Source organism: Papaver somniferum, chromosome 6 (assembly GCF_003573695.1).
Source record: "Papaver somniferum cultivar HN1 chromosome 6, ASM357369v1, whole genome shotgun sequence".
Taxonomy (NCBI): Eukaryota; Viridiplantae; Streptophyta; class Magnoliopsida; order Ranunculales; family Papaveraceae; genus Papaver; species Papaver somniferum.
Window position 1 is genome coordinate 5,174,729 of NC_039363.1, and position 72,089 is coordinate 5,246,817.

Sequence of the window (72,089 nt, forward strand, 5' to 3'; positions counted from 1 at the left end):
ACATACATGCGCAAAATGATCTTTAAGTAACTTATCCAGTTAGTCTTTCCCTTGAATCCACAAACTACAATCCTCTCTCAAAGTGACAATATGATTACGTCTCTTCCTATTAGAAGCAAGCATATGAAAATATTTGGTACACCTATCTTTCTCATGCAAAAATTTATCTCTACTATGCTCCTTCCAGTAGATGGTCTCAATTGTAGTCCAAGTTTGAAGTTGATTTTTTAAGTTCTGTTAACACCTTCTTAGAAACTAAATAGCATGGTTTTCTGTTTTCCCGTTCAATTTTTTTTTTTGAGTCATTTCTTTATTTTCAAAAATATTTTTAAAGATATGGTTGTTCCAATATGTGAAATCTTTAGAAATGGATTCCAGAATTTTAACAACATCACTGACATTTTCTAAACTATTTAAAGTCCAAAATTTTTCCATAAATGCCTTATAATCCTTACGTTCCAACCAATCCATAAAGTGTTTATAAGGTTTGGCTAACTTAATTGTAACAGGATTGATGTCAACAAGTATTGGACTATGATCAGAAGTCATTCTTGTATGGTGGTACACAACAACATCATTAAAGTATTCAAACCACGTAAGGTTTACAAAAGCCCTATCGATTCTTTCTCTTATATTATCATCACTTCCCTTCTATTTGTCCATGTTGATGGATCTCCTATAAAACTCATATCTATCATACCAAGTTTTTGAATCATCCCCTTAATAAGAGAAGCATCACTAGACAAAGCATCATTTCCACCTTCCTTGCCACTAGAATTAGTAATGAAATTCATGTCTCCCACAACTAACTAAGGGCCCTTAAATTGATTATTTAGAGACTGAAAATACTCCCATTGACTATGCTTTCTAGAAGTGATTTTGTTTTTAGCCATCAGGAACACGTACATTTTTTTAAATTAGGATTCATATTTATCCTAGCAAAAAAGGAGGATTACAAATCCTCATATAGATTACAAGGACAGAAGGAAATGATTCTGTTTTTTCCTAGCCTCCTTAGTTATTTTATCTACTACAAACAAGAACTTCATACATAGATATTTAACCACACTATTGTTCACGAACTCAAACACACTATTGCAATATATAATCTTCCTAATGGATCCTCAAATTAGGATATAAATATTGTCTAATATAAGTAATCAGAATATGACAGTATGATCATAGACTAAGTTCCTTAATCCCAAATACATCCAATTGTGAGATTCAGAACACGTTTTTTCTTCAGCATCTAGGGGGCTCTGCACTGATGTATCTCCTACGACGTGTGATATCCATAATATAAACCGTAAATACCATGGTATAGTTAGCTTCACGAAAATATGTATCAAAATGGATAATCCCGTCCGGATTCTGAGTATTTCCATTGGCACAGTCTTTCTGAATTGTGATGTGCTTAGTAGGTCTATCCCTATAATGGTAAAGATGATCCAAGTTTTTAGGATTAATGATATCCCTAGGATTTGGACTGACATTTTCAAAAACATCTTTATTTATGTATTTTCATATGTGCCAGATAATGCAAGTTATTTTAGGCCAAAATTCCTTAGGTCTATTATCGTTCATCCAAAAAATTAAACCACTTTTGAATATTATTATTATGATTATAATCATAAATAAAAAAACTAAAAGACATAACAAACCAAATTGATTTAGCAAAATCATATACAAACAAGTTACTTTCAACCTCAAAGATACCTTAGTTACATAGTCTTCACTAGGGATCGGCATCCTTTTCATACAGACTCATTCATTTTCCAAGAGGAAGAACTTTGGAAAACACTTTCCTTTCAAACATATGATCTTAGGTATAGGACTGAGATTCCAAATATTTTCCATAAACTAGAAACATTTTGATTATAAGTATATCCAAATATGTATTCACAAATAGAGTGAGTAGTAACTTCTCCCGTAGGATTGGACCCTACATCTAACTTCATCTTTCTTTGTAATATCTGGAGTTATCGAATGAAGTTTGTAAATTGCTGTTCGATGAATGTATTTGTTTATAATATCTAAGTTCCAATTGCCAAAATTGTCAATCAGTTAACAAACTAACTTGGGTGTCTTGTTATCAATAATTTTTTGGATTAGAAGAGAATCTTGCTTGGGTAACCAGAAGTTAGACCAAATCCCGATATTTTCACCACTGTTAACTTTCCAAATTTGGTTTTTACAGATAATCTGAAACCTTTCTTGATACTTCTCCATATCCAAGACAGTTCACTTTATTTACTTTTTATAAGGGGATTAATGTTACGATAATATTTAGGTTTTATAATTATAACCTATAATAGATCCTCATTATTAATCATTCTCCACAAAGGGTAGAGAAGAAAGGCTCTGCAAATCGGGTGAAAATGATTTGAAGAAAATCCCTACGATTCACAAATTTTTTCGCGATAAATCCTTCGAAATCCATGATAAAATATTCAGTTCTTATAATATTATTATTCTGATTATTAATCTGTCTTTTATTTTCCTTTTTTTATGAATTAAGAAAGAAAATTGGAGAACTGGAGCCAGAGGATCTAACGTTCTCAAACAAAAGAAAAATTAAAATTTTGGTGAAAATTCTTAGAATATGGAATATTCATGATTTTGGAAACATCTTTACTAAAATAAAAAAACGTGGATAGTAAAGTGGAATACCTTCGTATAATCTCTCCCTTACCTGTTGTAAATAAAAGATACTCAGCAACATCTTAATATTTGGCATAATAAAGACTTAGTAATGGAATCATCTCTCAAAAGATAAGTACTTTAGAGACTATAAAAATACTGCCTCTCTTCATCAACAGGATGCTAGCAGAAGAAAAGTATACATATACTCTAAAAGACAATTTTAGTTTATGGACCGAAGATAATAACTTTATTCAAAAGTTGTTAATTCGACATTTTAAAAATATAAGAGTTATTATTAACACAAGTAACATTAGTTTGATAAAAGATCGTGTTAACCCAGTTATATATTCTAATGAAAGAACTATCTTTATTATGAACCAGTGAGGGCCTTTGGGTCCAGATGATTATCCACATGGATTTTCAAGAACCACTGGGAGATTGTTAAAAAAGACATCATTAATCTTGTTCAAGATTTTTTCAAAAACATATACATCCTGGAAGCTATAAACCAAACTTATATCTCTTTAATTCCAAAAGTTCAAAACCCAACAACTCCTAATGGTTTTAGACCATTAGTATAACTAATACGAAATAATTTCAGAAAAAATCTCGATAACAGATTAAAACTATTATTGGATAAAATTATAACCCTAACCAATCTTCCTTCATATCAGGTAGACAGATAATTGATAATATCATCGTAGCTCATGAAATTTTTCACACAATGAAAACAACAAAAAATAAAAAAGTATTATATGGGTACTAAGATTGATCTCTCAAAATCCTTTGATAGAGTTGAATGGGATTTCATTCAAAATATCCTTTCGACTCTTGGATTTTGTGAAGACTGGTGACGTTTAGTAATGCAATGCATCACCACCACTTCTTTTTCCATCTTACTTAATGGATCTCCAAGTGAACTATTCACTGTTGAGAGGGGAATTCACCAAGGTGACCCCTCTCTCGTTATATTTTCATTTTACCAATGAAATTTTTTATAGATTACTCGCCAAAGATGAAACTAAAAAAGATATAGCTGGAACCAAAATATCTAAGAATGTTCCAATTGTACCTCATCTTCTCTTTATTGATGGATACTTTCTTTTCTCAAAGGCAAGTATGCTAGATGCTAAAAACTTAATGGATATCATTAAGAAATTTAGAGACAGGTCTTGCGATGTGGTTAATTTTGAGAAATCAAGGGTTTGTTTTTACCCTAAATTACCTAATAAATATATTAATTTTTTTAAAAGATTAAGAATATATAAATTTTAAAGATCAAGAAAATACCAGAAAATGGTAAGCTTAGGTACTCCTCTATTTTTTGATGGAAACAAAACCAATAATTTTGAACCTCTTCTGGGGAAATACTATAAATCAGTCCCCTGTTGGAAATCTAATATGCTTAACCAAACATGCAGAACTGTTCTCATCAAGAATGCTATGTCTTTTATCCTACTTATCAGATGCATTTGTTTATCCTAATAAAAAACATAAAACTCAAAAAAAAAATTGGTGGAAAAAAAAACCTAAAAAAAGAATCTACACTAAGGCTTGGGACAATGTATGTATTGAAAAAATCGTTGGGGACAGGGAATCTGTATCGTCATAATCAGATTTGTGCCATTCTTAGCAAATTGAAATGGAGGAGCTTGCATGGTTCGAACATCTTAGTCTTCCAAAAAGCTCCGAAAGCCACTTCCCAAGCAAAAAAATCGACTTTGTGCGAGTGTTCCGCACAAACTTAACTAGAAGCGGTGCCACCTCTGGTTAACTGAAATTTAACAATTCAAGCATTTTTCATGAAAGGAAAAATCTGTGAGTTTTGAACGGGGGATCAAAATTTATAACTGTATCTTTCTCGAATAATGGAATTGCACTTTGTACTTCCTCATTACTCAGAACGAAGAAAATGAGCCTCCAATTTAGATTTCTTAATTTTCTCATTTGACTGTAAATGATAAACATGATCTTTAATGAACCATTTTTGATCTACAAGACCACAACCCGATAACAAATAAAAAAAATAAGCCAAGATACTAAAAGTTATATCATCTCATTCATCGCTTGAAGGAAGACCCAAGCATTGAACAATGTAAACTAACTTGGTGCTATTTGAGTAGCTAATATTGCAAACAAAACTATCTTCTTCGATAATCAAGTTCGGAAAAAAAAAAAAAAGGAAAACTTAAGATGAGGTTAAAGAGGAACTGTATGGTTCACTTGAAAAGACTGTCCATCTGAATTTGAAATTCTTGAATTGATTTCAAATCGATGATGTATAGATCCTCAACGGTGTATCCGGACTTTAGAAAATATCGGTAACTTTTAGCAATCACTACCCCCTATTTTTGTTTTATTAGCTTATTTGTATGATGAAAATCTTATATTTATATTCTTAGTTGATTTCTAAACATCTAATATGTTTTTGCAGCGACCTGAAAATACTAAGACTCCAGAGGCTTTAGCACGAGAAGCAAAGACATAGATGAAAAATGGATATCTCAAGGATGATGATTCGGATAAAAAGAAGAAAATAGATTGTCATATCCTTTTCGCATCTTTTTAAGACAATCCATCCATCTGGTTTGCATCTTAGAAAGAGTACAGAGAAATACTACGAGGGGAATGTATTGGAGGTGGAAATAAATATGTTTGTGGCTACTTACAAAAATTTGATCTTACGAATTTGTCATCTAGAGATCTCGTCGGTAAATTGCATTTAGCAATGAAAAAACTTTTATCAAACATACATATACCGAGGAGCAAATCCAAGGTTTGTCATACTTCATATATCTTTGTGTATAGATTTAGGTTTACATTATAAGTCATATCTTTTTAAATGTTTGTAGTATAACTCATGTCTTTTTAAATGATTTTGTAGTTGATCATATGCCACGCCGACGTTAGAAGTACCGACTTCGTGATGTGCACTATGCATGCATGATGCCATCTAGTTTATGACTTTTATCGAAAGACAACATGTGTGTTAATTATATTATTTTTGCTTAGAATCCTTATCGATTATTGTGTTATATTGTTAGTTATTAAATTACAAAACATAACTTGGATCAATTATTGTAAGATCCCAACAATTTAGTTACTTCATGCTTACCTTTTTCACATGCACAAAAAAATAATCATCTTATTAATGTTTTGTAAATCGCTCAATTAGCAATTTAGTATGGATGATTCTGATCAACCAAGCCTTTAATAAATTGAAAGAATTGTTGTAACAAATTACTTTGGTAGATAAAGTTTGAAAGGACATCGGTTACAATATTTTTCGGACTTGTAAATATTATATTTCGTGTTCTAGAAACAAAACTGATAAAATATCATTGTATAGGGCTGCACAAGACCCGCCCGCCAAACCCAAACCCGCCCGTACCCGCTAAACCCGTGGGTTTTTAGTCCATACCCGCCCGTTGTGGGTACGGGGTTGGTTATGAAAAAAAAAATCGATGTATGTGGGTGCGAGGTTGGTTTAAGCTACTACCCGCCCATACCCGCCCAAAAAACCCGCAGATTATATACCATTAGATAAAACTAATCCTATCCGTCCATTATGAAATCCTAATACTAGTAGATAGGATAACTGATAACCCTCATTCCTTTTCTACACTCTTGTCTTTGTTCGGACTCTCCTCTTCTTCCTTCTCAGTTCTTCTTTTTCACCTACGAACGACAATTACCAGAAATCGACAACAACAACTTCGAATCTTCACCAAAAATCGACAACAATCGAAAAATAAACAGATTCAGCACTTAATCTTCATCTGTGAACTTAAGTAAAACATGTGTGTGTGTGTGTGTGAATGAGTATTGAATTATAAAGCGGGTTTAAACCCATACTCGCCCAACCCGCCCGCTGTTTGTGGGTGCGGGGTTGGTTTTGAAAAAAAAAAACCGCAGTCTGTGGGTGCGAGGTTGGTTTCATCTTATACCCGCCCATGTGCAGCCCTATCATTGTATAATCTGATATATAAGTCCATGGATGTTATTCCTGAAAGGATATTATATATAACAGTGTTGCTTCTTTGAAGATGAAAAAATAGTTGAAAAATAAATGACTAATATGTAAGATGAGAGGTTGACTAAACACTTTAGTATGATACCATGGATATTATTTTCAAGAACATAAAATCAGATATTTTTTATACTTGAGAAGTATGAAAAAATTTTAAAAAATAATTATGAGGCTAAGTGTGAAAAAGAGAAGATTTTTGATGTAATTAAGAAAATGCAGGTGTTTCTAAAAAAATAGGATAATGGATATCTTTTATATAATTTTGGTGTTATAATTTATTAACCATGCATAACAGATGCACCTTAACATCACAACAATTAACTTTTATATGTAGTAACTTGATAATTCGTTTACCTTAATCTTGTAGAAGATCAAACGTAACCCAACAAAATCCTCATGTTTATTATTGCGTTATCTATATATTTATTTTATCCAAAATTGAAGAAGAATTTTGGGAATCAAAGTTAAAAAATTATTTAAAATTAGTTATATTTTTCATTTTATTCTTTTATTGTATATATAAGAAAATGGTTTCTCATTGGTTGAAAACAACAATCATTTCCCAACGTAATAAAGCACGAAAAACTTGTTCATATTATTGCTTTAGTGAACCTTAACATTTTATAGGTATACAAATTATACAAATTTGCAAAATTAAATGATCGGTTTACTTGGTTATTGAAATGTGCATGTTTAAGAAAGCATTTTTCCTTCAATAACCGGGAAAAAAAAAGGCGTATTGTTCTATCTGGAAATCACTTGCTATAATTAGTGATATTATTGTTTGAGTAAGTTCTTCATCAGTTAATGTTTCTACTGATGAAACTGGCCGAAAGATTTAAGCAACGTCCTGAATCCTTACGGAAGCATGTTTTTCTTGTAAATTGAGGTGAATATATAGAGCAAAAAGAAAAAAAAAGAGAAACAGAAAAAAATCTAGTGATAATAATAGAACGATTCTATATAAGGTAAAACTTTAAACCTGCGAGAATAAAGAAACGTTGTTGCAAAAATGTAAGTCCTGATCTAGATGAGAAGAACATTATTTAAATCAGAAGGTAAACAGCATGATAAGCCGATTTTCACTAAGCAAGGGACTAGACTTCCCAATATCGGTTGAACAAAATTAAAGAAATATACTACCAATTTAAAAAGAAATAGAAAACACCAGAGTTTAGGACCCTTTTTCTTTCCCACAATTGGGATTCAAGACCACTACTAGACTACCAACCACTACGTACTAAGCGCATGGTAGTTTTCCTTTTAACCTCACATTCATGTTCATCATAAATACTCTACAAGTTAGTTTCAAAAAGAATATAAACATCTATGAAATCAAAACATTGATCACAACTTAGAATTGAAAAAAGCGAAAAAATTATTTGCGGGAGATGGAGGAATATGGTCGACTTTGCCGTAGATAGATTATAATTTTCATCCTTTCTCCGGTCATGGCACATCTATATTACACACGTAGAATTAAAAAAAGCTTAAGTTTTGATGGGACTAACATAGGTTCAACTTTGTTCCATTGTTTTTTGTTTCTTTTTCTTCATCAAACGTTTAGTATTACTAGATATTCACCAAGAAAATCATCGTCGTACTACATGGAAATTCGTTCTGTCCATTAAGAGACATCTAGCTAGCTTATTGCAGGTTGTCCCGCTAGCCGACTTTAATTGATCGGGAGATAGATTTATTGTAACATGTGTATCATTTTTGGACCAACTTGTTAGCAGACAGGTTCCGTGTTGCGCGCTTTAAAGTTAGAGAAAAGAGATTTACGAATTAACTATAAAAAATCCCCGGAAATTTTTAGTAAAATATTCGGGCTTGATTAAATTATACCCAGATTAATTAATCTGGGTATATTTATTTTGTTCCCAACCATAATAGAGTGTTAAGGGGTGTTTAATATGTGTAAAGTTACCTAATTACTCTTCTCCTAATAATAACCAAAATCACCCCTTTTGGATTTTAGATCAAAACCTTATTAATTTCTTTCCTTCTCCTTTATCATCAATCTAATGATCAATTCCTTTCTCCTACTCTATATTTCATCATTTTCAAATGAAAAAATATCGTCGATTATAATTTTTTTTATTGTCGATTAATTCTTTCAAATTCATTCTAGACTTTGTTTTGTTATTTGAATGACAAATTAGATCAGAAAATTTGAAATTGTTGAATTCTAATTACACAGTCGGCATGGTATTTGTTTATCGAGCACGCCAACTTTTCATATTTATTTTTAGTCGGCAAGCTTATAGGATGAACAACATGCCGACTTTTCATATATTATTTTTAGTCGGCAAGGTTATAAGATGAATAGCATGCCGACTTTTCAAAGAGATTTTTTTTCTGAAAGTAATGTTTGCAGGGTCGGCACGGTATTCATCCTTATACCTTGCCGACTATAGTTTAGTCGGCAAGGTTATGAAATTAAAACCTTGTCGACTAATTATGCATTTGTAACACCTTTCTCTGAATGTCAAACAATCCTATAGTCGGCATGGTATTTTTTATCGACCTTGCCGACTATAAGGTAGCCGGCAAGGTAAAGAATCAATAAAATGTCGATTAGTGAAGCATTTACAACAGTCTCATGTGTGTCAAAAATAATAAAGTCGGCATCTTCTTCATTCACCGACCTTGCCGGCTGGATAAAGTCGGCATGTTATTCATCCGTAAACCTTGCCGACCAGATATAGTCGGGATGTTCTTCATTCGTCGACCCTGCCGACTTTTCATAGTTTCAGAAATGAAAGTGTTGATTTCTTTTTTAATTTTGAGTATGATTTCATACATCAGCTTTGCAATCCCCTTTTTAGAAATGTTTGGTTAGTATGTTTTCATTTTCGTTGCAAAAAAAATTCTCAAAGCAAATTTTTTTCATCAAAAATCTTCCCACATGAGTTCAATCAAAAACAAAATTTGATAACTTAAATTCATAAGTTTTAATCTACTTAATTAATTCATCTAAATTCAATTATTAACCTAATCATAATTTTTAGTGTTAATTAAACAATGGTACATTAATCATTTAAAAAATACAAGGTTAAGGGGTAGCCTGTTTTACTTCAAAATGACATGGTTTTGTCTTATTAGGTATACCTCAATTAATTTGGGTATACCCCAATCAAACCAGGTGAAATATATCAAGTTGTTGGTGCTTGTATTTATTTTATTTTTTATAAATACACACATTTATTAATGATTAAAGGTTGTTACATAAGGTAAAAATTGTTCCTGCTTCATATTTATCCTAGCAAAAAAATAGGATTGTGAATCCTCGGACAAATTATCAGTAGAGAAGGAAACGATTCTGTTTTCCTAGCCTCCTTAGCTATTTTTTCTACTAAAAACATGAACTTCTTACTTAGATGTTTAAACACACTATTATTCACGAACTCAACATATTATTCCCAAGGGATCTTCAAATTAGGATGTAAGTCTTTGCTAAGATAAGTAACCGGATTCTGACAGTATAATCCAGTTGAGAGCTTTAGAACACTTTTTTTCTTCAGAATCTAGGAGGCTTGCTGCTCAGATTGAGCCTGCCTTGATGCATCTCCTACGACCTGTAATATCCATAATATAAACCGTAAATGCCGTGGTATAGTTAGCTTCAAGAAAAGATGCATCAAAATGAATAATCCTTTCTGGATTTTGATTATTTTCATTATCACAGTCTTTCTGAATTGTGATGTGCCTAAGTAGATTTACCCCTATAATGGTAAAGACGATCCAAGTTTATGATATTAATGAGATCCATAGGATTAGGACTAACATTTTCAAAAACAGTTTTATTTCTGTATTTTCATATATTTTTTTTTGGATGATGCAAGCTATTTTAGGCCAAAACTCGTGAGGTCTATTATCGTTCATCCACAAACTAAACCACATTTGAATATTGTTGTTATGAATATAACTAGATGACCGCGCGGTGGTTGGCGGCTGACCAAAAATTCTTCCATTTATATCTGATTGAATTTTAACCAAAATCCTTTTTACCTCGTGGCATTAATCATTTATATACCATGTACTTTATTTTATTACCACTGGGCACGCTGTCAAAAATCCTAAATATTGAGTGGATATTGAAAATCAACAACAACATATCTTGACATTGCAACAATGATGACATCTTGCACAGTCATCTACCGTCTATACTTATACAAAGGTGGCACACTAGGCTCTATAATGCAACAATATAAATTTGGCATTATCGAGTGACAGTATTGCCTTATTCGCGAAACACATTTTTGGAAATGAAAAATATAATGCATTGCTTGGGCCCTTACAGCATCCCATTACCCTCTTGATCATTATGCATATCTGTAGGGAAAACGAGTTTGTGCATTAGGACCTTTTACCGGACCGAGAAAAAACAAGAAAACCCACGGTATAACATTGCAAAAGATGCAAAATCTCATCCATGAGAACCATTCCGAAGCATCATATTTTCTTCATGTTCCACGTGGGTCAATAGTTGAACGAATATCAACCAAGTGTACGACTGCAAACTCTTTTTCGAGGAAGGGATTTTCAGTAGACCATCTTCAATAACTACCTCTTTTCCTTTCCCACGAGTTCTCATTCTATTTGAATCCTATTATTGGGGCTTGAAACCCAAAGGATTTTCGGGGTTTTACTGGGTCATGAAATAACAAATCCAATAACCCCCTATTCTATTATTTTATTAATGTCTAATATATCCTCAATTGAATTAGTGTTAATTAAAAAAATTAATTAAATTAGTTATGATAAGTATATGAATTAGGATTAATCATTTTACTAATTTTATGAAAATCAAAAAAACTTTTTTCATCAATTTTTTTTCCTTTTCTTTTTTGTTTGATTAAGTAGAGGATTCTGAGGATTTTCTTTTAACTTTGTTGAAAATCAACCACCTAATATGGTGAAACATATCCTTAAATTACTCAGGATAACTCTATATATGGAAGATTTTGTTGATTTAAATCGGAAAGCATCCATTAAAAATATGGATATTTTGCAGTTTCGGCTGGGAAAACATCAAATCCCAGCCGCAACCGACACTTATTCGGCTGAGAAATGATGAACTTCCAGCCAAAAATACTGTATACGGCTGGCATAACATTACATCCCAGCCGCAACTCAACAATTTACGGTTGGGAAAACCCATCCGTAAGCAATCTCGGCTAGGAAAACTTTGTCGACCTATACGTTATATATTTTAATTATCAGAATCATTTACGGCCGGAAAAATCCAGCCGCAAGTCTTTGATACGGCTGGGACGTACGAGTCGTAAGTTCAATTGCGGCTGTTAAAACCAAGTCGTTTTTCATCCTCTGTTTTTTTTTATGATTATCAGAATAGCTTACGGCTGGGAAATCCCAGCCGTGGGTGTAGTAACGTCTGGGAAATACTAGCCGTAATTGTTTTCGGCTGGGAAAACCAATCCGTAATCTAAATTAATCGCTGGGAATTTTGAGAACTCCCGACCATATACACTTTCAAAAAAAAAAGAATTTGCTCGAAATTAATCGAATTGGATTTTTTAACCATCCAAAATCAAAAATAAATGATGGGTTTTCTTAGTTTTTTTCTTTTTATGATAAGTGTTTTCATCATGATGAAATTATGATCATTATCTTTATCATGATCAAAGGAAAATGAGAAGATAATAGTTTTTGGTTTTCTTTATGATCATCATCCTCTTCATGATGAAATTATGATCATCATCTTCATCATGATTTATGAATGAGAAGAGAAGGATGAAGAGAAGATAATATAATTAGTTGTCTTCATCATGATGAACTCGTGATCATCTTCATCATGATTTGTCAATGAAAAGAAAAGGAGAAGAGAAGATTATAGATTTCGGATTTTTTTTTGATGAATAGTGAAATTTGAATAAGGGTATTTTTTACTTTTTCATATTCCTAGAGTTCCTCTATCCACCTTTTGACTACACCTAGCATTTTAAGCCCCCGAATCCATTTGAGTTCAAGCCCCAATAATAGGATTCTTCTATTTCCCCAACAAAAGTTTTAAATCAAGTAAATAATTACGGTTGTTGATAGTGAGGTTGACTGAAGTTCGTCACCCATGAGTTATGCTAGAATTGGGACTTATCATGGAAAAGAAGAAAAAGAAATACTACAAGGATAACAACTTTGAGTTCAGGAAGATAATTTGCAAAGTACTTCACCTACATAATTCTATGAGCTTCCAACTTGGGTTCACATAGACAACTCAATTTATTGATACATACATTGTAGCAATCTCCTCAAATGGGTTTGATTCAGAGTAATGAAAAAAGTTGTTTGAGAAGTCGGGGAGCAATAATTTTCGTCTCGTATATCAGATTTCAGAAATTGCTTTAAATCAATTTTTGGTGTTGGTGGTGGTTTCTACCCGACTCGAGACGTCGTCTTCTTCATCCGACAGACAACAAAAATTGCTTGTCGTCCGAATCATCTGATCAATATAATAATTTTTTCTAAGAATTTTGAACTTAAAATATATTCCTTTGATTCTATTAGAAGGATGTTTGTTATCAATTTAACCGATGGATTCACAAAAATTCTCAAATTCATGAAATTATTATTTTTTTTTGGACAAAAAATGTGACGGACAAACTAACATTAACACTAAGGGACTCCTCCCTTCGGTCCTCGTCCGATTATAAATAAAAGAAATCAAAACACACCAACTTTGAGATGTCAGAGTTGCATAGTTTGCACTAGGGATCATTTTAAGTATCAGAGTTACATAGTCTGCAGTTGCACTAGGGATAGCGTAAAATCTATTGTACTTTAAAAAAAATTAATTACGCAAGTAAGACAAGGGACCCTATTATTTTATTGTTTCAACAATTGGTCCTTGGAGGTGGTACCGGACAAGACTGTATATGCCATGAAGGAATGCAGTGAACGGCTTGGAACCCGTAGACACGCAGTGTCTTGCAATGTTTCTGGGCCATCCCCGAATACTGGAGTTGTTGCTTGCTGCCTGACGATAATAAATATGAATATTATCCTTAACTTTATGAAAAATTGGGGATATGACCTGATTTAGGCACATGAATATTATATCTCTAAATTAAAGATCTTCGGGAAGACTGCTCTTATTAAGGATCTGTTTAGATCAGATCATGAAATTGAAAGGTTCAAAGATGCAAAATTGTTCACTTTTGGATCCTCAGGCAGGCAGCAGAGCAGAATTCAAGGAAACCCTCGTCTAGTGATGACAGTAATTTCTGCATAAAATGTTTAATATATCTCTTGATGAGTACCCCACGTACATGCATAAATGCTGGGTTTGATATTTCAAAAAAATTTGCCCATGAGTTCTAGTGCCTGTATTGTACAGTATGTTCTTGCTCAACAGAAGCTAAATTTTATTACTAACAATTACCTTCTACAAATACGTCAGTTGTAGTATAATATAGCGGTATGTATTACCACCTAGTAAGTCCATCTTGAATATATAGTTCTGAGATAACGATGCAATCATTTGAACTTAGGAAGCACTATGACGACCATGTTTTCTCTACAATCTAGTCGCTTAGTATCTAGCTTTCCACAGTTTCATCTTTTAATTTTTAAAAGTGACTAAATACAACCATCCCATTGCCTCGCTTAATGGAAGACTCGAGCATCGCTCAATGTAAACTAACTTGGGATTATTTGAGTATCTGATATTGCAGACAAAACTTTTTCTATGATCAAAGCCGAAAAGAAAAGAAAAGAAAGACATGAACTATATATTCAAGATGGACTAGAGAAGACTGTCCAGTTGAGATTGCAAGTCTTGGATTGATTTCAGATTGATGATCTGTAGATCCTCAGCAGTGTACTCAGACTTTAAAAGGGCAAGTACTTGAGAATGAGCTTCCAGAATATTGGTTCTGCGTAAATAGAACAGCTAATTAGACATGAACTCTACTAGCAAACTGCAACCTGAAGGGGGTGCAGAGTTTAAGCTACAGTTCTACTTAGAGGGAAACAGTAACATACTTGATTGGTTTGAATAGAATGGTTCTTGTTGAAGGGTTCTGCAGATAAAGCTTCATTTTCGTCAATACAACTGGTAACTCTTTCTGAATTGCATCACCAACCTGTTCCATCAATATAAACTGACACAATGAGCTTCATTGACTATGTTTTGAATCATCAAGATGTACATCAACCTCGGATATATCAAATCATTTTAAAAACCATCATAATAGGTGGAACATTATAGGATACCTTCTGAACAAGCTCAATCACTTTATCAGGAGTAGCGAAGGCTTGAGTCCTGAGGGGTTTTGCCAAAGCTGAGTCCGGTTTTCTATCTTGGCTGCCCGAGGATAATGCACCTTTCACTGCTGTCACCTAATTAACACATTTTTTTCAAGTTTACTGGAAGAGAATCCATATTCGAATTAGGCAGAACAGCTAAACAGTTCCGCTATGACACTAAAAAAAAAGGAATCTCACGGCTCCATAACATTTACTATCTAGGCAAGCTTTGCAGATACAGAATTGACGAAATGAGAGAAAAAAAGATTCACCTTAGTCACAAACGAAAGCATTGGATCTACAACTAGCTTGGTGACCAACATTATGAATTCTTCGCAAGTGGTTTTGAGGTTTCTCTCCAGATCCTATGTTAAGAAACAAATAAATTAGAGAAAAAAAAGTTGCTGCACAAATGCAATTTACACTCAGATCAATACACGGATATGAACAAAAGCAACTGCATCATGGGGTTTTACTCATGTTGCAGTTATGAAAATAAAAACTGCATAAGTGGGCTAATTAGTTATGAAAATGAAAACTGATAAAGAAATAGTCTAACAAAATAAGAAGTTATACTACAACTGATCAGCAGGAAAACCATATACCTTTTTGGCATCCAGCTGACTTTCCAAAACCCGGGGGGATAAAGTTCTTGCCAACGAGGTTGATCTTGTCCAGTCAAATAGAGAAGCTTGACCTCTAAGAAGCCGCCTTACATTCTCCTGGAAGAGGAATTCAAGTCTATGAGCTATTACACTTCTCTGTGAGTGGTAGGAATAATAGCAAGTCCAAAATATAGGAGCATGAAACAAGGGAGAAGTTGATTACAGCGCACTAACCAGCAAATGAGAGAAATCTAGTTCTTTGTGTGTCACAGAAAATTCTATATCAAATGGTGCAATCTGGAATAACAAGAAAATGGAGCAATTAGTAATACAATCTTCACCATAAAGAACAACCTGTGATCTGCAGAGCAAAAGACAAGGAGAAGAACGCAAGGAAGACAGACTGGTATTAACCTTCTCCCTTAAGATAAGAAGATGCTTGATGAGGAAAAGTTGCCCATCAGTTGTACTTGATCTTTTAGCAATAAGTTTGCTTGCTTTCTGTAGATCAAGAGTAACAAAAATGGAAACATTAGTCCCTCACCTTCATCTTCGTCATGTTTAAGACTTTTTCACAGCCATAATAACTACATACAGTTCACTAACCTGGATGGATGTTGCGCAGACTTCTACTGCTTCCTGATGAAATGAAAAAGGATAAACATTTAAAACAAGGAAATACTTAATCTGAAGAAAGGGTATCAAATCAAGGAGTTTAAGCAATCACATAAACCTGAGCTAAACCAGTAAAAACAGCAGGCTCTAAACAACGATACAGCTTTGACAGGCAGGATAAGGTTTTCTCCAATGGTGGGTACCATGTCTGGAAAAGATCTGGGTTCTCGTCAGCCTGTTTAAACACGACAATATGAGCAAAAGATTAATGCATAGTCGAAACTTACTGCAGGCTCTTTTATAGATGCTACAAAATGAAGTACCACACATCAGCCAGATCTCGGTTGAGAAATCAAAGAATAAAGTAGCATGCATCAGCCAAATGCACATATGAGATACTTCTCAACTAGTTAAAGTACACATCCTGTGCAGATCATGTACGACTTATATAAGGGTAATCTAGGTCTGTCATAGGCCAAGCAAATCATCTGGAATTTTATTTTCTTGTCCCCCAGTTTTGAAAATATAAGAAGTAAACTAAACACACATGGAAAACATTAACTTCTTATAATTAAGTAATCAAAAAGCTGTGGGATAATAACACTTTACCGAGGTGGTTGCAGGTTCAGTCTCAGCAGATTGCTCAAGCTTTGCAGGGTAATCTAGGTCGTCATCGAAAGGAATATAGTTTGCTATCTGCATGAGAAAACAATAAAAAGCATCAATAGAAAGTCAAATTTTCAAAATTTTGAAACAGAAAGCATCTTCTTTCACTTAAACTCTAACAATAAACTGCATCAATGGTAAATAAAGATGTCTTATATCTAATCAACTCCCTCCTGAACTGAGTTAAGAAGTCTCAAAAAAATAAACAACTTGGTAATGCATTAGAAATTATAGATGGTGATGTAACAAGTTGGACAACTTTCCTTCTCTGATTCTCCATTCATTAAGCCACGGAATCGCTATCTAAGAGATGTTGTGGGAGAAAGTTCACCATTCTAATTAAGGACCTTGAAAACATAAGCAAGCCGTAGCAACCTCAATGTGTTTCCGGTACCCCCAACATTTGAGGATACCAGAAGTTAATATAATGAACTATTTTTTATGCCACATTCTTCTGCAGCATCTTAATTATTTAGCAAGTCTGTCTGCTCTGGTATATAGATTTTTTTAATTTTTTTAATATTTTGTCTGTTTGGTAAATGAAGTTCTCCTCTAATTGACTGAAAGATTAATCCTCAGTGCGCTTGGTGAACAAGAAATGTAATCTATAGTGAATGGTTGCAATGCCGTATTGTATGTTTAATAGTTCATAATATCAGAAACTGCCTTTAAGGTGAGACATGAATAGTAAGAAGACTATAGGAGGATGAGCTAAAATAACTAGATTACACCAAAAAGGTGAAAGGAATATCCATACCTCATCACGAATATGTGTACGAGCACGGAAAGTTAACCGCTCGTGAACGTCTGCCAATATTCTCTCTAGTGTGGGGCGTAGCCCAGCTAATGAGTCACTTCTTGCACTGAGCTGTTCTCCTAGGACTTTTACTTTCAGAATGTCGACAAGTTCACACAGAAAATCGAGATTTGCTTCATGGATAAGTTTCGGCCGGAGAGTATCATACAAATAAGTGGACCTGAAGAATTAGATGACGTATTCAGTTCAAATGCATAATAGGTGGCTAGCTGATTAACTCAAGAAAAAGGATAAAAAATATCGTAACAAAAGAAGTTATATCTCTAAGGATCTGTATCACAGAGTACGAAAAAAAACTAGTGTTTCCGTTCTCTTTGTAAGAAAAGAGGTGAATTTTCCAACACAAGCAAGACAACTTACAGAGGATCTATTAATGGCGACAAACTTGACACGTCCTCGGAGGAAGATGGGAAGAAATGAACAAATAGTTGGTGCTCATGAAGGCATACCTGATAACAATTTTAGATAACTTTACATACTACTCAGGAAATAAAAGTATTAATGTAAACTGAAAGCCTATTTTAATGGAATACCAGTGACTATAGCATTAGAGTTAAGTCGACAATCACCTGTACTAGGTATGCACATCCAGACCTAGTCAATGATGGCAACTCCTCTTTTTTGGCAAATTCCGAGATCCTTTGATGCACTATGCTTTTTATCTAGATAGCAGGAATGTAAATAAGTTAAAAAAAAAAGTTTGTATAAACTAGAATCTAGAACTGAAATGGAGGAAAATTTTAATAAATAATGAGCTCACCAAAGAGAGACGTTGTTCACAATATAACTTGTGGCACTCCGCGAGAACTTGAGCATATTCTTTTCTTAAAGCTCTCTTTTCAATTTCCTCCAAGACTGGCTTGAGCTGCAATTTGCATAAATGACTCAGCCATCAAGTTGCTTGAATAATAGAAAAAAGAATCTTCTTTTTGGTCTGACAAGTAAATTTATTGTTTTTTTAAGAGAAAAATAATTCAAATGAATATTATCAAAAGAAAGTCAAAAGTGAGTGCTTTTGGTTATGAAACCAGGTCTGATTCACCTCTCGACTTAAATGGATAGTGACTGATAGGAGGTGGGCGATAACAATTTTCTTCTCATAACCATATTACAGCCACAAGGATAGAACTCTACTTATACCTAGCTTGTACTAGAACCTCATTAGGGTGGAGGAGTTATGATTCCTGGGGAAGTATTACCTCTCCGGCTGCTGCTTTAAAACGAACATAGATAACAGATGTCTCCACACCTTCAGATACGGAAGCATTGCTGCCACCACTGCCTCGGATTGCTGCATAGACCTGATAGAAACCATTTAGTTTACAACATATGCCTCTGACTGTGAGGTACAGAATGACTTCCCGACTTGCACATATATTGCATTTTCAACTTTGTACGAAAATCTTACCTGAGCTGAAGCACCTTTGAGAACGGAAAGTACATGGGACCGAATCATACCCAGTGCTCGGGACTGTATTCAAAATGATAACATTAAAAACATAAAAGAAGATGCAGGAATGAACAAATAAATGATATAAATCACCCAGTAAAATAAACCGAACGGTCGTTTACATGTATATGACAAACTTATTCAATTACCTGAAGTTGTTTAAATTTGATCATATAAACACCTGACTCCGCATACTGCGAGTTGTTTTCAACATACCTATGCTTAGGGAAAAAGTATTAGGCTGAATTTTTCTTAAAGGCCAAATTGACAGAATATAAATATGTTGGTAAGTGTTCTGACTTACGAAATGCAATCATCAAGCCGTTTAAGCAAGGGAAGAAAGTTTCCGCTTCCAACCCTCATGTTTGGAGAGTAAAAACTACTAGCAACCTGCACATGGGTTGAGTTGGAAAACCCATTAAAAACTATAAGAAATCAAGAAAACGGTTAAGCCTCTGTATGAACTCAATGTTCATCCGTATAAAGAAAAAAACAAGAAATGGGGGATTCTGTTGGATAAGATAAAGTCCAATGAGAAGTTTATAAGATTCACGGGTATCAAAGATTTAAAGAAATTAAGATCAGTCAGAATCAGGCCGTGACTTTTAAAGGACAGCCATACTATCAGTATTCTTGCAAAGCAGGATTTATCCACCTCTATACATATTCACTTCGAATGGGTGGTTACATGCTACCGAATGATTATTCCGATCCAAACAGGGAGTCAGATACAACATCTCCTAGAATTTAGATTATATTGTATCTAAAACAGAAAAAAATTCTAGATAGGCCGGCATTCGAACCTTACATTCTCCAATTCATCGAAGTAACTGAGCTTATCCCGAAGTGCTTCCGCAAAATCGACAAGTCTTTTCTTCTCGATCAGCTGTGATTCGAATGAAGAAATCAATGTCAGTACTACAATTCAACCAAAAACCGATGAAGAAAAGGTGATGAGGAAATCAAGTATGGCCATACCAATCGGTCACATGCGTCATGTAATGTTTTCGTCTTTGTTGCAACTTCCTGATGTTGCAGCTGCAGTTCATTGAATAAGTGGAGTGTCTCATCTACCTGCATAGCAATAACATGAAACCAAAACGACCTAAAGTCAAGAATCACAACCAAATGGTAAATTGCAAAGGTGAGGAATGATACAAGCATGATTAATAATACCTGATTGAGGATGCCATCACATGTTTGTATACGTTCTGTTAATGTAATTACATAGTGGCGATATTTCTCCTCTGTCTGCTCATATTAAAGAGATGAATAATATAAACCCAAATCTATCTCATATTCCCAAAAGTTTGTAGTAATCAAATACGCAGCTATTACGTTTTAGCACTAACCTCTGATTTCATGGCCGATTCAAGATCCATAAACCATTTGTAAAACTACACCAAGAACATAACATAATATAGTTAGCATCCAATACATAAAGGATCCCACTTCTTTTATCAAGTAAATAACACATTGACTGATAAGTAGAAGTAGAAGCAAACCTGATGTGTGTTAACCAAAACAGCTTCCATGGCTCCAAAATCTTCCAAAGCATTAGCTTTAGTTGCCACTGTTAGACCACTATCCTGCACCGAATTTTGATCTTGGGACTGCAACAAAAACACATGAATACAACATCACTTAGCACAACAAACACCAAAAACCTTTCAAAATTGGCGTTGGTTAATGTGTCTTTTTTGACACTTGACACTAACAAAACCATATCACAAAAATTCTGATCATGGTATCACCATAAACACATTAACCAACTTGACATAATCCTAATATAGATAACTCACTCATAGAACATCATTTTCACACCATCTAGGCCTAATTATAACAAATTGCCATAAAATCCTAACATATGAGGGTCCAATAGCGTGCCCATGCCTAGATTTCATTAAACTCAATTCAAAAATCTCAAAATTTCTAATCAAATTGAATATAAAATTGCTCACCACATTGTCAGGAAACGGTCTTTCAGCAGCAGCATGAGAAAGAGCAACAATAGCTGCATGCTGCTGTTCAGTTAATGGCGCATTCTGTCATCATAATCAAACAATCAGATCCCTAAATTTTTCAACACTTAACGGATCTAACAAACAAAAAATTTCAAATTTATTTTTCCTTACAGAACAAAAACTGAAATTACGATGAATTTTCAGATCTAAGCTCAAAAGAAGTGGATTATCGTAGAGAGAAAAGAGTAGTGACAGTAACAGTACCTGTTCCCAAGTAGAACGGAAATTATAGCCACTGGAAATTGCTCCACCTGTTGATCTCTGAGGATGATGATGAGTTATAGAAGAAGAAGCCATGAAGAATGACTGAATTTGTCTCTGCACCTAGAATTTCATTTTCTTCGTGTTTGATTAAAGAAAGAAAGACTCGGAAGTAAGAAGAAAGAAATGGTTTGGGGGTGGATCTTCTTTAATGGGCTTTTATTTTGTTTAACTATTTCGAAACTAAGCCCAAAATAGTCTGTCGGTAAGCGCTATCCGACCAAGAATATTTTAAACCCCCTTCAAAATTGATAATCAGAATGGCGTCTTCTTCCTCTTCTAGTAAACAAGAGTATGTTCTATGTGGTCATATTTATCTCAAAGTATTGAAAACCACCACCAACAACAATTCAGATGTAATTGCCGGATTACAATCTGAAGCAGCTACTACAGATGAGTAGAAAGATACAGTTGCTTCTAAACTGGATGAAGAAGAAGAACGACCTCCTTATGTTATTGTTGTCCATGGACCTCGCAAGGTAATTTTACTTTGTAAAATCGATGACAGACACAATTAGCAATATTTATTCCTTCTAATTGTCATTGGCGTTAACTGTATTCTGTTTAGGTTGAGAAGAACTCGGACTGAGTTGGAGCTCTGAAAATCGGCGAGCAACTCGGCGAAAATTTCTTCGTCTCAGATCTTTAAGATTGTTCTTGGTTGTTGTTCTATGATGATTGCTTGTATTAATTGAAGTTTTGGTGTCCTATAAACACTTCGATTAATCAAAATAAATCTGAAATGGAAAATTTAAGAAATGAAAACAATTTTCAGAAAATTCCTTCGATTGAATTACTAGATGATTTGTTTGAAAAAAGTTTAGATCCATGGAAGTTCTCTCTTATAGGAAGACTTGATTTACAGAAGATTAAGTTTGTAGATGCTGCTGTTATTCTAAGAAGTCAATGGAAGTTACAAGAAAATTTTCCACTAGTGACCAATTCTTCTACTCCTCCTAATTGTTGTCGCTTGCTCTACAGTAGATCCGATTCTCACCATCACAGTTTTCTTATATTAACTAAGGAAAATTTGTTTTTAATAGAATAATAGGACTTTGATGATGAAATCTCAATTGATTATTCAAGATTTCAAATCTAAACTTCTGAAATTTTACTCCTAAATCAATTCATCATCAGGGCTTATCACAAGTTCGGTCCCTGTTTCTAGCGCCAAAATGTAGTTGCAGGAAATCCCACAACTACATTCGTATAAGAATCTAGACAATAATCTAAGAAATCATGGTGGAAATCATATAATCATTCATTAAGATCTCAAAATTGGATACAAGATAATAAGAAAACCCTAACTTTCTCTCCAGATAAACTTTCTCTCTCCTAAATTTCTTGTCTAAGCACTCCAAGATCTCTCTCTTTACATGGTCGATCTACCCTTTATATAGGGTATTACATAGTGGATGGCAGCTAATACATAATGAGGTACAACAAATAAAGCTCCTATTTTCGGATATACTGTGCGTTATTATCGCACAATCACATAGATCATTCTCGCACACATTCTTGACTTCGTACGGTTCTTCACACTTTACTCGTAACTGTGCTGACATCATTTGATACGTCATTTTAGTTTAACCATGAGTGATGCCCTTCGCTCATACTAGATCATCATTATATCGCATAGATAGTAAGTGTGCGATATTTCACTCCTACACTTATAGTGGAATTCAACACTGAAAATAGCTTGGCGTGTGAAAATGATTTTACTCATCTTCTAGTGAAAATGAGTTCCTTGGCAGCTGATTTTCCAACTATTCTAGGAAGACGCTGGGTTCCACCTGCACTGTATAGAAACTGCAACGTCACTACAAGAAAACATGACTTAAGAGACTAAAATCTTAGCAAGCAGCCAAAATTTTGGTCGCTTTAATGGTCAAGCGACCAAGTTTACAACTACCAGTTAGTTTGCTTGCTGTAAATTTATATCCACTACTTCTTAGCGACCAACAAAGGTGTTCGGTTGCTCCATCACTTTTTCAAGTTACCTACAGCAACTACAGAAGTGCTTGAATGGCTATTTACTTTGAGGCACCATAAGGCAGCAATTCAAAAATTGTTTGGTTGGTACAATCCTATCTCAGCAACCAAGTCTTAGTCATAACAAAGAAAAGCCAGAATTTTAAAATTTGTGATTTCTGTACTAAATTTTTTCTTTTAGTCATTCTAAATGTAGTTATGTAATAAATAGAATCAGTTTGTGGTGAGTAAAATTTGTTTTAAGGATATATGTATATGTCCAAACTATAATTTGTACCGTTCTTGACGATGGTTTTAGAAAATGAATGGTAGATTCTAAAATTTAAGGATATATCATCTCATAGAAACATTGTTAGTTGTTACTTTTCCCTATTGTACCGTTCCACTTCAGTAAACAGTAAACATTATTTTTAAGCAAACACGTGAAGGATGAGCAGTCAACTATCAAGTCTTCGTTGGACCAAATAAGGGTAAGCAAACAAATGAAGGAGAAGCAAACACGTGGCTATAAGTTTCTTCGCATAAAGTGGTGGGAAATTTTACCGCGGAAAAAGAAACCTTTAATTCAAAATAATTGAATTTTGCCGCATAAAAGGTTTCCCAATTCAAAACACGTGGCAATCCGTATGAGCTTTCATTTTGAGGTAATATCGGTGGATTATAATTTTTGGCTTCGTATTGGCCAGATTAATGCCATTGATGATATTATCTTTTACCGGTTTACATTCATCTTTGCTACATCTGAAGAAGAGTACCGTGAATCGCATTTCGGAAAAATTTGACGGTCCAGTAATGGCTATGAACATTGGGATAGGGAGTGAGAAAGAAATGGACCCCACCCTCCTCTCACACGGTGCATACACCGCTCGGTGCATAAATCATTTCCGATTTATATTTTGTATCCACACATATAATTCGTGATGATTTCGAATTCGTTCATCTTTGTAGTGATCTAACATTTTTTGGGTATATTATTTAAATCTATCTTAGTAATTAATGAATACTTCCTGATATGATTTCCAAATAAAATCTTCATTGATTCGTTGGTGCATAACTTTTTATTTTATCTTGGATCAAAGTCTTTTTAAGTAATTTTTGATGTTTTATTTGATCGATGGTCTAAGAAGACATTTCCCATTCTTTTCATTTTGCTAATCATTTCATTCAATTGATTTATACACATTCGTAGTATACTAGTATTCAATCTAATTTTTATATGTTATACATATTTTCAAAGATGATAATTCATCGGTTCATTCCCTTTAACTTCTAATACATTAGCCGAAAGTTTATATAATTGAAAATCTGATAATTACCGAATTTGTTTCCTATCATTATCTAGGAACTCTAGCTTTCTGTTGGCCGAATAAATTTTAAAAACCATAATGCTTGTTCGTTTGACCTAAAATGCAATTTATATCCGAATTTCGTGATAAAAAATAAATTGGGACAGCGAAAAGAAAGAATCGTAAAAATATGATTCCTATGATTTAACATGAAATCGATTTAGGTGTTTTATCAAAACCTCAAAAATTTTAGAATTATACCGGTAATCCCTTTTGGTCAAAAAATATGTGGAACTCGGTCAATTTTCCCAATTTACTCTTAGTAGTTCCCATGCTCGGTGAAGAATCACAATCATCTCGGCCAATTTGTGTGAGGTCGACCGACATCGGATAAGAACATGGTTTGTTTAACGTACAATATGCCAGAACATGGTTTGTTTAATATGCCAGGTTACGATCTCGGAGCCAAGGTATGCGTACAATATGCCAGAACATGGTTTGTTTAACGTTTCAGGGTATATTCCGAAGGAATCTTATCTGTAAATGGATGAATTCATCGTTCGTACGAAGTAGATGCACTTATAGTAGTCCACTCACGCAAGGTTACGATCTCGGAGCCAAGGTATGCGTACATTATGCCAGAACATGGTTTGTTTAACGTTTCAGGGTATATTCCGAAGGAATCTTACCTGTAAATGGATGAATTCATCATTCGTACGAAGTAGATGGACTTATAGTAGTCCACTCACGGCCAGGTTACGATCTCGGATCCAAGGTATGCGTACAATATGCCAGAACATGGTTTGTTTAACGTTTCAGGGTATATTCCGAAGGAATCTTATCTGTAAATGGATGAATTCATCGTTCGTACGAAGTAGATGCACTTATAGTAGTCCACTCACGGCAAGGTTACGATCTCGGAGCCAAGGTATGCGTACATTATGCCAGAACATGGTTTGTTTAACGTTTCATGGTATATTCCGAAGGAATCTTACCTGTAAATGGATGAATTCATCATTCGTACGAAGTAGATGGACTTATAGTAGTCCACTCATGGCCAGGTTACGATCTCGGATCCAAGGTATGCGTACAATATGCCAGAACATGGTTTGTTTAACGTTTCAGGGTATATTCCGAAGGAATCTTATCTGTAAATGGATGAATTCATCGTTCGTACGAAGTAGATGCACTTATAGTAGTCCACTCACGGCAAGGTTACGATCTCGGAGCCAAGGTATGCGTACATTATGCCAGAACATGGTTTGTTTAACGTTTCAGGGTATATTCCGAAGGAATCTTACCTGTAAATGGATGAATTCATCATTCGTACGAAGTAGATGGACTTATAGTAGTCCACTCACGGCCAGGTTACGATCTCGGATCCAAGGTATGCGTACAATATGCCAGAACATGGTTTGTTTAACGTTTCAGGATATATTCCGAAGGAATCTTATCTGTAAATGGATGAATTCATCGTTCGTACGAAGTACATTAGATGATGTATCATGATAAGTTTGAAGTCAGAACCCTCCCAGAGCTTCTTGGCTCATAGTTTGTATGTTGTTATACCACATTTGAAGTTCGAATCAAAACTGAACTTCATATTTATCGATTTCGATGATGTATCATGCTAAGTTTGAAGTCAGAAACCTCCCGGAGGTTCTTGGCTCATAATTTGTATGTTGTTATACCACATTTAGAGTTCGAATCAACACTAAACTTCATATTTATCGATTTCGATGATGTATCATGCTAAGTTTGAAGTCAGAAACCCTCCCATATGTTCTTGGATCATATTTTTATGTTGTTATACCACATTTGGAGTTCGAATCAACACTGAGATTCATATTTATCGTTTTTGATGATGTATCCAACTAAGTTTGAGGTCTGAACCATCATAAATTCCGTGGTCCATCTCTTGTAATCTTATAACCTGAGTTTACCAGTGTGAACTAAAGCTACTTCATGACCTATATGACTTGTAAAAATTACTTCATGACTAGTCGAAATTCAAACCCGAAGCACAAAGAGAAAGCACAAAAACACAAAGAAACACACCAATTATCGAATTCATTTTTCATTTTCCCGATTCATTCTTATACATTTTTTGGATTTTTTTATATCAGAATGTCGAAAACAGTGTTCTAAATTTATTTATATTTTTTTTGGATTTTTTTTCATGTTAAAGGTTGATAATTAAAACAAAAAAAAAACGAAAACATGAGTTCGTATTAACACAAAAAAACAAATGCATCTCAATCCGTATGAGCATCACAAATAAAATCTCAACCGTCAGATTCTTTTCTCAATCCGTATGGCTGGATCCAACGAACTCCGTCCATCATTTTCATTCACCCACCAAACCCTCCCAACCACTCGAACTCTATCTGTTTTGCTCTATCTTCATCTTCTCTGCTCTTCGTCTCCTCCATAGATCGATGACCGGCGGCATTACTTGAGAAAATCTAATTCACTCAACCCATCTTTTACTCGTCATCGCCGTCTCCTCTCCCCCTCTTCACCTGCTTCTTTGAAACTCATTTTCTCTTCTTATTCTCTTTTATTTTTTCTTCTTTTTCGTTCTTCTTTTCTGCTATTCTTCAGTTGAAAATCGAGAGGTCAAATTGAGGTATGGTTTGAAGAAATTTATATCGTGAGGGTGTATAAAAGAAGCAGGAGTTGGTGTTTCTGCTAATTATGAAGAATAAGATTGAGTCCTGTTATGAATCGAGAACTAGGGTTTTGTCAGTGAATCGGTAATTGAGTTAGAAATTGAGAAATTAAAGTGGGTTTGGTGAACACAGTATGATGAGGAAGAATTAGTGATTGATGTGTGAGTTTTAATGAAGATTAGAGAAGCTAGGGTTTCTGTTCTTTCCCAATATAGATATTAGGGTTCTTGGATGTAATTGAATCAAGTGACTGAAACTGAAATTGAGGTTTTAGGGGAAAGATTAGAGATGGGAATGTTTGATTTCAAAAATTTGAGGCCGTGGTGGTGGTAGAGGCAGAGGAGGCAGCAAAGAAGGAGGTCGTGGTGGAGGTGGAATGAAAGGTGGTAGTAAAGTGATTGAGTACAGAGTCTAGAATCCTTTTAGATCAAAGCTTGCTGCTGTTGTACTTGGTGGTGTTGAAATTTTTTGGATTGTAAGTATTATTTGTGTATAATGTTTGGGATTTCACTTTGTGTTTTTACTTTTTTTTTTTCTTTGTCATTGTTTTAGCATAATGGTGTTTGATTTGCAATTTCAGGTATCGCCAGAGTTAGACCTAGAGGTGGTGGTAGTGGAGAAGGAGGAGGTAGATGGGGTGCTAGTGGTGGTAGTAGTGGTGGAGGTTGCAACCACAACTACAGATGAGAGATTGCAAGCAGTGTTAATGTCCATAAGGTTAGTCATCCGTTTCTTATTAGATTTTGTTATTTTCGACCAATTGAATATAGAGAATTTGATTACAATTTTGAAGGTTTCAGGACAATCAAATTGAACTAAAGAACTTCTAAAGAATCAAAGTAGAAGATGTCATGTACAAATCCGAAAAGGAAGGGTCTGGTAAATATGATTAATCTCTGAAAGCTAAAGTACTGTCAAGAGTGAAGACTATGAAAGAGTGAATTGTGAGATGATGGATTTGATTTTTCTATTGTAGATGAGGAATTGCAAGAACGGTGTTGATATTCATGGGATTCTGAAGCGGTTTGGTTGAGATGGTGGTACTGAGATAACAAGATAGGTTTGATTGAAGCAGTTCTATGTGTGATGTTTTTGTGTAGGGTTTGTATCTGGACAACCTTTATGTTGTTTCTCCTTGCAATATTCAATGCTCGTACTATTATCACTATATTTACAAGGATTGCTAGGGAGATTTTCGGCATGTTGATCACTGTTCTTTTCATCCAGAGGCCATTAAGGTAGAAAACTAATAATAGTTCCCTTTTGGCAAATAAAACATATGGAGATTTTAATGAACAAAATTTGTTAACTTTTTTGCTTCCAACTTTGAATTACAGAGAATGGTTAGTGAATTTGTAATTCCAAAGGCTTAAAATCCAATTGATGAAAGATATCAGTTTCAGTGGATATGTATGAATGGACTGCTGGGACTAATTTTCACATGGCATTACGGAACAGGTTTGAAAAGTATCAAACTGATCTAACAGTGTACTTCTAAGAGTACCTGTAATCTAAATGCAGTTTCAAACTTTATTGCAGGATTTCTCATAAGCCTTATTGCAGACTATGGGGTTCCTTTCATGGTTTTGGTGTAGACAGCGATGTCATTCACTATTCCAAAGGAAGTTCCAACTGGAGTTCCCCAAAGTATTTTTACTCCTCTTCCATGGGAACCGACATCGATGTATCATTGGAAAGTAATCAAGGTAGTTTTGTAGATACAATCTATTGTAAACTTGATTTTTTTCTTCTTATTTTAGATACTATTTGACTACACAATCTAAGGATCTAAATCCAAAGTACGAAATACTAAAATAATTTTATCGAAACTGCAGGACATGGGAGAAGTCCCACCCATGTACTTTTTTGCTGCCATTATACCAGCTGTGATGGTAGCTGCTCTATATTTTTTTGACCACGGTATTGCTTCTCAAATAGCACAGCAGAAGGAATTCAATGGGTCTTCTATTGCAGGGGAAGATTTGTTGTTGATGTTCTGTTCATGGTACTTCTGGTGATGAAGAAATGGATGACATGATGGGTGGTGGTTGTGTATGTTGTAGGCTTTTGCTTTGAGGTTATTGCACTGAATTGCTGAGAGCTTCGCACAGGTGGAATGGCTGAATAAGTTGCATCTAGAGACTCACAACAAGAGAAGATGATGGCGTGATGAGCAGCTGAGGATTGTTGGTGCTGATTCTGCAGTAGCTAGGATTGTTGGGTATCCTTCTACTTTTGCAACCTAAACTTTGACATCAAAACCAGATCTAGAAAATACGGTATCAGGTCGCAACAGTATGAATCTGAGTGAGTTTCAGAAGAAGCATGATGTAGCCTTCAAAGCTTTAAGTATTTGGTAAGAAGAAGCATGATGTAGCCTTCAAATTTAAAGTATGTTGAAGAGCTTGTAATTTGTTTTTTTTTAAGAAATGAGATTGTATTTTTATTTAATTTTTGTAAAATGAGATTGTAATTTTCCTGATTAACAATTGATGTTGTAAATTGAATTTAATGATAATAAATTAAATTAATTTTGCATTTAGTTTGTTGTGTATTTGCTTTTTGTGTTAATTATGATTTCATTGTTTATTCAGCCGAGTCAAAATTGGTCGGAAGCCTTTAAAAGAACCGGAGCAACTAACTTTAGACAAACTCAAAGGTTATAGCAACTAATTTCAGACAAGTTGAAAGTTTGTACCGACTAAAATCTTGTACATCCAATACCTTTGAGCAACTTATTATTAGTCAGTTAAGTTGCTCTAAACCTTATTCAACGTAACATATTACTCGCTAAGATGGTTGAAATAAATTTAGAACAACTCACTCTAGGATAATTGGAATAAACTGAAAGCAAGCATATTAGTTAATCGCTGATGGTAGTTGAAACATTCTTAGAGCGAGTGCCTAGATGCTCTACACCTATAGAGATCCCACCTTTTGCAACTCGAGAGCGAGAGCCAAATTAAGTCGCTCTGAGGGTTAGTGCGACTTAATATGGGTTTTGCAACCAAAACTGCCTGGTTGCTTAATCCAGTTTTTCTTGTAATGCGTTCAAACAAAAGCAAATCGCACTATTCACGCTAAATATTGAGAAACCTATGCAGAGAATCTACAAAAAAAAAAAAATCAATCTCTAAAGCAGATTTTGTGCTATTTACTTATTTTGAAATTTACTTTCAGAATGTCAATGAGTACAAACCCCGGAATTACAGCGAGTCCTGTCTCTGGCAAGCCAAATACTGCAGCTTCACCTAATTTAAGAAAGAATCAGCTAAGAGAATCAGAACTCAAAGGTATAGCTAACAAAGTAGAATTACCGCAAATCCGAAGATCACATGAAAGAGCCATTTCAAGCCCACCACCAAGTGCGGCTCCTTCAATAACAGCAATTGTGGGAATGGAAAGTCCCTGGTTGAAGTGATTCAACTAATAAGCTAGCGAAGAAAACCTCAAACAGAAATCAGTTTTCGCATAAACGAAGAGAGGGCATAAAGAAAATTAGAATACCTCTAAGAATGTGTATGTGCAACGCAGAGAGTTGACAAAATCCCGGGTGTCAGATTGACTCATTGTCCTGCGCTCCTGCCAGGACAATTTACAGACTCGAGCTTATACAACTCGATAACTGTTAAACTAGAGTACTTCACACAACAAGATCGAAGCAAAAAGATATCAGACAAGCTAGCATCCTGATTCAAAATTTACCTAAATCAGCACCGGCACAAAACATCCCAGGAACTGAGCTTGAGATGATGACAACATTTGCTGAAGAATCCACATTAATAGCTTCCAGACTATGTCGTAATCCACTTAACATGACCTTCCCAATCGCATTTTTGGCTTCTGGTCTATCCAATTTCACCTCAATGATTCCTGTACCTTCAAACATATATATATATATTGAAGTGAGAAAAAAAAAACTTTATTACCGAAGTCAGAATCTTGCTGCCTCTTAGTCAGTAAATCAACACCTCCACAGATTGTATTTATTCATTCTCATATTTGAAGCATTGTGCATATGTCGGAGATAAAACTCCCACTTATCTTACCTTCTTCGGACCCTGTCGTCAAACTACATTGAAGATCTATTATGTTGTCGCATTCTTCTCAGAAAAGCATAGTTGCAGATAAGAGGCGGCAGCATTAGAATATATTTGCTGCATGTTATACGTTGTTTTAAGATTACGAATCATATTTCACTTAGCAAAGAGATATCTTGATGCATATCTGAACCAGACTGCATATGCAAGTGATAACAAATTCACTATAAAATGCTATATTAATCTAGGATGGGTTTTCCAGGGTAGTCTGAAGGTGGAAATTTAGAGTTATTTAATATCAAAGTTAATAACTAGATAAAACAGTCGTTGTAGTATAGTGGTAAGTATTCCCGCCTGTCACGCGGGTGACCCGGGTTCGACCCCGGCAACGGCGTTTTTTTTTTCCAATTTTTGTTTTGTTGACCTTCACATGTTACATAAACAGTAGTAGTCCCACACAGACCAAAATCAAGCAAGTCCATCAGAAATATAATCTCAAAGTTTTGGTGCCTGTCGTCTCAGGTTAAACCAAAAACAATCTGATCAGATTAAAGATCAAATTCAATCAATTTCAAGTGTTGATGACCAAATTATGGCATGCCCATTTACATTCAAATTTAGATGCTATATGAGAAGAGCTCCAGAAAAGCAAAACAAAATCTCTTCACTTCAGATGCTACTTTAGTCGTCATAATTGAGAGCTTCACCAAATCAGGCACGTTTCTTTGCTCTACCAATTGAAGGTGCTACCTCCACCTTTTTTGAACCTAGAATTTCAGGCTTCTTTGCCCAAGAAGCAGCGCTGTCAGGTGCATAATGGTAATCATAAAAGAGTTCCTCTCCCGCATTAATCTTTTGATCAGCAAATATACCAACTTTGTGATCACCTGCTACCATCATCACCTGCCATGACGTAGTCACACAAAAAACATCATTAGAATGGACAAAATAAGATAATTGGCAATTGGATCTTAAAATCGTAAAAAGACCTTAGCATAGCAATTTGGATTAGGTGAATGGTTAGCAAACTTCAACTTGTCCCCCTTCCGGTGAGCGTCAAGAACAAACTGCATTCATTAAAGAGTTCGATGGAACTTAAAGTTAGGGAAAGGAGAAACAAGAACCTAGCTAAGAAATGTAAGTTCCGCCATAATGAAACATGCCTGATCATTCAAATTGAAGAGAAATGACGAATTTTCAAGGTCGTATATTTTTCCACGCTTGTCAGCTTCTCGATGTGAGATCAATTCGCCAGTGTATTCCCCAAGGTATTCATTTTTGTTGACGCCATTCTGTAAAATTGTTGAATATGATGAGATGTCAAGAGCAAAAAAAGAAGAAAAAAAAAAGGGCAAGCACAACGCGAAGACTACCTTTAAGAAAGCTCCCCAACCGGAGACATCTGACCTTCCAAGTAAAACCTGCAGTAAGAAATTTTCTTTTACTTACACGACATGTAAAGAATTGTGTACATATTTGCTGCAAGTGCTTAAAATATAAGTTAAAATTCGGTATACGTCAAACCAGATAATAGCTTCACATTAGTAGTAATACAGCAATAATCACAATTACATTCTACCAACAAACATACTGAGTTTGTATTATTTATTACCCTTTGTTGTTGCTTGAGAAGGAGCTTCATATTCCTACATTCATAATTATCACCTCTTTGAGGAGGGCCTCCAAGAGTACCGTCACCACAACTAAGAAAATAATGCAAAACAATTCAGATCATATGGAGGAGAAACAAACTGGTAGCAACTAGAAAAACCAACTCAAGCATAACCTGAAAATTTTATGATTTCGTAACCTAACGAGCGTTAAGAATTTAAAGAAGATTAAAGGTGGTGAAACATACTCCACCCAACAATTCCTACAAACATCTGGATCACATTCTCTATCTGCAGCAAAGCATGGGCACTGTCGACTTCGGCATTGACCTTTAGCACAATGGCAACCTCTAAAGCGATTCTTGCAAGTCTTAGAACACCTAGATGGTGAGAAAAAGATGTTAGTTACGGCGTTTGCGTATGAAAGTTAGCTGGAACATCAACTTAATGCATCCAAAACAGTATTCATCCAGTCAGTCAGTGTACAGCAAGTCAGCCACAGTTAGAAAGACTCAAAGAAGATCTCGACTCAGAAAGAAATGCAAATTAGACCTACCCACAATATTTCTCGCAGCAGGTTCCACCCAAATGGCACGTACATTGCTTTCCACAAGCAGATTGGCAGCTACAGGGATTAAACTGCTTATACAGAAGATCCTTCCTCTCAATAATTCGCTTCCTAAAAGCATGATAGCCTGCACCATACTTCACGCGACGAACCTTACCTTTCCTTCGCATGAACCTTGATCCTGTTCGACCCTGAAATGTGCACATTTATAGTAATGGTTTGATTTGTTTAGGCAGTGTGCACGTATCAACGTAGGGTAAAACAGGCATCGAGAACTAACTGTAGTATCGTTGTGGTCACCCTGGGTTTGTCCCTCAGCAGAATTTGAACCATCAGCCCTATCACAAAGCTTATTTTCGGTGTAGCTCATGTACTGGAATACCTCAGCACATGTCTTCATGCCAACCAAAAGGTTCCTTGCAATTAAGCAGCTGCCAAAATGAATAAAAGGAAACTTGTAAGACATAGATATACCAACAGTTTGCACATTCAAAGTTTATTGAAAAAGGCGTAAGATCACAAAGTCGTGGTAGACTAATCTCATATAGGATATTAAAAGTGAGGGAGAAATAGAGAAAATTCTGAACCTGCTTCAGATTGTTAAACCTATTTATTTACCTATTTTTCCCAAAGATCTCTAATCCTTTTGAGTAAAGGCACTTCTCGAAAGTGCTCCATGGTTTATTCATGTTTTCATTAACAAACTCATCTACCCTCGAGGTATCATCATTGCCCTCCACAAGCGAGTCCTTAATCATTTCATGACATGGTTCGTGCTGGACTTCAAACGGCAGTGTTTCATTCTGGTCCTCATTATCCTTGCGAGAACTTGACCTTAGCTTCCTATCCTTGATCCAAGGAGATCCATCCACAACTGAGTCAGAATCAGATGCTGACAGTATTTTCAGTCTCTTTCGTGTGCAACTAAGAATATGCCCAGCAACTCGCTTGTTATGTGGTGAGGACTGTTGGGTGGAAATTTTCTCCTCCTGAGGTCGTATAGCCAATTCACTCCTTGCATTAGAAGAAGTACGATCACTCTGGTTTGACTTTGTTCTCTTAACACTAGACAATGCAACAGCTTTCTTTCCCCGTGAAGTCTGATGACCCCCACTGCCAGATGAAGCAATTGCTTTATCTTCAAAACCACCAGGCACAGAACAACTACCAGAAGCAACACTTTCTGAATTCAAAGTCTGAAAGAATACACCCGTTAAAAAGCGTACTAAGCTAAATTAGTTTGAGAAATACACAAGCAGCACATAGTGTCAGTAAGGATTTTTGAATAATACCATTTGATAACAACAGCTTCCACATGGTACTGTTTCAGAATCTGGAGGAGCCCAGGATGGTAGTTTCTCAGCCTGCCAGAATTTATACAAATATATTAAAGAAACATTACGAACATTTAGACACTGTTTATCCCAAAAACCAACAACTTACAGGAAAAACAAGATCTTGGGAACATCCATGTAATCTACAGTCAAACACCTGCGTGGAAAAAGAACATCAGAAAGAATGAAAGCACCGCAGAGAACAGAAATCCAGAAACCATGACAAGAGTACAGATCTGATGTCTACCAGGCATCTGCGGCAGAAAAGGTTGTCAAAAGAATCCAGAGCTGAATCTAAATCTTTATCACAAAATATATCCTCAATTTTAGATTCATCTTTGAGATCTGCCTTCATAGATGAATCTGCAGGGTTTTCTCCGTTCAAGATGTCATATCGTGCCTGTATAAGATGTTCGACGTGTGTTCATACCTCTGTAAAGCCAGCACAAAATGAATGGGCGACAGCTGGACTAAAGTTCATACTGACAGTTCTTATCAGATAAGATGATGATCAACTGAAAGATATACTGAAGACAGCAAAACAAGTAAACAACACTAGAGGACCAGTTTCATTATGTCCTCTTGTATGGGCATACCTTAATGTCAGAGGGTCTTCTAGAAAAGCATTTAGCAAGCGAATTCAGAACATCAACGGATAAACCAACTTGTTGAATGGCGTTCCTAACATCAAATTAGGGAAAAGTGAATAAACCTCTTTTAACGAAGTTACGAAAAAGAACTTTCACAGTTACCACTTTGTTGACTTCATTAGTTATTCAGCAAACCAACCTGAGAATAAAATCTTCAGCATTGCTGAATTCTTTCTGGTCTTCCTCATCACCAACCTCTTCTTCTTCACTGTCGCTTGCAATAAGAGCTTCTCCACCAATTTGATCATAATAGATTCTCCTTCGGCCAACCACGGACTGATCCTCAGCCATCCTTTGATTTCTACAGCAGTGTAACAATGTAACAGTTGATTAACATCCTGTTGAATCTGAAACATATTATGCACAGCATAGCTATTGCAGGATCATTAAACAAACAGTTCACTAAAGGACTTAATTAACAGGTAACTGGATGCTTTAAACTGGGAACCTCAAAACTTTAAATAAAACTAGTCATAATGACCTGAGTAATCATTTATATGTAAATATCTGCGGTCCAATAGAGTTATACACATTGCGTTCTGTGTACTATTGTAAAACTTAAACACATAGACCTCAAGCTTACACATTAGATCCCTCAGTCAACCTACTTCTCTAGTCTACATCTCCATACCCCTTGGAACTGTCCAACTTGCACCATCATACATAGACGCATTAAATAGTGGCACCACCTTGACATAAGGGAAGGATTTATAATTTTATATTTATTGGACTCCTGTCATTTGCAGTATTAGGACTAGCATCATCTAAAAGCGCTATGAGCTAAAACCTGAAGAAACCAAAAAACATGACATATTACCTTTTCAAAAATACCCAAGTAGTATATGGAGGAATTTTTGAAACTTTGGCAAGCGTAACAGGTTGAGCCAAATTCTTCACTCCAGAACTGTTCCCTATAGGAACAATTGAGCGTGCATTACTTTCCTCATGGTCCTCCTTAGCACCATTTAATGTACAAAGTGCATCTTGCTGCCTCTTAGTCAGTAAATATACACAACTATCTGCACCTTCACAAATTGTATTACTCATTCTCATCTTTGTAGCACTGTGCACATGTTTCGTAATACCAATCAATTTCTGCCTATTCTCTTCCATCTTTTTCTGCATTTATTATCAACATTCCAAGAGTGAGATCTTAAAACCACAATTGAACCAAACAATGAAAAAATGCAAAAGCACCTTGACGAAAACACATCGATCGATAGCAACTTGTTTCTTCAAGGATTCAAGAACCAGTTGAATATCTCGACCAGAATTCTGAGCTGACATTTTTACTCCATTCATCGTCTGCAGAAAATCAAAATTCAAATTCAAATTCAAATTCAAATTCAAATTCAAAATTCAAAAAAATAAAATAATAAATAAATGACGTTGTAATGAACGAAAAAGAAGGGGTATTTTTGGTAATAAAAAGCACTACCTGAGTAGCAGTGATATCCATGGTGGTTCTAAACGGAAGAAGATGATAAACTGATGACTTAAGCTGATGAAGATGGCATTAAGAGGAGGAATAAATTACTGATCATATCTTCTATTACACAAATTTGATTTTCGATTTTCAGTAGTTTGAGTAATGGCTGATTCTGATTCTTCTTAATTTAGTGTAATGTAGAAAGAAATTGTTAACTCTTGAGGTGAAATTATGGGTTTTGAAAACCTAGAATGGATTGGCGGGTGTAAACTGAAAAACCAAGCTCCGTCATCTGCGAGGGTTTAAGAAAAGGAAAAATAACGAGGCGTTGTAAGAAAATAAGACAGAGCACGCGCTATCAGAGGGATGTTGGGTTGGGTGTGAGAATCGTAAAACAATTAAGTATTTTATTTTGGGGAATCCGCGCGTCACTTTTTGGATATTTTTTTTTTTTTTTTTTTTTTGCTAAAAAAAATGATTGGATTAAAGAGGAGAGAGTTACACGGTAGAATTGAGAAATTCAAGGATGAAACCCATCCATTCTCCAGTAGTTCTAGACCTTCTACTAAATTTTGCTACTTGATCAGCAAGAGCAATATGCACTCTACGCAGAAAATGAAACTGGGAAAGAATGTTTTGCAGTCATCTAAGACTGATCTATCAAACCTGTAATTTAAAGAATCAATGACTATCTTTGCGTCACTGAGAAAGCAAACTTTTTTAAGTCCTTTTTCTTTAGCCCACTTCACTGCCTCAAGTAATGCCAGGCTTTCAGCTTCCTCCACATTCCTCACATTCCCTGCTTTGAGTTTGCATCCAAGAAATGTACCTGTAATATCATTCATGACCAGGCCAATACCAGATAAGTTAGTATCCTTACCAAAAGAAGCATTAATACCAGTTGAAATATTGGATGAAAATCATGGATGAGCACAACGTGCATTTGAAAGATAATTAAGTGCAATAGATGATGAAATAAGAAACATTTTGCCGTGAACAATGGAAAAATATTGATAGAATATCTTTTTTTCTTCATTTATTCTACTTTCACAATCACCTGAATCTCCAAGAACGGACCACAACACTTGAACTTTATTGGTTGAAGCAGGAATTCGAAAATTCGAAATGGATTATGGAACCAAAACATAAATTGATTTGTTCTTTTGACATACCACAAAAAATAACTCCCATGTATATTGGAGATGTATAAGATGGGAGGATGGGAGTTCTTTTTTGAAATTTAGAAGAAAAAAAAACAAGAAAAATCTGATTTGCCGTATAAGGCAACAATTGACAGAGGAAGCCTATGTATGTAATGGTCTTCCTTGAGAATAAAAAATCCATGATGAATGGATTCTGATTTTGATGAATAAACCCCCAAAATATGGGACAGAGCAGGAAAGAAAGATATTTTGATATTCAAAAATATGATCAGGATATTAAGAATAAATCAATCATGATATTGAGAATAAATGTCACGATTGTGGAGCAACACTTACCAAAATCAGTGCTGCAAGCAAAAGATAATAAAAACCCATAATTACTATAAAAAATCTAAGGTAAAGATTGTTGATATTAAGAGAAACATTTTTCCGTGAACAATGGAAAAATAAAATATTGAATACCATGGGCAACATGACATACTGAAAGAATAGATTAGCCCATGGATTGAACCTGGGTTTGAACTATTGAATTGGAGAATCCAACTGTGTACATGAAAATATTAGGTCTTGATAAAGCAAAACTTCAATGAGATAAACTTGTTAAAACTTAAAAGTGATAACAAGATATTCGGAAAATAGAATACTCTTTGTGATGGAGTTTCCTTGAATCTTTGCGACAAGAGCATGAAAAGAAAACAACAAAGTCATGAAACTATCGTCTTCTGCACATAGTCATGAAACTATGATCGATATCCATAGTCATAAAAATATGAGAAGAAACTCATGATGATGAGAGATTAATGATGTTCAGAAAATGAACCAAATTTGCGCAGCAAACATTATGAAATTATTATAACAGGTTTGGAAACCAAAGGATAAAATCTTTGGATTGAATTAACTTCCCGGAAGTTGGGACGTATATTTAAGGAATAAAGAGTTTCGGAAAGAAACAAATATATTTGGATATCAAAGAATATATTCAGAATTGAATTTGTATTCCAAATAATTTTGATAAAAGGAAAGACTTTGGGACAAAAATCTTGAACAAATAACCAAAAGGATTGATGCGTGGATGAATAATTTGTAACACCACACATAGAAAGAGAACTAGAGAAGTCATTGTTACTTTAGTTATGCAGAACAACAAAACAATAACAACAACCGATGATAGTTCAATAAAAGTATTTCAGTGAATGTATATTTGATCATCCACGTCACTTTGATGGAAACCAATTGTTAGAATAACAACCAACAAAAACTCAATTGATTTAGGTAGTATCAATTGTTGAAAACAGAATTCTAATGAAACTTTATCTTAACAAAATAATATGTTTGACGTGAATAAAAAGATCTCAAAAATAAGATTAGGAAGAGTTATTGGATGACAACTCTGATGGATAATAAAAAATTAAATAATCATCAATAGAGAAAAATGTGTTACTATTGAAGATTAGTACAAAAAAATCATTGAAAATCTATAGCAAAAAGAAATGGAAGCGGAAGCGTTTTGAGCGGGTCTCCCCGTTCTGATACCATAATAACATATGGGTATCGAGACAGATCATCGATTAGAGAAAACAAAATCAAAAATGAAATTAGAAGACAAAGATTAGAGTGGTTCGTCACTAACGCCTACATCCACTATGAAACCCCGTAGGGTGAATTGGATTGATCTCCAGGCTTACTAGGATGATTACATTTGCTTTGCTTATTCCTATTTATAGATTATAGGATATTAAACCTGGGTAAAACTAGTTACAGAATTTACAACCGACTTGATCCTATTTTCCAGTAGGTGACTTGACTACACTTCACTTAGCCTCATTAAGTCTTATATTGAGTCCATGGTAGTTATCTTGAAAGCTAGAGTTTATCCTCTTATCTAGCTAGTTTATAAATTGCCTCGTCCTTGCTCGGCTGCTTGTGTGTGAATACTTAATATTAAATTAGGAAGTGAACCGAGTTGATATGGTCGGAATTTATCGGCTATGTGGTGTAAAAGTTGATTTGAGAAAGTTTTGAAAACCTAAAGTCAAATCGATCCATATTATTAGTACTGAGGGGGAAAAAGAAATAATGAACCTAATGTGGGACTTTGGTTGAGAAGGATTGAAGATGTTTGTGAAGCATACGACGTTATGGATGGGTTTTCATGCGAAGCAATATATCATCATAACACAAAGTACACGCTCTTGTTCCATTATACAAACCCAATTCTATTTCGTTTTAAGGAGGCTGGTAAAAATCGAGTTATAAGTCAAAAGTTAGATGAAATTTAAAAACAGTGATCGGTATAAATATGTTGCTGAATACATTGCAATTCAAAAATAATACCAATTTAGAAAACAGTGATACGTGTATTCGAAACTACAATTTAAAATCGATTTTGGGATCGTGTCAGACCTGAGATCGGTTATAGGATCAATCCTGGTGAATCCAATTATTTGAATACAAAACTAAGTTCGTGTTAAAACTAGCTTTTAATCATGTTTATGAAATCTCTTTCTAATATGTTTCTAAAGCACGATACATACCGGAAGTTCAACTTTAATTAATAACAAGTACAACATTAGTGCAATAAAAAAATTATGGAAAATATAGAAAAGGGTACTTTGTTACTCAATACAATAAGTTGTAGAACAACTAATGTATATCAATTTTTAGACACATTGAGCATAGATAATGATTAAGTCAAACCTTGTAAACAAACTTCACATGTTATGTTTTCAATGAATAAGACTGTAAACAAGATTGAAAATGAACAATCATTTAATAGTTACTAACCTTAATCCGAAGGATCATGTTTTTGTTTGTTGTTTAATATGTCTTTAATGAGTAACTAGAGTTCTCTCTTAACATTCTGATGTCGTAAGCCTAACCTAATGAAGTTGACTTTTGTAAGAAATTCAAGCGACGAGTTTTAGAATTAAACTTGACAACCAAACTTGGCATACCGATGTTTCTTGGAATCAACCGAGCGGTACTGGAACAATTAATCTATTTGTGTGCACATATTGCTAACTATTTAAAAAACTCAATTAAAAACTAATGTCATAAATGATTTCTCTAAGATCCCATATATGGAATTTTTGAATCCTTGTTGTGAGTAGTATTGATCAAACTCTGGTAATCAATCTCCAAGGTTACGTTTGTGTGATCCACATTAATTTTCCAAGTTAATAATTCTACTGTTTCTAGACATTTTAGAATATAGAGCTTCAAGGAATACTGTGCATCTAAATCTAGTATGTAAAGCTGCAACATTTCTAATTATTGGTCCATAACTTCATATTCACCAGTTTATGTTTTATGACAAAAAGAAGCATCAAAGATACTCTTAACAAAATTTCCGCGAGATGTAATCTATTTTTGCACATGGCTAGTAGTATTGGTGGAAATAGTTTCATTAGTAATTCTTCCATACATTTCCAACTGTATTTTTTTAGTGGTTTGCAGGGGAATATATGCCTTTTTATTGTAGATAAAGTGTATCTGTCATTCCTAATGAACCAAGCTACACCAGTTCTGACAATAATGTTAGTATTACGAATGATGAACCATATGTGAATTATACATTGAAATGAAAACCAATTGCAAGGATTATATTCATATTCTTTCACAATGAACCACATATCTTTTGCCAAATACACATATTTAGATTTGTGAACTAGCATCGATCTCTTATTTGTTCAGCTTTTTTCCGATAACTTATAAGAAGTTAAAAGAATAAGTATGAATTGTTCTCAATTGGACCAGTGATAACGGGATATTGATAGTATCCTTAGTACTTAGGAGTTGATTAATTGTCGGTTAGTATTTTCAATTAGTGGTATTTCGTAGTTTATAGAATTTTATGTTTAGATAAGTGGGATTTTGGAATATCTTATGTAATCTTTATTTGAGATTTGTGAACCAATTGATAAGATATCCAGTGATTGAAATTATTTGAAAAGGAATAACATTTGTGTTGTTACGACCATGAGGCTCGCTTGAAAACCTAAATTTCAACGTTGGGTTTGTCTGTGCACCCATTGTAATTTTTTATTTTCCGTTGTATCTTCTTCATCCCCATTAACTTCTGAAGGTGATCGTATCACATATGTTAGAGCACTGCCCGGTCGAACTCGCAAACGTTACTATCTCAAGCTTGTTTGTCCATGTTAGTGATCAAAACTATAAGTCTTGATTTCTAGTCTACTTATAGATGTCTAGGACTAGGATAAATTGTGTAGTTGAGCATTAGACTTCACGGCGTTGATCATCATAAATAGTGGTATCCATGGTATTTCTAAATGGAAGAAGATGATAGATTGATGACTTAAGCTAATGATGATGACATTAAGAGGAGGAATAAATTACTGATCATATCTTCTATTACACAAATTTGATTTTCGATTTTCAGCAGTTTGAGTAATGGTTGATTCTGATTCTTCTTTGATCATCTAAATCATATAATGCAATGTAATTTAGGAAGAGATTGTTAACTCTTCAGGTGAAATTATGGGTTTTGAAAACCCTAGAATGAACTGGAGGATTTAAACTGAAAACCAAGCTCCGTGGTGTGCGAGGGTTTAAGAAAAAAAGAAAAGAAAAAATAACGTGGCGTGTAAGAAAATAAGACAGAGCACGAGATATGCTGGGTTGGGTGTGAGAACCGTAAAACAATAAGTATTTTATATTGGGAATACGCGCATCACTTTTTAAAGCGCGTCATGCACGCTTGGATACAACTCCATAAGTTGCATTTTGACTTCTGGAAGCAAAAAAATCACACGAAATTTTATTTTTACGCCTACTCCTTTATGCAACAGATTGTACAGTATGGCTCGTTTTTATGACTAAACCCGTACAGAAATCAAGGAGCTCTATTTTATTGATTTTAAAATCTATTACCATCAATTCGAAAGTGAACCGAGTTGGTATGGTCGGAATTTGTCGGTGGTGTAAAAGTTGATTTGAGAAAGCTTAAGGAAACCTTAAATTCAGATCAAGCTTTAGTAACTTTTGTCGAGGAATTTTTATTTAATGAACCTATTATGGGACTTTGGTTGAGAAGGCTTGAAGACGTTTGTGATGTCAACGACGTTACAGATGGGGTTTTCATGCAAAACAACATATCATCATAAATATAAGGTACATACTCTTGCTCCATTGTCCAACCATGTTATGTTTCATTTCAAGAAGGCTGGTGAAATTCGATCTATGAATCAAAAATTAAATGAAATTTATGAAAAGAGTGACCGGCATATATGTAGTTGAATACATTGCAATTCAAAAATAATAACAAGTTAGAAAACAGTGGTCGGTGTTTTTGAAAATACAAGTCAGAATCGATTCTAGGATCGTACCAGACCTAGGATCGGTTCTGGGATCAATCTTGGAATTCAATTATTTGAATCCAAAACTAAGTTCGCGTTGAAACTGGATTTTAATCATGTTTATGAAATTTATTTCTAATATGTTTTCAAAACACAGACTCATACTAAAGTTTAATAGTATAGAAAATAATACTTTGTAACTCAATACAGTAAGTTGCAGAACAACTAGTGTTTATCATTCATTAGACACTTTGATCACAGATAATGATCAAGTCACCTTATATAATAAAACCTTATAAGCAAACTTGGCATGATATGTTTTTAACGAATAAGACCGCAAATAAGGTAGAAAATGAACAATCATTCAATAATTGACCTAAGTATGAAGGATGATGTCTTCGTTTTCAATATTTCTGTAGTGATTAACTAGAGTTCTCTCTCGACATTTTGATATCCTAAGTCCAACCTAATGGAGTTGACTTTTTAGTAAGCAATTTAGCTGGCGAGTTCTAGAACTAAATTTGACAACCAAACTTGCTATATAATGCTTGGTGGACTGAACTTCTGATGCTCGAACAGTTGATCTATTTGTGTGCATACATTGCCAACCATCTAGAAAAAGTCAGTTAAAAACTAATGCCATAAATGATTCCTCTAAGATCCCATGGAATGAATCCTTGCCGTGAGTAGTCTTGATCAAATTCTGGTAGTCAATCTCCAAGATTACGTTTATGTGACCCACATTAATTGCTCAAGTTACATATTTTAGCATCTTTAGAACGTTTAGAATCTTGTGCTTTAAGGAAGATCGTGCATCTAGATCCAATGTGATAAATTGAAAAAAATTCTAATTATTATTTCATGACTCCATACCAGTTTTAGTTTTATGACAAAAATAAGCATCACGGTTTATTTCATGACTCCATACCGGACAATGAAATTCCCTGAAATATCAGTCAAAATCACACCAATTTCAGAGATATTAGTATCTTTGTCATAAGCTGTATCACTAAAAATAATCACAGAGTCTTCTGGCAAAGAACTAGTAACAAGAGATATTTTTCTTCAACCAAATCAGGGATATTAGTTGTATGAGAAACATCATTACATAAATATGTCTCTGTATCATTTACTAATTTGAGGGCTAATCTGGAAGTAGAGTGATGATTTAGAGATTTCCTTTGAAAGATATGAAAACATCTATCTTTCCAAATGCTCTAGGCAATTGAAAAATCAGCACAATCCCTTTCTCTCAAAGTGTTATCAGTAGTTCACTAAATAACCCAATCATGGATGCTAATAAGAGAGTTCCAATCATTCTCAATTAAATCAGCATAAGGGGTTAGAGACCAGGCAGATTTAGCAAACATACATTGAAATATAATGTGTTCAGGGGATTCAATCTTCCCAGAATTACACATGTTGCAATGTAAATCATGGTTATTATTATACCTAGCAAGAATGGATTTAGCTGGAAGAATGTTTTCATGACACTTCCATATAAAAAAATAGACTCTTGGTAGAATAAAAAGTTTCTATAAGGCCTTGTAGAAAGGGTTATTACTCTGATTATTGTTCATGCAATTAATCTCACCTGAAATGACCTTGTATGTTGACTTCACCGAGAACCTGCCATTTTTGGAGTGTGGCCAGATGAGTCTATCATCCCCTGATAAGGGAATCCTACTTTCTAGAATAGCCTTAGCATTCGGAGGGGTGAAAAGGGCACTAACTAATTTAGGGATCCAACTTTTAGTAGGAAGAAACTTTAAGTTTAGGATTAGGTCTGGCTATATGTATAGGCTCAACAGGGTTAGGAAACCACTTATCATCAAAACCAGAAATATTTTTACCATTCTTGACTTCCCAAATAGAATTTTGGGAAATGAAATCAATGCCACCACTAATACTCCTCCAAGCCCAAGAACAATCAACCTTCTTGGGATAGTGAATATGATGACAGTTTTTAAAATACTTGCATCTTAGAATAATTACCCAGAAATCATTAGGATTGTGTATCAAATTCCAAGTAATTTTAGATAAAAGAGAAAGATTCACATATTTGAGGTTTCCAATACCTAAACCCCCATGATATTTATGAGTACATATTCTAAGCCAAGCTCTAAAGTAAATACCCCTAGACTAGATTTACCCCATCAAAAATCTCTTTGTGAAGATTCTATGTTGTTAATGATAGTGTCAGGAATAAAAAAAAAGTGTTCATGTGATATATATGAGAAAACTTTAGCACATTTTGTACCATAACAGATCTACCTGCCTAATTGAAGTACTTACCTTTCCACTTAGCAACTCTCTTATCAAAATCACTGTTAATCTTTAAAAAAAGTTCGTTAGGTCTAATTCATTTTGGTATTGGGCCAGCAGTATTGGTGACAGTACTGTCATCACGAATTCTTGCATAAATATCCAAAAAAAATGTAATTTTTTTAGTTGTTTGCAGGGGAGCATATAACTTGTTACTGTAGACTGAGGTGTGTCCGTCCTTCTTAATTAACCAAGATATAATTGTCATTCTGCTAATAATGCCAGTATTATGAATAATGAACCATAGTTAAACTCAATAATATTGAAACAAAAACCAATAGCAAGGATTATATCTATATCGTATCACACTAAACCACACAACTTTTGCTAAATACACATATTGAGATTTTTATACCAGCATTGGCTTCCCATTTTTCAGCATGTGACAGCAACTTAAAGAATAAATTTGAATTGTTTTACGCGTTCAAACTAGTTACTGTATAGCGTGTTATTAATAGTGTCCTTAGTTATTAGGTTTCATTTAGTTATCAGTTTATATTTTGAATTAGTGTTAGGTCGTCGTAGTTTCTAATATTTTATATTTGGATAGGTGGGATTTTGGGATATCTTATGTAGTTTTTATATTTAGGATTTATGCACCAATTAAGAAGGTATTGTAGGATTGAATTTATAATTGTAAAGCTTGTCTGAAAACCCAAATTGTAATGTTGGATTTGTCTGTGAACCCATAGTTTTTTTTTTCTTTTCCATTGTATCTTTTTCATCTCCATGATCTTTCTAAGGTGATTGTATCACATTTTTCTAAGGTCATCTCCATTGTTAAGGAAATTGAGTTACAAACTGTATCAGGGGGTCCAGTCTTAAATTCTCCATAGGAAAAAAAGATGATCACTTTTAGATAAAGCATCAGTAGTGAAGATAACCTCATATCTTGATTTCTAACTTTTTACGTTAACTCATCTTCTAAAACAAGACTCGCATGTGCCTCGACACCCTCTTCTTCTAGTAGCTACCGGAGCTAGCCATCGATATGAAAAACCATCAAGACCTTATACAGTAGTAGATCCAACCTAAATCGAGGAGTGGACTTCCTTATGTTTCCAACGAAATGCTTGGGCCTCGAGGAGGCTTTATTAATTGTAATTTTAACGGTTCAGATTTGCCTCACAGAACAGTTCATATCCGGGTGGTTCAGGTTCTGGTCGAGGTACTTATGCGGTGATAATAGATCGCAATAACAACAACATTATGGTTGGACACGATAAAAAAATTTAACGGCAACATAGTTTTAACCTTGAGGCACATTCAAATGAATGTGTTGTTGAGGAAGCAAAATTAACAAAACTAAAAAGGAAATATTAATAATTAAGATATTAATTATATAACTTAAGCACTAATATTATATGCAAGTAATTAATAGTAAACAGTTTCAGTAAGTGGAGGAGAGAGTTCTTATTAACTTATAGAAATAAGATGATCAACAACGTAGCACAAACGACAAGATTGTTATACAAGTTTTTAGTGGTGATTAGATGATATGATATTGTTAAAGCACTGCTTAACGACATAGTCATTACATGATATGATATTGTTAAAACACTGCTTAACGGTGTTTGCCTACTCAGATACCAATTGAAGATGATAAGTTACCAAGTACACCACCGACCTTTTCGTTCGGAAACCTGTATGGACAAAACATAATACAATTACAAGTTTTTCTAATTAAAGATCCTTGAACAATATGTATATATAGTTATTCTCTTATCTCTGCCAGAATAAATATATCTAGACAACAAAGTCCGTGAACCTGATTGTGTAGAAGAGTTCTTGGACGATCTCGCAAATCGATATCCAAGTTCAATTTAGCCGTATTCACATCAAGAGGATCTGAATTCTGGAAAGTACGAAACTTCTTATCTAATTTTCAAGATACAAATTCTACAAGAACGAGTAAAATATAATAAAGGCTTAATTACACCATTTAGATTCGACACGTACTACTTCTGGTGTTCCCATTTTAAATATAAAATAATATAATGCGGAAAAGGAAAAGGAAAAACACAATATAACAGAAATTTTATTAACGAGGTTTTAAGGTGTTGGGCACTTGGACTCATGCAAACTTATGCATGCCATTATACACCGTAATACTAAGGTGTTAAGCTAACATATGAACCATTGTGCCAGTGGATATACACCAAACTAATAATCTATCTCCTACATGATATATTCAAAGTTGAATCAAAAGGACTCGGAGAATATAACTGAATCAAAGTCGGATTTTATGTGTATATTATCAAGCCTTTTTTCTCTCGAAGTTATATAAAATTACTTTTTTTTAAAACACTCGAGACAGGGTCAGAGCCAAGGGTTGACTAACCTTGGCTCTAACACCCTCCACATTTTTATATTTGCATCAAAATCCTCTATTTTATCTATTTGTTGGGTTTAACCCACCAAACATGTAATATTTTGTCCGCCAAAATTTCTATATTTTTTTAATAATTTTAGCCCCCTTGATGTGTTTTTCTGACTCCGCCAGCCCTTTGGGATAATTTGGAACACCTACAAACTGATACTTAATCAGCCACAACGGTGTCTATCATCATGTGATGATAGGAGAAACCTTTTTCCCGATTGAACCTCGGTCATGTATTAGTGTTTAATCTCACCATCTGGCTTTGATCTGTATAGTCATTACACAAGAATAACAACTTCAGTCGTTGTAGTATATTGCTAAGTATTCCCCCTGTTACCCGGGGACCCAGGTTCGATCCCCAAAGGCAACATGTTTTTTTATTTTTTCTTTTTGAGCGAATTAAACATACATTTTTTTTTTGTTGATGTGTCCTTGTTAAGCTCACTTATCCCTTCATTGATTCCCTAATTGACATACGGATGCTAATTGAGAGCTTCACCAAACTTCTCTATTCTGGTACCATGCATGTTTCTTTGCTGCACCACTACCTCCACCTTTCTTTACCCTGTAATTTAAAGCTTCTTTGCCCAAGAAGCAGCGTTGTCAGGTGCATAATGGTAATCATAAAAGGGTTCCTCTCCCGCATTAATCTTTTGATTAGCAAATATCCCAACTTTGTGATCACCTGCTACCATCATCACCTGTCACGAAGTCACATAAACCATCATTACAATGGAAACCAAGATATTGTGATTGAATGAAGAGGAGCTTAATTGTAAAAGGGAGGGAGGATACAACAAAAGACATTAGTGTAGCAATTTGGATCAGGAGAATGGTTAGCAAATTTCAACTTGTCACCCTCCCAGTAAGTGTCTCGGACAACTGCATTTTAGGATAGGAAATCCAAGCGTTAGAACAATCTTACGATGGGTTCTGATGTTGTCACACATAACCGACCCGCACCTAGGCGTGTTGGGTTGGTGGGTTTGGTCGTTTTTGTGCAGCCCTAGTTCTCAGTGACGAAGAAGATGGGTTGCACGTAGTACTTTCTGGGTTGCCATTATCCAAAGTGTGGGTGCCAATAACACTTCCTCCAGGTGCCTTTGACGACTTTCGAGCCGATTTTTTCAAAAAATGTTTACTGTCCGAAAATATCTACTAACACATAAAATACCATAATAAATACAAAATCGAGTGCCAACAATATATAGAATCGAGATCAAATTTAACACAAAAATGTGTATCATGTACTAGCATAGATTTCTCATTTTTCAGCTTTTGCCAGTAACTTAAAAGAAGTCAAAAAAATAAGTGTGAATTGTTCTATTCATTCGAAACTAGTTATAACGTGTTATTAATAGTGTACTTCGTTGTTCAGAGTCATTTAGTTATCAATTAGTATTTTGAATTATTGTTAGTCCGTAGCTTAGTAGGATTTTATGTTTGGATATGTGGGGTTTTGGGATATCATCTCCATTTAAGATTCGTTAACCAATTAAAAAGGTACTGAGGGATTGAATTGATTTGAGAAGAAATAATATTCGTGTTGTTAGAGTAAGACTTGCCTGAAAACATAAATTTTAGCATCGGGTTCGTTTGTGAAGCCATTGTCTTTTTTTTTGTTTTGTTTCTCATTGTATCTTATTCATCTCCATTATCTTGCTAGGATTACTGTATCACATGTTTTGCAACTAAGTAAAATAACTAAATATTCAAGTGAACTAGAAGCTCCAATGCATTGGTTAGATTACAATAATTTTTCTATAATCTAGGGCTCTGCCGCTGTGTATGTAACGTCTTAGTAATCTTTAAATAAATGGATTATAAAAAGAATAAAAAATATTGTTCAAACTAGTTAGATACATTTTTAACGAGTCTCAAACTATCCCAACCAGAAATATGAGTTGGGTTAAACATTAAAATTTATCCTTTTTGGAAGCAGATATTAAAATATATACATATATATATATATATGCCGAGAACCCATATAGTAATACTCACGCATCCAACTTACCGTTAATTGGAAAAGTAATAAAAAAGCTAACAACCTAGCATCGTGAACAACGAAAATGCACAATTTATAATGGAAAAACCAGTATCACTGACTCGAGGATGATGTCATTTCATATGAGACAAATATATGATAACGGATCCTGACTGTGAGATTACTCGACTGGTTTCATCTTGCTAATAGTGATATCCCTTTATAAATCATGCCCAAAGGTGTTTGATAGCGGGTTTGATAAGTTGGAACATCAACAAATAAATTTGCAGTTTGATAGATTTGGAGTGCAGTTTGATCTTGAACCTATCTCTCCAACTTTCTTCAAAAGAATTTGCTCTATTGATGTTAAAATAGGAGGCATGGAATGGAAGGAGGTCTGTCCCTTTATCCTTTGGAGTATTTGGATACACAGGAACAAATATGTTTTTGAAAATGTGAAATTTCATGCTCCTTTAGTCCTTGCTAAAGCTCTGCAAAGTCCTAGAGAGTTTCATTATGCTAATAAGGGAACGAAACAGCAAATTAATAACAAGGAGGAGATTCACATTGCCTGGAAGGCCCCTGGTGTTGGTTTTCATAAACTTAATACTGATGGATCAGCTAATGAAAATGGTTGTGCAGGTATTGGAGGCATCATTAGGAATGAGGGAGGAGATTTTGTTGCTTGTTACAATAAACATATTTTCAAGAACATTTCCAATATAACTCAATGATCATGGGAGAAAACTCATCGAGAAAGTTCTTCGCCTTTTGTTGTATTTTCTTCTGTTGGAACAATGTGCAAGTCCTCCCTGTTACTTCATCCTGGAAAAGCAATTGAATATCTGGAAGTTACAGGGTTTCCATTGTCTGAAGTATCTGTTGGATTTTTAAGGCTAGGGAGATTTTAAATTGAGTTCGTTTCTGTGCAAAAGGATTTGAGACTCAAATGGGAAGCTCTGGAAGTTACAGGGTTTCCATTGTCTGAAGTTTGATTACCTAAAAGGAGTGTGTCTATTTACTCTGCAGTTCTGCGGATCATGTTATGCTAGAAAAGTAGAAATAAATACGTATGTGGATGTTGAACTGGTCATTACTTGTCTGCTTATCAATGATACATAGAGCTTGTCTAGACATGTTAACACTGACAAATCAGTAGATTACTTAACCAAATTAATTTTACTTCTACCACGTATGTAGATGAAACCACCATTTCCCAATGGAAAACGCTGAACCATTTCATTTGCTATGGTTCAGTTAGTTGATCTAAAGGAAGACTCATACTATACTTAAGTTTGTCAGGTTATGGGGTGGAACTGCGTTCTCTGTCCAATTCTGTTAGATTTAGAAAATTGCCTTAACATATGTGTTTGAGACCAAGGCTGATGGTGTTACACTCATTGATATTTACTTGTGGAAGGTCACATTGTTTTGGCTTCAAAGTCCCATTGGGGTTAATCTGCGTTATAGGAATTGCTTGTACCTGCTATCAAATTTACTATGTTTGTTTTGGCTGCATTTCCTATTTGGAGTGCCATTTTAATAAATTGTTTGTCTTTAGGTGCATGAGTATCTATTCTTTATTTTGTATCCATTTCACTATCATTTGTTTGTCGATGCTGAACTTTGATACAAATGATTTTTATTCCTTACATTATGTTGTGCGCATTAAAGGCTACTACTGTACTACATGTCTTTGTGAAAATCTGTCTAGTAGCCTGACATGACCTTTCTGCTTGACAGTCTCGCTGTTATCGCAAGGAAACGTTCAATGCATTGCACTACTATTCTATCAGCATTACTCGGATTTGATCAAAATTTTGAGACACCTGGGAGTCATGCTGCCAGTATCAAGTACTCTTTAAGAATTTCCTTCCTGGGTTTGTTAAGGTGTACCCACCCATTCATTGCAGAGGTAATACTTTTGAGTACGTTCTATTCAGTTTTCCAGTTATTAGTGTTTCTTGTTTTCAAGTTCCCTTTCACTCGCTCCATAAAACTATGAATGTCTGTGACACAAAAATGGCAGTCGCGGAATAAATTGGTTATGGCTTTGAGAAAACAGAAAATGGGCTATATAGCCAAAAAAGGGAGTTTTATGGGCCATATAGACAGTTAGGATTCGGCCGGGGTCAAATAGCCAATGAAATCTTTTTAGTGTGGAGAGACTAAACTACCCTTTCTATCACTGCTACTTAACATTTCTTCTCGTCTTCTCCGCCTCCACATAACCAGATCTAAAAAAACCATTACCATCTCTCTCTCCATCAGCGTCTGCAACGTATCCTTCTTCTTCATTCTTCACAGAAACACCACCACAACCAATTCACAGCGACACCATGACCACTCGACGTCTTTGTTTATATTAGAAACTAACAACAAGAGGTAATTCATCTGATTTAGGGTAAAGGCGGTATAGCATTAGGGTTCTTATGTTTGATTTGAATTCGTTAAACGAGAATTGACTAATTATTAATTGCATGTTTGATTTAGGATTTTTTATTTTCTGAAAACTCCTGGTGTTGTATGACCTTTTCTCAATTCAATCTCTTCTGGTTGAATCCCCTTGGAAAAGATGTTAAAAGACTTTATCCTAAGAAACCCTAATCATCAATACCTATTTATCTTTCAATTCTGGATCTAATTTCTGATTGTTTCTGTCATGATGAGTTTCAACGGCGCCTCCTCTGGAAGTAAATTTCTTCATCGATATTCTATTTCTCATCTTCACTTTATGCTGGTAGGATGGGGTAATGTTGAAATCAGCAAAGATGTGATGTGATTGGGGAATTTTTGGTTGGATTCAAATCAGTTGAAATGCCATTAATCAATTGGTAAATTTCTTAACCTTAATTGTGTTTTTGATTGTAATTGATTTCAAATTCAGTGTAACTGGATTTTAGTTGGTTATTGTAATGAATTTAAAGTTTATGTTGTGGATGAAAATGGTTTGCATCTGGTTGTGTGTATTGTATGGTTTGCATCTGGTTATCGAAGTCGTGCCGCAACAAGTGTTTGTAAGAAATGCCCAAGTGTGTTTTTATGGCTAAATGGTTAAGGATGTAACTGGTTTTCATCTAGAACTAAGATAGGATGTAACTGGTTTTCATATGATACATGCAAGTTTTAATAAAGATGATAATAAGGAGGATGTAACTGGTTTTCATCTAGCATAAAAATAGGATGTAACTGGTTTTCATGTTATTTGTCCGCGTCCTAGTTTTCATGTTATTTGATGTAATTAAGTATCTTTATACTAGGATGAAAACCAGTTTCATCCAGGTTTAATATAATATAAACTAGGATGAAATCAGTTCCATTTAGATTTAATTTTTGTTGTATATAATTTCAGCATGTTTAAACTATGATGAAAATGGTTTTCATCCAGGTTTAGTATAGTAAAAACTAAGGTGATATCAGTTCTATTTAGGTTTAATTTTTGGTGTATATTGTTTCAGCACTTTTAAACTAGGATGAAACTAGTTTCATCCAGGTTTAATGTGTGAGTACGTGTTTAAGTAGTAGTAATAGTGTGTTTAATAACCAGCAATCTCATTTTATAGTGCACCAGTTTCATAGTGATAGTCTTAGTGCATCTGAACTTGTACATATCAGGTTCTTGACATCTTTTAGTTCTGTTTCAATCCCAATTTATACCTTATGCTTATCAATCGATTACTTGTAGATTTTAGTGCAACATATTAAAACAACACTTCCAAAGTTGAAGTCACGCATAATTTCTTCACCAGTGGCCGTGGTGAAAGAGCATGCTAGCTATGGGGAAATAACATAATCAAAAGTATGTATTAAATTTTCCTTTTGAATGGGCTGCATTTTAAATGTCTTGCAATTTGATCGAATCCGAGTAGTTCCACTGACCGTTGATTCACTAATTATCTGTAGGCTGGCCAGGGAGCACTTTTACTGAAAATTCTTTCAAAATTTTCTCATGGTAAAATATATGTTTCCATAACCTTTTATCTTGTTATCAGAAAGCTAATTTCATATGTATCCTAATCATATCAGGTCAACCACAGGAGTTATTAACTATGTATGAAGTCGTTTTTTTTCCCAGTGTATTTGAAGAATCGATTAGAGGAGATAATTTAAGTGTATAACCATGTATCTGGAACTGATTATGGGTATCTGGAAGTGATTATGGGTATCGTCGTAGTTTTCATGTTAGCTTGCTGTACAAGCTCTGTTTTGCTTGTACAGCGAAACAGAGCAATTAACTCTGTTTTTTACTCTTTTTTATGTACTTTGTTTTATGTGTGTATCTGTGTTACATACTATGTTTTTTACTTTGTTTTATGTACTCTGTTTTTTGCTCTGATTTAGTACTCTGTTTTTTTCTCTGATTTAGTACTCTGTTTTGCTTGCAATTAACTCGTAAAACAGAGCAAAAACAGAGCAATTAATTATTATTATTTTGTTGTTGTACTCTGTTTTTTTGTTTTTTGTCGTTGTACTCTGTTCTTAAACAACCCAGTAAACATTTGTAGAAGATAGGGACATATTGGTCTGTTCCAATTAATTAATAAAAAAGATTCTGGGTGAAATATCCATTTTGGATAAATGAACAGTATTTTTCTGTTTTTTGGTTATATGAACAGTATCCAAACCTAAGAATATATTTCACCCAGGATTTGTTGCAATTGGTCTTTTTGACCAATTTTGTGTTGAGAAAAATGGATGCGGGGATGCTGCCGATCAAGTTATTAGGGAAGTCGATAAAATAGTAAAGAATACTGAACGTGCTTCACGGGTTGTTCGATTTAACAAGGTAACTAACCTCGCTAGTAGCTATATATTGAACTTTCTCGTGGGCTTATTGTTCATGACATTATATCGATCATTTGTTCTTTCTTTTTCTTGTTCAAACACCCTAATGCTTAGGATTGGCTTACATTTTAATGGTCAGGAGGATCAAAAATTAAACCCTTTCTTACCCGTTGCTGATGAATTGAATAAGAAAAGGTCCATGCTTCAATTCCATTATAAAGGAGATAAGTATCAATAACTTTTGCTTATTTGATTTTTTCTTTATTTTAATTATTTCACCCAACAATCTTAAGACATTATAATTTGTAATAGTCGAAAATGGTTGGTTGGTTTGTGAATCATGGATGTTAATTGTGGAGTGAAAAACAAAAACAATTTTCTTGGTCAGCTGTAGAGTTTCGAGATTATCTATTAACCTAGAAGGAATTTCGATGAATCCTTTTGACACAACGTAGTAGACATCCTGATAGTTACCCACTTAAAATTTCAGATTTTTTGGAGTTGTAAAAGTATTTTTTTTGATATTTTACAAAAAAGACAAATGTTCCTGAAAAATTCTGACGGACAAACTTTTGTTGTTAACTAAAGTATTTTTTTATGGGGTAATCATGAGTTTTTTGATATGGTGGTTCAAACGAAGTTTGTAAATCTAGATATTATCTTCAAAACTCATATTTTATCTTTCGTTTCGGAACTAAGGTTTGTGAGATGTGGTGTATTAGGTGATTGGAAAATTACCTTGTCCGTGGTCAGAGTATAAACGAAGATTGTGACATGAAATTGAAAAGGAACATGGCTACCAGGCGCATGTGGATGAACACAAGTCTTCCAAAGCTGACAAAGGCGAGAACATCAAACACAACTCTAAGCGTAGTCTTCATAAGAAAGGTATGTTTCGTAAAACTGAATCCGGCATTACTTTAATTAAAGGTGATTGTTATGTTTGTAAAATTCCTGGCCATACGACAGTAAAGTGTAGACAATATAAAACCTTAATAAGTAAAAAGTTAATGCTAATTTAGTTGAAACAAATTAGAATCAGTTCATTGACATGATGTCGGAAGTTATTTTAATAACCAATGTGAGAGACTGGTGGGTGGATTCTAGAGCCACTAAGTATGTTTGTTGAAACAGAGACCGGTTCACCTCTTATCAGAGGATAATGGATGTCGAGAAACTCTATATGAGTAACTCATCTGCGATAGAGGTTGCATAAAAGGGAAAGGTCGAGCATAAGTTCATATCTGTAATATTCTCACACTGAATGAAGTTTTCATGTTCCGAGCATATGAAATAATATTGTATCTTGTTCTCTTGAAGATGGTAAAAGATTGAAGATTTTAATTAAATGTGGAAAACTTGTTATAACTAAGGGTATTGATTTGTTAGGAAACAGTTATAGGACTTAGGGTCTATATAAGTTTGAAGGAAAATCTGATGAAGTGAACATAGTTGATTCTTGTGCTTTCTTTTGTGTGTCTTTGAATGTTTTGCATGGTAGACTTGGAACCGTAAACTTATAAGTTAATGTATAAACTTCCTAGCATAGGCTTCATACCCAAATTTAGTTTGGATCTTGAACACAAAAGTGAAATGAATATGTTATAAAATCTTTTAGCACAAATGTTCATAGTAATTCTAATCCCTTAGAATTAATTCAGTTAGGCCTAGTTGACATGAGTTCAACCCAAAACCACTATGGTAAAAGATGGTTTATAACTTCCGTAGGTGATTGTACGAGGTACTATCTTGTATAATTGCTTAGGGATAAGGATGATGCCTTAGAAGCCTTAAGATTTATAAACTTGAAATTGATAACCAATTAGAAGACTTGAACATATTAATTGCATCCTTAAGGAGATCATAATTACCATGTTGATTAGTTCAGGATTACCTTCGGTCTTGTGGGAGGAGGAAGTCCTCTTAACTAGTATATCCTGAATATAGTACCCTTAAGGATCAGATGAAACTCCATATGATTTATGGAAAGGTAGATGACCTTCTTATGAATATGTCAAAGTGTGGGGGTGTTTGACTAAGATTGTCATTCCTCTTCCTAGAAGAACTAGATGGAAACCAAAAATGGTGATTATGTCTTCATATAAGGTATGCTGAGTATACTTCTACATATAGATTTTTGGTTGTGTGTTCTGATCTTTCATACTTTTGGTGTGATTTTTCTGACTTTGTTGTGAATACTATTACATAATCTAGGGATGCTGAGTTCTTTGAACATGTTTATTCTTAAACCTGTACCTCATTAGAGATGTGTTGTTGATCCCCTAGATTTATTTTCAAATAGTCAGAACTTATCTTAAAGGAAGATGAAGTTAAGGTTGAGCCTAAGAGAAGTAAAACAATTAGACTTGAGACTTCTTATGAAGCCGACTTCATAACATGCCTAGCGTAGTCTAAGCCCTGGACTTGTAAATAATCCTTGATATCTACTGAAACCCCATTCTGGTAAGAAGCTTCATTTAGTGAAATGGACTCAGTCCGTCAGAACCTGACTTGGGAGGTTTATAGTTTACCTCCAGAGAGTAAGACCATGAGATGTAAATGAGTCTTTAATAGGAAACATTAGGTATATGGAACTGTAGAAAAATATTAGGCTAAGTTGGTAGCTAAAGTCTATGAACTAAAAGAAGGTGTATATTTCCTTGATTCTTATTCACATGTGACGAGATTTACTTACGTTGAGATGCTAATTGTTATTGCTGTCATAAAAAAATTAGAGATACATCAGATGGATGTTAAGACAACTTTTCTAAAATCGTGAATTAGATAAAGAAATTTACATAGACCAACCTGAGGACTTTGTAGTGAAAGGTTATGATGACAAAGTTTGTAAGTTGAACAAAATTTTGTATGGTTTATAAAATAAGCACGTAAACAGTGACATGGAAAATTTGATCATGTGATAATGTGTAGTGGATTTAAGTTAATGAATCTGACAAGTATATTTACAAGTAACTTATTAAGGATGCCTGTGTGATTGTATGCTTGTATGTTGATGATATTCTTATACTTGATACAAACATAGATGTGACTAATTCCACTAAAAACATGCGCTGAATGAGAACGTTGACTTGAAAGACTTAGGCCCTGTTGATGTACTTAGGGATGAGGATTAGAAAATAATCTAACATATGTAGTCTTAGTCATTCTCATTATGTTGAATTTTGTGCTTAAGAGATACAATCAGTGTGATTGTAAGCCTGCTTGTACTCCGTACGATTATTCTTGTAGACTCAAGAAAATTAAGGATAGTGGAGTATCTTAACTTGAATACTCAAGAGTTATAGGATGTCTGATGAATTTAATGAACTGTAAGACATTGCCTATAGTGTGAGTAAGTTAAGTAGATATACTTGTTGTCCAGAGTAAGAGCATTGGGATGCACTTAGTAGAGTATTACGGTACCTAAAATACTCTATTACCTTTTGTTTGGTTTATGAAAGGTATCTTGCTGTCCTTGAGAGACTTTGTGATGCAAACTGGATAGTTGACTCAGAGGAGTCTTAAGTCTACGAGTGGATATGTTTTCACTCTAGCAGGAAGGTTTGTTTTGGAAGATTTCCAAACATACATATATTGCTCAATTCATTATGGAATCTGAGAGTATTGCGATAGATAAAGCACAAGAGGGGGCTGAGTGCCTAAGATACTTTTTAGAAGACATTCCTCTCTGGCATAGGCCTGTGCCAGTTATATCTATATACTGTGTTATCCAAGCTATAATAGCTAAAGCTAAAAATAACTAATCTCAATTGGCGTTATTTCCATTGATTGGATAAAGTCCAAGGAGAATATCGCGCAACCTTTGACGAAAGGTTCATCCAAAGAGATTGTTAGAAACACATCGAGATGGGGCTTAAGCTCATAAATTAAACTTGCCATGAAGGATACTCAACCTTGCTGACTGGAGATCCCAAGATCAAGGTTTCGAATGAGACAACTAATTTATGGTGGGTAAAGGTAAACACTATCAGAGAATTTTATTCTCTGTCCCTTCCCTATGGTGTAGACGTGATAGTGTGACTGCATGTGAAGGATGAATTTTAAGAAGTCTTAATGAGTTCTATAGTTTCAATTTAAGATTGAAGTGGGGTGTAGCAGTAACACTCTTTATGGAAACTCACCTATCTGAAAGAGGAAGTGGGCCGCTTCCTATGAGAATATGAGCTTTGATTATCTAGAGCATTCTGAGAAACAGGATATGTCCAGGGCCAAATTGGACAAAAAGGCACAAGCTTGGCAGCAATCTTGGAGATATCACCTGTGGTTGTTATCGCGAATTACATCAAATTCTAGCAGTTCAAGACATAGTTCACTGTCTCTAGCAAGTAATTCCGGTAATATCTCACTAAGCAAAGGTTCAAGACCTCATGGACACCTCTGCCTAAAATGGTATTTCCTGTGCTTTTTATGTGATTTTCGTTTTGATGGTTTTGGTATTACTGGAACTTAGGACCTAAAGGTCACTAAGGGTTCACTAGTTCATGCTTTTTCACTTTGGTGAAAGATACCTATAGTCTCACCATGTGAGAACTAAAGATGAAAGCTCTGAATATTATTATGATTTATGCAATCCATAGTATGACCCTGGGGTCAACACACTTTTGTGTGAGGGAGAGGACGTCGAAATGACTAGTATGATTTCAACACTTGCACGATCAGTCTGTTTGGATCGTGAGGTTGGGATGTTGATTTACCAAGATCTATCTGTGTTTTCATGTTTTATTGAGTTTTCATTCATGTGGGGGATTGTTGGAAAACGATTAATAAAAAATAATTTTTTAAAGTTTTAATAAAAAATTATAATTTATTGTTTTCTTTTGTGAATGAAACTTTTTAGTCCCACATTGTGGAGTTTCCAATTTTTAGTAGTTTTAAGAAACTATTTAAACTTATTAGTCCCACATTGTGGAGTTTCCACTTCTTAAATTGTTTTATTCCATTATATAAAGAAATTCACTACTTTTGTAAAATCGATGGGAAAGGGGTTGCTCTATATTTTAGAGGGACCCCTAAGAGAAAATATTTTATAGCGTTTCTTAAGAGTTCACGATTTTCCTTAACGGTTTTTTCGGAGTTGCCAAGCTCAAGTTGAGCATCTACTACATATGCTAGTTGTAGGTGTAGTAGGGTGTTTTATCCTGGAGATATCCATTCTGTGAAGGCTATGGCATCACTCTTGAGTGTAGCCGGGCGCTAATGTCTTAAGGGCAACGTGTTGAACACGTGACTCACTCTGTTTTTCCAAAGTTTTGCCTTATTGCTGTTGTGGAGATATGAGAAGCTCGTTCGTTTTGTCAATCGATCAATTCCATCTTAAAGGAGATAAGTATCAATAACTTTTGCTTATTTGATTTTTCCTTTATTTTAATTATTGCACCCACCAAGTTCATATGGTATCTGAGGAATAAAGTTTACATCTTTTGTAATGCGAGTCGTTCTTTCTGTGGGCAGGCTGCCGCTGATCAAGATATTGTTTCAATGGTGCAAAAGCATATAATTTCACATTATGAAGACTAGCAGGTATGCACAACTAACATGATTTTAGGCGTAAGGTTTTCTTAGTAGTCCCCTCAGCAGTTAGTCAGCCCTTTTAGGCCTTACATATTCCAGAACTTGACAACATTTAAGGCCTCTCATTCATTCTGGCATTTTCTTCAATGTCATTCGGGACATGAGTATATCACATGCGTTCTCGTCATTTTCTGAGAGTAAATATGTTACTTTGAAAGTCCTTAGAGTCCTTTTTTGTAGGCTGAATCTCTGCGACATACTTTGCCGGCTTCAGACAAGTCATTCAACAGATTTCTTGGTGAAGCTCCTCTTTTGCCTCATTCTGCATTGAAGCTGCTGAAAGACCTTTGCTGTTCAGAGGGGGTATACTGTGATGGTGATTTCACTCGGGACCTTGGTGCTGATGGAGCTTTCAACGTATTCTCTCTCTCTCCCTCCCTCTCTCTCTGGCCCACTTATATGTTTTTCGCTTATGATTCTCTATTTCAAATCCTATTGCAGTATAGGTTTCATGGCACAACAATAATAGTTAATCATACTTCCTCCTTTATTGATATGGTTGTTGATGGAAGAGCATCTATTGAGGTAAAAGATATGAACAATAAATGGGTGGTTCTTAAAGGAATGGAAACGAAGAAGACAAAAATTTTATGGGATCGAGTTCTTGTAGTTGGGGCTGGAGATGGTGCTTTGATTGATGAGATGAAAAAAGTGGTAAAACTTCTTTATGCCTTATATGATGTATATATTTAATACTAAATTGGTTGGAACTGGGTATAGTACTCCCCCGTCCCCAATATACAGGCGGAGAAATGAGTTTTTCTTAAAATAAGAAATTTTTTGATTTCTTATATTTTCATCCTCTTTCCTGTTTCACCCTTTTTATAATTTTCAAAGACATTAATTTAATTATAATGATAATCACCTGTAACAAATAAGGATAATATGTTGAAAAACCCATCTCGGAATTGAAAGTCCGCATATCTAATGTGACTACAAATTTTTACAACTCCGTCTATATATTGGGGACGGAGGGAGTAACATTTTATATTTTGGCTCTTGATTGCAGCCTGCTGATGAACGTTGGGACGCAGAAGATTCTGCGGGAAATTCTTAATTGATGGCAAGTATTATGGGAGTAAAATTGCAATTGGAGCAAATGGAGGGTGATTTGTTTTTTGCATCGTACTTAGACGAGACTCAGTTATATTATATTAAAACTTCAGAAGATACTGCAGTAGAAAAAATATCTAATAGTACTTGTTTAAGTATAGGATGTGGAGGTAAATATGCTGATCGTTACGTAAGAAGTGAGTTGGGCTATCAGGGCGAGGACGAATCTTTCGACGATCGTCAAGTATCGGCTATGGCGTGTGCTTGCACACATAACCAAGTATCACGAAATACCGGAGGATAATGGCATCCATCTAGTTCGTGACGTGCATGAGCATGATGTTGAAAAAGAAATGAATGAAGATTGATATTCTAGAGAAGAAGGCTGAGCTTACGTGGATGGAGATTGAAAAATCAATTAGTATGATTTGTTTGTTGGCATGTGATGTGCTGCCTAAGTCCAAGGATGCAAGTTAAGTCATCACATTTAAGTTTATGAGTGCTACATAATTTGCATGAAGGATGGTCTGTTGTTTTTTTTGATCGAGAAAAGGAGAATATGTTAAGAAGATGAAAAAGAAAAATACAAAGTTTCTCGCCAGATTTCCCACATTATGGCTGCTGGGATATAAGGCCAAAAGAGCTGCGCTGCACCTTTGATTCCTTTTGAATTCCATTTGCAGATAAACTTCATGATCCTGCTTGAGAGCTAGAGGAGCAGCGTGAAAGGCAGGTAAAATCTGTCTCCATACTTGAACTGAGCAAGAGGAGCAGCATGATATCTATTGACTTCGTCTTTTGGTTTAAGTTGCAAGAGTTACGACTCTTCACTCGGGAATCTCGATAAAAAAAAACATATTTTTTCACGATTAAATCAATCAAAATAATCGAGATCAAGTGCACATCCTGTAAGCATTTTAATCCGTCCGTGTTGCAGCCTAATATACAGGTAGGATTCTCGTCTTCTATCTTACTATAGTTTTAACCAAGGGGACTGGAGTGCCAAAAGATCAAAGCACATCATCATCCACATCATTACATGTGAAAATTTAGATTACTGCCAGCACTTGAATAATGCTCGGAATCAAGACGCAGATGTGGATGGCGTCATGGATGTACATGTGGGTTGAGATGAATTAAATGTCGGAAGATCACTCTAAACAGCAAAACTAAGACAAAGGGACAATTGATGAAAATCGTAATAGTTATGGTAAGCCAACTTGGTTGCGGGTAACACCAAAAGATACATAACTCCACGAATAAGAATCAGTTATAGAATTATAGGTACCAAATCTAAGATATATATATATATATATATATGAGTCGTTGCTATGATTAAACAGCCCAAATCTTCTTAACTGTACCAAATGTCTCTTCAAAACTCACTTTTCGTATAAAATGTTCCTGTACATCAGATATGAAGCTTTGAAATGCTAAAGCCAAACTAAGATCAATTCGAACCTAAACACAAGACCTATAACAATAGGTACCCAGAAGACTATCTGCTCAAGAGTTTTTGATGAATTCAAACGTGAAAGAAAAACTGAATTGTTCATCTCAATTCTCTGTCTCCATACTTGAACTGAGTAAAGGCAAGTCAGCATGATATGATCGATAGACTCCGTAGCTTGAAATCAAAGGCTGCACCTACTGGCGAGGCTATAACCACGACGTTGGAGGTTGTTAAGAGTTAAGATTTTCTCATGAGCAGTAGCCCACACAAGGAAGCAAATTTTTTAATCTTTGGTGGTGCCAAATCTTCTTATGGGGAATTCTGTTTGGAGGTCCTATGGTGAGAGAGCAGAGGTACGCTTGATAACAAGTTTTCACAGTGAAAGTAGCTGTTGGGGGAGGGTTTCCAACTTCGGGAATCTTCGTCGGATGTGAGGAGTCTCTGGAAGTGTAGCCAACAGATCCAAGAGGGCAGGCAACTCTACTTCGCTTAAACGTGAGTCTCCAACCTGCGTCGTCGATATTGATGTGATTTGCGACTGAACCCATCTTACTAGTCTATAGTCTTAAAGATGCTGGATGAAAGTAGTGCAAATTGTTTGTGTACTCAGTCTATGGTCCGGTGGCTAATGTAGATTTACTGAATGAATACTTCAATGTCTAGATCTTGATGTTGACAAATTTGTTAGTTTTATCTCAAGTCTCTCTGAACGTAAGTGGATAATTATAGGCTACTTGAAATTCCTAAACACAAAATTGGTCAAAAAGACCAAAACACAAAATTCCTGGGTGAAATAGATTCTTAGCTTTTGATATTGTTTATATAGTCAAACATCGGAAATATACTGTTTATATAGCCAATTTGGATATTTGGCCCAGGAAAATTAAAATAAAAAAATATGTCTTACCTAAAATACCCCTAACCTTCTAAACTCTTCTTTTCAAAGAGAATTTATTTCTCTTTTCAAAACCTCCCCGTCCCAGCAGAGCTCGTTTATTCCTCACCTGCAGAATTCGATCAAAGTTTCAGAGCTCGTGTTTTTTTTCAGATCTGGTTGATCAATCATGGTGATTAATGATTGTTGAATAGTTTGTTGAATCGAAGTTTCAATTGGAGTTTCAACTGTTGAATCGAAGTTTCATCTAATAGCGTCGAACGGTAAATTTCAATTGAAATAATTTTGATTTGGTTTTTGTCCAATTGAAGTTTCTCTATCGATTTTGAAGTAATTTTTAGTTGTTGATGATTTTTTATGAATTTGAAGATTAATCTTTGTTAATTTTTGATTTTAGTTGTTGATTTGGAATATCCAGGGTTTAGTTGATTATGTGACATTATTTGGGTTTGTCTCGAATCATCTTTTCTAGGGTTTAGTAATCTTATTTTCAATGCAAACCAATTTTGGGTTTAGGTTATTACTAGGATTTCTCCTTTACGATACACAACCACAGAGATGTTATTGAAAGACCTAGAGATGTTATTGTGAGCAATTGGAATCAAAAATACCTTACACAACCACAGATTATGCATGCAGTTGTTGATGCTTATGTTACTTTCAATATTGGTGATGAACTCTGGATTGATTGATTGGTTCTTGTTTTTTTGGGTATTTACTGATGATAACTTGGTTGAGTGTTAGAGGCTTAAGGGAAATAGAACTTTGCTAGTAAGTACATAGTAACTTGTTGAAGGAGAAAGTATTATATGGAACTGTTTAGAGCAGTACTCGTAGTCGTAGAAGTACATAGTTATGACAGCTTCTTTGGTGGTACATTATGCCAAAATGGTACTTTGATGGTACACAGATGCAAACCATTTTTGGTTTTAGTTAATTTATAGGGCATTGTACACAGATGTTCGCTTATTCGTGATGAGCAAATCTGGATTCCAGGGAGGAGAACATCTGCGTTAGGAGATGTTGCTGTAGCGAGATTATAATGGTTGTTGAGAGAGTGGAAGAGATGTTGGAGTATGGGTTGTATGAATGCAGTAAGATGTTATGCAGTTAAACAATGTTTGTATTTTAACTGCATAAGCAGTTATGCAGTTCACCATGTTTGCTTTTACTGCATAACCAGTTATGCATAATAAGCTACGTAGTTCAGCATAGTTGCTTTTACTGCATAAGCAGTTATGCATAATAAGCTACGCAGTTATGCATAGTTGCTTTTACTGCATAACCAGTTACGCAGTTATGCATAGCTGCTCTTACTGCATAAGCAGTTATGCATAACGTTATGCATAGCTGTTTTTACTGCATAACCAGTTATGCATAACAAGTTATGCAGATACTCTAAACAATGCATAACAAATCATGCAGTTAATTTTGGATCTGCCTAAGATGTTACGCAGGATAGATATGATTTGATTTTTTAAATTTGCTTTTTGTTGTTGTTGATTTGATATTTTAATTTTGAGTAAGAATTTTTTTTCTGAAGCAACATGCAGGATAGATATGCATAACAAGCAACATGCAGGATAGATAATAAGTTATGCAGTTCACCATGTTTGCTTTTACTGCATAAGCAGTTATGCATAATAAGCTACGCAGTTATGCATAGTTGCTTTTACTGCATAAGCAGTTATGCATAATAAGCTATGCAGTTATGCATAGTTGCTTTTACTGCATAAGCAGTTATGCATAACAAGTATTGCAGGAAACTGATTTTCGGATGGTTTCTGATGAATCTGCTACTATGGATGGTTAGGAGACGGTGGAGGAAATCGATTTCTGATGGTTTTTGGTTTAGGGAAACAGTGGACGAATTTGTTCCTCTTTTAGTTTGTGAGAAGATGAAGAAGAAGGATGTTGGCGGTTTTCATCTGAAGAGAGAAGGAGAACGTGGTTTTGTTGAGGAGACGGAGAACGTGCAGTTACAAAAGGATAATTGGGTCAGTTTCAGTTAAAAAGTTGAACTGTCCATTTGACCCAGACGAAACTTCTACCAGTCCATATGGCCCAAAAAACTTGTGTTTTTGGCTATATAGCCCATTTCCTGATTCATAAAATCTCTTCTGCATTCACACCATTGTGCAACAGCTTTCAACTTGCAAGGATTATCTGGTTTTCTGCAACTCACTGTTTACATTTTCAGGAATCTTGATTCCATTGTGGTTTGCTTATACATACCAACAAGCTCCTAACCCGGTACATACGCACCGGCTGGTCAGTCTGTTGAATCAAATAGGAACGTAGGTAATCACCAATAATCATAATCATGTTGTTCATGATTACAAAAAGTTGGAAAAATAATTCTTTGTATTTTCACGTATTGCAAAGTCCATTGTTATTAATGAGGTCTAATTAATATATTGTCTACTGGAGAAATGACGGGTCCAATATATTAGTAAAATATCTAGTATTTCTTAAGGCCTGGTGAGAACTGAGAAGTTGTTTTATTCTTTATGAAAATATTTTCACAAATACAGCAGTAAATCTCATTTGATTATTTGCTTGATCTTTTTCTATGCTCGCCGATGAAGAGACCAATGTCCTTTAAACTTTTTTCTTATCCGTAAGAATCCTATTCAGCACACTGACCATTAATCATATGTCCTCTCAATTGGTTGGCAGGCTGTCTGTTACAACACCAACACCTTTCTCTGTTTCCTTAAATTACTATTACCTATTTTAGATTGTTGGTTTCTTGGTTTGGCGAGATTTCTTTTATTAACTAAGCGTGTTTAAGTTTCCTAGTTTACATTGCTTGCTATTCAAGCCTATTGAGCTATAAATACTTAGCAGCCAATTGTATTTTGAATTCATTAAGAAAAACTCAGTGTATTTTTACCCTTTACTCTCGTATTTGGTTGATCATCCCAAAGAAAAAGGATTTTTATCTGGCTCTTTTATATTCCTTGCTTGACATCCTGTGTTAGAGGTCTAGTACCCCAACATCTGGTTCAGAACCGTTCCGATCAAAAACCTTTAAAAAACACCATTTTTTTAAGATGACATATACAGAAGATTTGTTGGCATTCCAACAGAGTATTACAGGTATTGGTGATAAGTTGGACAACCTTAGTGAGACTATCACCAACTTCCATGTTTTCGATGAAGATACGCAAACTAAGAAGGAAGCAGCCAAGCTTTTGCAAAGAGAGCAAGCAAACACTGCTCTTGATGACAGGCTTACGAAAACTCTCAGCACTTTCTTAGAAGCTTCTTTACGTACTGTATTCACAGAATTTCTTCCTCGATTTCGCCAGAATAATGGAGCTGCACCTTTACCACCCCCTCCACCACCACCTCCGCCACCACCTCCTCCTAATGGTGAACATCCTCGTCCTCCTCATAACAACATCAATTTTCCTACTTTCAATGGTGAGGATCCTGATGGTTGGATATTCAATGCTGACCAGTACTTTAGCGTATATAACAACTCTAATGCTCTCAAAATCATTGTTTCTGGTGCACATCTCAAGGGAGAGGCCAATATTTGGTATAGATGTAAGAGAAACAGAGTTGCTATAACAACATGGCTGGAATTCTGCACCTTACTTCGTGCACGATTTAATCCCGGCAAGTTTGTGGATGCTCGCCTAGTTATTAGCACCATTGAAAAAAAAGGTACAGTTCATCAACATATCTCTGAGTTCGAAAAATTACTCAATTTTATTGATTTCCCGGAAGATTACTTGATTAGCTGCTTCATCCGTTCGCTTAAAACGCATATTGGGTCTGTGGTAAAACTGCTTGCACCATAAACTTTGGAGGAGGTCTACACTAAAGCAATGCATCAAGAAGAAGCCTATGCAGCCACCAAAATTGTCCCAAGACAACCATATCGACCACCTCCATTTAGAAATCCAATTAATACTCACCAGGCTCCACAGCAACAGCCAACTTTTCCCCCTGGATATAGAAGATTATCACCCGAGGAACAAAGAGAACGAAGAGCTAAGAGTATGTGCTTCAAATGTGATCAACCCTTCAGACCAAATCATGTATGTGTTAATCCTCAACTAACTCTATTGGATATTGATGACACTACAATGGAGAATTCCGCGCAAGCTGCATATTTTACTCTTGACACTGATATTGCTGAATCAGTGGTTGTGGATTCTACAGTAGACGTTGCTCCCAATATTTCACTGAATTCACTAATGGGTTCTCCCTTTCCTACCACAATGCATATTACAGGTTCCTCGAAAGCTCAACCAATTACGGTTCTGGTAGACTCTGGTTCTACTCACAATTTTCTTAGCCCATCATTCGCAAAGCAATGTGGTTATCACATTCACTCCAAAGATACTTCTCTTCGTGTTACAGTAGGTGATGGTGTCCATATACACACTCAAGGGACATGTTTAAACGTACCAGTTCAGCTGCAAAATCACATGTTTAATACTGATTTCCATGTATTGGCCGTGAGTGGATGTGATGTTGTTTTATGGGTCCAGTGGTTGCGCAAGTTAGGACCTATTGAATGGGATTTCGACAAATTGTTGATGAGGTTCAAATATAACGGTGAAGACATTCAATTATTGGGTAATAACTCTTCAACATTTCTGGTCTTGGATACTGCTCCCATGCAGAAGTTGCTATGTAAAGAAAATTATGGAATTCTTCTTCAATTATCTCCAGTAAACACTTCTGCATTAACTGCTCCTTTAATTGAATACCCTATAATTAAGAATTTGATATCTACTTTTAAAGATGTGTTTGATACACCAACTTCTCTTCCTCCTGAAAGGGTACATGACCATCATATTCCATTACTACCAGATTCGGCACCTGTTAATGTTCGTCCGTATAGATACCCACATTTTCCGAAAGACGAAATTAAAAAGATCATTGAAGAACTTCAGCAAACAAGTTTTATACGACCAAGTTCCAGTCCATTTTCTTCACCTATATTAATGGTTCGAAAGAAAGATGGATCCTGGAGAATGTGTGTTGATTACAGGGCTTTAAACAAGTTGACAATCAAAGATCGATATCCTATTCCTATGGTGGATGAGTTGTTAGATGAATTGCATGGTGCCATTATTTTCATGAAGCTTGATTTACGTTCTGACTATTGTCAAATACACTTACATGGATCAGATATTCATAAAACGACATTTAAAACTCACGATGGTCACTATGAGTTTCTTGTCATGCCTTTTGGACTATCCAATGCGCCAGCTACCTTCCAAAGTTTGATGAATCATATATTTAGGCCATATTTGAGGAAATTTGTGCTTGTTTTTTTTTGACGATATATTGGTGTATAGCAAAAACATGACAGAGCACGTTCAACATTTAACTTTAGTATTTGAAATTCTTCGTCAGCATCAACTATTTGTCAAGGAATCCAAGTGCACTTTTGCACAGCCATCAGTGGGTTACCTTGGGCATGTTATCTCCTCCGAAGGTGTAGCGGTTGAGCAAGATAAGATTGATAGTGTTCTTTCTTGGCCTATACCTACCACAGTTAAAAGTTTACGAGGGTTTTTGGGTTTGGCTGGTTATTACCGGAATTTTGTAAGGAACTTTGGAAATATTTGTGCTCCTTTGACACAGTTGGTAAAAAAGGATTCATTTTCATGGACTGATGAAGCTACTTCTGCCTTTCGATCTTTACAAAGGGCATTAACAACTACACCTGTTTTGATGCTTCCAGACTTTACGAAAGAATTTTATATTGAAAGTGACGCATCAGGGAATGGTTTGGGAGATGTTCTAATGCAAGCTGGTCGACCAATTGCTTATTATAGAAAAGCATTGGCAGGTAAGAATCTTAATCTTTCTATTTATGATAAGGAGATGCTTGCAATCATTTCAGCACTTCAAAAGTAGAGACCCTATTTGTTGGGAAGGCACTTTAAAATTTACACTGATCACAATAGTTTGAAGTACTTTTTGGATCAGCGTATATCCTCAATTGAGCAACTGAAATGGGTTTCTAAACTTCTATAATATGATTATGAAATAATTTTTCGCAAAGGGAAAGAAAATATTGCAGTTGATGCTCTTTCTTGAAATCCTGGTTTAACATTCAATGCTATAACTTATCCAGTATTTGCAGGAGTTAATGAGATCATTAAGGAGACCAATGGTGATCAAGAATTAGGAGCCTTAATTGATCAGTTATGGCACAATCCTACATGTAAGCCCAATTACTCTCTTTTTAATGATGTCTTAAGATACAAGGGACGCATTGTAGTCAAACCAACATCTGCCTGGTGTGCTAAACTCCTTCATGAGTTTCATTCAACACCCTTAGGCGGTCACTCTGGATTCCTTCGAACATACAAAAGAATTCAGCATAATTTTTATTGGAGAGGATTAAAAAAATCAGTTAAGGATTTTGTTTTTCAATGCGATGTTTGTCAGAGAAGCAAAGCCGAAGCCGTATCACCTCCAGGATTGTCGCAGCCTTTGCCTATTCCCACTGATATTTGGCTAGATGTGTCAATGGATTTCATTGATGGTTTTCCTTCCTCCAACCATAAAACTTCAATATTAGTGGTGGTTGATAGATTGTCAATATATGCACATTTCATTGCTCTTGTGCATCCATATACAGCTGCTGATATTGCAACCATTTTTGTTCGAGAAATTGTTCGTCTACATGGAATGCCGAGAAGTATTGTTAGTGATCGTGATCCCATATTCATGAGTAATTTTTGGGAAGCCTATTTTGCAATGCACAATACACAATTATGCCGCAGCGCTGCCTACCATCCACAATCAGATGGTCAAACCGAGGTAACTAATCGAACTCTAGAATGTTATCTTAGGTGTTTTACAAGTGTCAAACCCTCTGAGTGGGTTAAGTGGTTACCATGGGCCGAATGGTGGTACAATATACCAGTCACCATTCTGCCATTAATATGTCTCCATACCAAGCTGTGTATAGTACAACTCCACCAAAAATCTCTAGTTATCTTCCTGGTTCTACAACTGTGCATGATGTTGACGTAATGTTACGATCTAGAGATCGTACACTGAAGATACTTAAGTTTCATCTTCAAGCTGCTCAAACTCGAATGAAGACTTATGCTGATGCTCATCGAACTGAAAGGAGTTTCAACATCAATGATTAGGTATTTTTACGTTTGCAGTCGTATAGACAATCATCAGTGGTTGCTCAACCATTCACCAAGCTTTCCCCTAAGTATTATGGTCATTTTCGTGTCATCAAACGCATAGGAGAAGTTGCTTATAAATTGCAATTGCCGGTAGAAAGACGTATTCATCCAGTCTTTCATGTTTCACAACTGAAATTAAAGCTTGGCTCTTCTGTTAATGTTGAGACTATTTTACCTACTATCATTGATTATGATAAATGGGAACCTACTGCTGTTTTGGATCGAAAGATGTTTAAGAAAGGCAACAAGGCTGGTACTCAATGGTTAATTCATTGGAAAGATCGTGTTGTGGAAGATGCTACTTGGGAAGATGCATATGAGTTACTCATGCGTTTTCCAGACTTTGTGGCTTGAGGACAAGACATTCTTCAGACGCAATGGGATGTTACAACACTAACACCTTTCCTTGTTTCCTTAAATTACTACTACCTATTTTAGCTTGTTAGCTTCTTGGTTTGGCTAGACTTCTTTTATTAACTAAGCGTGTTTAAGTTTACTAGTTTACATTGCTTGCTACTCAAGCCTATTGAGCTATAAATACTTAGCACCCAATTGTATTTTGGATTCATTAAGAAAAACTCAGTTTATTTTTTTCCTTTACTCTCGTATTTGGTTGCTCACCCCAAAGAAAAAGGATTTCTATCTGGTTCTTTTGTATTCCTTGCTTGACATCCTGTGTTAGAGGTCTAGTACCCAACACTGTCGTCTACATATACTGATATACGGTCGGAAACCCCAACATCATCTTCAGATTTTCCCATACACGGTCGGAAACCCCAACATCATCTTCAGATTTTCCCATACACGGTCGGAAACCCCAACATCATCTTCAGATTTTCCCATACACGGTCGGAAACCCCAACATCATCTTCAGATTTTCCCATACACTAATATTAGGCCGAAAGAATTATATGAGACTTGGAGAAGCAAACCATCTAATGGTAAAACCAAACAAAGAAAATTATTGATTTGAAAAAAATCTAAATTCATTAAT

General features: G+C 35.0%; 3 protein-coding genes, 1 long non-coding RNA gene and 1 other non-coding gene across 7 annotated transcripts in view; 1 reads left to right on the top strand and 4 right to left on the bottom strand.

The window, feature by feature from the left end:
• Positions 1-13,718: 13,718 nt before the first annotated feature.
• LOC113286762 (conserved oligomeric Golgi complex subunit 3-like) lies at positions 13,719-21,507 on the bottom strand. Of its 2 annotated transcripts, XM_026535372.1 has the most exons (26): positions 21,326-21,507; positions 21,059-21,142; positions 20,603-20,710; positions 20,450-20,494; positions 20,274-20,348; positions 20,076-20,171; positions 19,906-19,983; positions 19,402-19,487; positions 19,247-19,313; positions 19,056-19,118; positions 18,847-18,948; positions 18,408-18,512; positions 18,217-18,309; positions 18,008-18,096; positions 17,588-17,807; positions 16,774-16,860; positions 16,283-16,399; positions 16,156-16,188; positions 15,964-16,050; positions 15,784-15,846; positions 15,550-15,666; positions 15,217-15,309; positions 14,912-15,037; positions 14,681-14,781; positions 14,457-14,571; positions 13,719-13,920 (listed from the first exon to the last, which is right to left on the bottom strand). In XM_026535372.1, exons 1-26 carry the CDS (start codon positions 21,416-21,418, stop codon positions 13,849-13,851), a joined length of 2,415 nt encoding a protein of 804 aa, XP_026391157.1. In that variant the 5' UTR covers positions 21,419-21,507; the 3' UTR covers positions 13,719-13,848. The 2 variants fall into 2 exon arrangements, with proteins under 2 accessions (XP_026391157.1, XP_026391158.1); XM_026535373.1 differs by lacking the exon at positions 13,719-13,920 and having other exon boundaries at positions 14,158-14,571; positions 21,326-21,506.
• Positions 21,508-23,104: 1,597 nt separating this feature from the next.
• On the bottom strand, positions 23,105-31,197 carry LOC113290375 (probable enoyl-CoA hydratase 2, mitochondrial). The gene is made up of 5 exons (XM_026539984.1): positions 31,038-31,197; positions 30,840-30,934; positions 30,650-30,740; positions 30,532-30,583; positions 23,105-23,180 (listed from the first exon to the last, which is right to left on the bottom strand). Exons 1-5 carry the CDS (start codon positions 31,147-31,149, stop codon positions 23,105-23,107), a joined length of 426 nt encoding a protein of 141 aa, XP_026395769.1. The 5' UTR covers positions 31,150-31,197.
• A 498-nt stretch (positions 31,198-31,695) lies between these two features.
• TRNAD-GUC lies at positions 31,696-31,766 on the top strand. Its single transcript has one exon. It is a non-coding gene; the product is annotated as a tRNA-Asp (tRNA).
• An 81-nt stretch (positions 31,767-31,847) lies between these two features.
• Positions 31,848-37,325, bottom strand: LOC113286763 (histone-lysine N-methyltransferase CLF-like). Its single transcript, XM_026535374.1, has 17 exons — positions 36,973-37,325; positions 36,732-36,839; positions 36,352-36,653; positions 35,674-35,835; positions 35,481-35,565; positions 35,132-35,284; positions 34,994-35,041; positions 34,843-34,914; positions 34,169-34,746; positions 33,831-33,981; positions 33,539-33,741; positions 33,231-33,362; positions 32,985-33,075; positions 32,746-32,793; positions 32,536-32,664; positions 32,362-32,439; positions 31,848-32,275 (listed from the first exon to the last, which is right to left on the bottom strand). Exons 1-17 carry the CDS (start codon positions 36,991-36,993, stop codon positions 32,084-32,086), a joined length of 2,553 nt encoding a protein of 850 aa, XP_026391159.1. The 5' UTR covers positions 36,994-37,325; the 3' UTR covers positions 31,848-32,083.
• Positions 37,326-71,203: 33,878 nt separating this feature from the next.
• The window catches only part of LOC113285360, a 2,704-nt gene continuing 1,818 nt past the window's right edge, over positions 71,204-72,089 (bottom strand). For both annotated transcript variants that reach the window (XR_003328610.1, XR_003328609.1), the window contains one exon: positions 71,204-72,089. This exon is cut by the window's right edge and continues 84 nt beyond it. This is a non-coding gene — a long non-coding RNA (uncharacterized LOC113285360).

What these genes read in the sequence shown, in the direction of transcription:
- LOC113286762 (XM_026535372.1), bottom strand. Translation starts at nt 21,418, where the DNA reads ATGGCTTCTTCTTCTATAACTCATCATCATCCTCAGAGATCAACAGGT. An exon ending in TCCGTTCTACTTGGGAACAG is followed by an intron (nt 21,143 to 21,325) that starts GTACTGTTACTG and finishes TTATGATGACAG; the next exon opens with AATGCGCCATTAACTGAACA. An exon ending in GACCGTTTCCTGACAATGTG is followed by an intron (nt 20,711 to 21,058) that starts GTGAGCAATTTT and finishes TTTTTGTTGCAG; the next exon opens with TCCCAAGATCAAAATTCGGT.
- LOC113290375 (XM_026539984.1), bottom strand. Translation starts at nt 31,149, where the DNA reads ATGTTAAGTGGATTACGACATAGTCTGGAAGCTATTAATGTGGATTCT. An exon ending in ATGTGATCTTCGGATTTGCG is followed by an intron (nt 30,584 to 30,649) that starts GTAATTCTACTT and finishes TTCTTAAATTAG; the next exon opens with GTGAAGCTGCAGTATTTGGC. An exon ending in GGACTCGCTGTAATTCCGGG is followed by an intron (nt 23,181 to 30,531) that starts GTTTGTACTCAT and finishes GTTTCTATACAG; the next exon opens with TGCAGGTGGAACCCAGCGTC.
- LOC113286763 (XM_026535374.1), bottom strand. Translation starts at nt 36,993, where the DNA reads ATGGATATCACTGCTACTCAG. An exon ending in TGTAGGAATTGTTGGGTGGA is followed by an intron (nt 33,076 to 33,230) that starts GTATGTTTCACC and finishes TTATTTTCTTAG; the next exon opens with TTGTGGTGACGGTACTCTTG. An exon ending in GTTGGGGAGCTTTCTTAAAG is followed by an intron (nt 32,665 to 32,745) that starts GTAGTCTTCGCG and finishes ACAATTTTACAG; the next exon opens with AATGGCGTCAACAAAAATGA.